The 72089-nt window shown below is 35.9% G+C and overlaps 3 protein-coding genes and 1 non-coding gene across 4 annotated transcripts; 3 read left to right on the forward strand and 1 right to left on the reverse strand.

The window, feature by feature from the left end:
- Positions 1 to 10352: 10352 nt before the first annotated feature.
- Positions 10353 to 10459, reverse strand: LOC127108717 (small nucleolar RNA R71). The gene has a single exon (XR_007796237.1). It is a non-coding gene; the product is annotated as a small nucleolar RNA R71 (small nucleolar RNA).
- A 39801-nt stretch (positions 10460 to 50260) lies between these two features.
- LOC127108455 (zinc finger protein BALDIBIS) lies at positions 50261 to 52726 on the forward strand. Its single transcript, XM_051045922.1, has 2 exons — positions 50261 to 51230; positions 51494 to 52726. The coding sequence occupies exons 1-2, from the start codon at positions 50698 to 50700 to the stop codon at positions 52473 to 52475; spliced, it is 1515 nt and encodes a 504-aa protein (XP_050901879.1). The 5' UTR covers positions 50261 to 50697; the 3' UTR covers positions 52476 to 52726.
- A 4994-nt stretch (positions 52727 to 57720) lies between these two features.
- Positions 57721 to 59030, forward strand: LOC127104573 (uncharacterized). Its single transcript, XM_051041754.1, has 4 exons — positions 57721 to 57996; positions 58099 to 58191; positions 58576 to 58680; positions 58776 to 59030. The coding sequence occupies exons 1-4, from the start codon at positions 57721 to 57723 to the stop codon at positions 59028 to 59030; spliced, it is 729 nt and encodes a 242-aa protein (XP_050897711.1).
- Positions 59031 to 60632: 1602 nt separating this feature from the next.
- Positions 60633 to 62067, forward strand: LOC127104574 (aminopeptidase M1). Its single transcript, XM_051041755.1, has 6 exons — positions 60633 to 60802; positions 60907 to 61192; positions 61276 to 61397; positions 61477 to 61574; positions 61661 to 61838; positions 61924 to 62067. The coding sequence occupies exons 1-6, from the start codon at positions 60725 to 60727 to the stop codon at positions 62065 to 62067; spliced, it is 906 nt and encodes a 301-aa protein (XP_050897712.1). The 5' UTR covers positions 60633 to 60724.
- The last annotated feature ends 10022 nt before the right edge of the window (positions 62068 to 72089 follow it).

A 72089-nucleotide genomic window follows, 5' to 3' on the forward strand; every position in this document is an offset into this window, starting at 1 on the left:
TGAGTTTGAATCTCACTGTTTGTAGATTCAAAAACTCCAGGATCCAAAGCTTTGCATTATTTTTAAGCCACTTCCACAAGCTCCATAAGCAAGATCAAGCACGAATTGAAGCAAGAGAGATCCATTTCTGCACATCATTAAAGGTAATTTTCCAAAATTTTCTTCTCTTTGATTCTCTCTTAATACTCATCAATTCTCTTGGATCCTTGGTTGTCTGAAGTCCTACCAATGTAGGCAAGAAGATTGAGTTGCTTTGAGGTCAAATCGAAGCAACTCAGTTGACACACCTCAAAATTCAACTCCACGTATCTCTCTATATATTTGGAGTTAGTTAAAATTGAGGTCATATTCGTGATCTGCGCCGTTTTATCTTTCAGATCATGTCCTTCTTTTTCATTTTTATGATGGTGATGAGTGGACCAGTCCGGCCAAGGTCGCATGAGAAGACAAGCGGTGCTTTGCTCCGACAATTATGTGACGTGGTCCAGAGCCATTGATATGATTTAAATTGTTTTAATCAGGAGCATATATTGTAATTAATAGGCGTGTGAACGTTTGACTCAAGCGCATCATGGAACGCGCGCACTTAACCACTTGATCTGCCACCTCAATTAATGAGGCAGATCAAGTGGTCCACGTTTATTTGATTATCTAATTTTATTTTTTATTCCTTTGATTTTCATTAATTCATATTAATTTTAATATTGATCCAAAAAATATGAGAGTTTCACCAAAAAAAATTTAAATAAAATCTTCTTTCATTTTCTGAATTAAAATTGTTTTTTGGATCATTATTAATATTTTTCACGATTTAATTGATTTTGTGAATATTTTTAATTGTTTAAAAATACTTTTAAACCTCCAAAAATTCTATAAAAAAATCTCCAAGGTCCTTTGACCTTGTTTGACCTATGATAAATCTCATGGTCATTTCTTTGGTGTTTTGATGAGGTTTTAGGAAATTGACCAGCCATATTTAATTTAATGCATTATTTTTATTATTTTTAATTATTTAAATGCCAAATTAATTGTGTATAGCCATTTTAATTGACTTTGCGAGTTTAACTTGTGTTGTTGGGCCTTGGTCAAGGTCGATTTGACTTTGTTAGGTTAAGATCATTGGATTTAGGAGATCGATGGAATGTACATTCCATCTTCCAAAATGAATGAATGATCTTAATTTGGTAAAATTCCTCCTTTGTCCAATTTGAGTTTGATCTATTTCCCCTCCCTCTTCATCTTATTCCTCTTCTTTATGCATTCATATTATGGACCTATAATATCTCAATATCCTAAGGCTAGTTGATTGCAAAATCAACATAAGTATGGATGAGATTAGGTTCCCCACTTTGCATGATATTTTTGTGTGTGGTATGTTTCATGAGCATAGTTCATCATACTATGTCTCTAACATGCATTAACACCAAAATTCTATTGCCCGAACTCAAATAGTTGTGACTTCTACATAAGTCCAATTACGATTACTTAGCATAGCACTAAATTTTGATCCAAAAGGCATAGCATTCTAGTTAGTGAGATTGTAAGTCTCCCCTCTTTCATGGTATATTGTGGAAACTTGGCCTTTCTTCCTTCCTTTGGAAGATGTCTTGGTTCAAGGATCCATGCTTATGGTAAGTGGGTTGAGTGTTCTCCAAAGAATTACTTAAACAAATGCAAAGAAAAAGCAATACTAACTTCTAACTCATTAATAACTAACATTTAATTTCAAGTCCATTACATTCAATGCAATTTAATTTTTAAGCTCTATTCATTTGCCATTATTCATGACATTCTAATTGTTTATATTGATGTCATTTTCACTTTGTCCACTTGGACCATATTTTGCGATATATTTTAATTGTGTATATTGTGTTTGTTTGTGTGGTCTTTGACCATTAATGTAGATAATAAGAACAAAAAACCCTAAAAAATATCTTGTGTGGATTGTTGGTTTGATCTGAGACAATTGGACTTAGAATTTAGGCAACACTCCCTATGCAAAGGACTTGGTCAATGCCAACTTTCATGTAACCAAGTGCTTGTGATTTGAAACTTCATCTGATACATCATTGAAGATTCATTTAAGTTCATCTGCAACATGATCATTATGAAGATGTTATTTTGAACCTGTGATTTGTGTCATCTTGGAATTCATCTGATGCATGGGAAAATTTGAGGAAGATCAGGGCGTTGCTAAGCTTTGATGTGGCTATCTTTATTTGATGCCTTGCTCTTCAAGTTGAGATTTTGTGCATTGTTTGTTGCTTGATTCTAAAAGTCCAAGGGAATTTGGGTTTTTATATGACATTCTTATTTATTTGATTGCAGCCTAGTGGTCAGATCTTTTCAACTCTTAACTTTTAAATTTTTGCTTAGGATTAGTCTCTTCATCTCCTCCCCACTTCTTTAATTTAAAAATTTCTCCCTCCTTTCAAAAATATTCTTTGCTTGTGTTTGTAGATTTTCAAACTTTGACCACTTTTGCAAACTAGAAACTTTGGCCTAAGCCATTGCATTTTCAAACTTCTTTTCTTAATCAAACTTTTAAATAAACTTAATTATACTTGACTTAAAAGTTTCAAAATCCAAAAAGAACTAACTCATTCAAACCATTTTTAGGCCTTTGTGCCTTTCAAACTTAAATTTTTGTTAAAAAGTAATGCACCCACTTTGAAATTGATACCACGAACTACGAGGTTTTGATCCCTCATTTTTACGTTGGTACGTAGGCACAAGTCTGAAGGTCTTGTCAAACACAAAAATATAATTAATGAATTCTTTCCTCATCCCCTCATTCTATTTTTTTTCCAAACACCATTTGTACAAAAACACATATGCACACAAGAAAGGGCTCCCTAGGAGTACCTAGGACACTTTGGACGCTAACACCTTCCCTCTGTGTAATATATATTTAAATTAAATCTTAAACCTCGGTTTTGCAAAATACCGACATAAAATGTTGCCCAGAATTTGAGCTTTGATTCACATCTCCTGCAATTTTATGTTTTATTTAGAACAAAAAATGCACTTTTATTTTATAATTCATCTAATCCATTAGTTATCTAGAAAATTGAGATGAATACTTTAAGTAATATTTTATTTAATTAAATTGAACACAATTTTTACCTCGGTTAGGTCCCCTCGGTTTTGCAAAAATCGAGATGAAAGCTATAAACACTATTTTACTCCTTCATCAAGATGAAAAATCATTCACTTTTTGAACACTAGCGAATAAAAGGAACATCATTCTTCTCCATCAAACTAAAGAACGCCATTATTCATCTTCTCCAAGGAGCAAGGAAGCTTAAACCTCAAACCAACATTTTTCTTTGAGTTTGTCATCATATTTCCAATATGTAATAATTTCTCCATGACTGTTGTTGTTCTTGTTCTTGTTCTTGTTCTTGTTCTTGTTCTTATTCTTGTTCTTGTTCTTGTTCTTGATGTTCTTGTTCCTAACGATATTGGGATTTTTTGGTGTCCTTGTAAAAATTTCCGAAATAGTCGAAAACATCTAGGGGATATTATATTCAATCATTTAGATTGTGATGGAATTATTCAAAATTACACAAAATGGATATGGCATGTTGAAGTGACAAAAAAAGACTTGGTTCACATAGAGTTGAATTTGATGAATGTATGAAATGATACTCTAGAATATATGATTTGTGATATTGGAGTAGTGCTTTTAAGAAAGCTCATGTGGAAAAAACTCTACAAAGAGACATGGAAAAGTCGTTATATCCGGGATTAATTTTTTTTACAAGATTGTCAGTTATTTAAGAATATTTTATCTTAAGGCAAGATGTGGGTGGGCGGATAAAAGTTTCATTGAAGTTCTTGAATTGTTACAAGAAATGCTTTTATAAGGTAACACATTTCAGAATCTTAGTTATGACACCAAGAAGATATTGTGTCCAATGGGTTTGGACTATGTCAAAATACATGTATGTCATAATGATTGCATATTATATAGGAAATATTATGAAAACATGAACAAGTTCGCGAGGTGTGAGGAGTCACGCTACAAGTAGAAGGGCACTGATGTTGAAGATGATGATTGTGTAACTAGAAAGGGTGTTCTTTCCAAGGTAATATGGTACCTACCGTTAATTCAAAGGTTCAAGAGACTGTTTTCTAATCTAAATTATAACATCCTGAAAATTGATTAATCTATTTAATCAAATTATTCATATTTTTATTTAATTAATTAGTATATGATACTCTTTTAATTAAATATATTATGATTTGTATGTGTATGTGGTATATGGTGGGGTGTACTGAGAGTACTGGTGGCTTGATAGAATGATTAGAATAATTATAAACAAACAGAACTAGTAGTTGTTTTTAATTAATTAAAATAAATAGAAATAGAGGTTTTGGGGTGAAAATAGAAAGTAAGAAGAAATAGGGGAAGTAATGAGAATTATAAGAGGAGTTAAGCCAAAGTGTAATTAATAAAAGGTTTAATTAGGTTTTAATAAAAATGGATTAGAAAATCTAAGAGTAGTCAGTACGTGTTATTTTGAAAAAAGAGGCAAAGTGAGAGCAAAGGTTTCGGAGGAAATCACCATAGCCAAAGCCTAGAGTTGCTGCTGGAAATTCAAGATAGGGGGGACTACTTCGTATATTGGTGTAGTTAATGAAGGGTAGTGAGGACTCATTAATCCTCCTCTAAGTTTTCTCCTATTTGTTATTGTTGATTATGTGTACATTATTACTTATGAATACATGTATATTTCATTTTGATTGATGTTGTTGTGTGAAATTTGTGTACTCATTTCATGTGAAACTATATGATTAAATTCTAAAATTTGGTGTTCTTAAGAGTTGGGTTGCAATTATTGAAGGTGATGATGATTTTGAATCAAATTGATGTAATATATGTTAATCGGTGCCTATTTGGGTTTTTTAATATTATATTAACATGTATGATTGAATTTTGTGCGTTTGAGATTGATTAGGGTCAAAATTGGAGCTTTGAAAGGTCATTCATGGTGGAAAATCACACTTTTGACACTGTTGTTATGGGCTATCATGCTCAGCCCGATCGAGGGCTCTCTTATCGAAATTTCTCTCAGCGCGAGAGGGCTCGCTCAGCAAAATTCCATGTTTCTGGTTTTTCTAAAAGTCTCACTTAGCGAGTGATTCGTCACTCTGTGAGAAAAGGTTTCGTTAAGTGAAATATACATAGTGAGGTATCTCTCATTTCTGAGATGTGCGTCCAGCGAGAGAAGAACCCTCCTAGCAAGGGCTCGCCAAACAAGTTATAGGTCTCCCAACGAGGGTGACAGTGCAAAATTGAGTCATCTCGAGTTAATTTTGTGACAATGTGTTGTTTTGGCGATAAATGGATATTGTCATGTAATGTTTGGGACCATGTGTTTCTATTTGATGAGGATCAATAGATTTTTTTTAATTGATAATGATTATGCACGAAATGGTTAAGGTTATGTTGAGTGGTGTTCCATTGATTCATAATGAGAATTGTAATGATGATTGATGATTAATTATATGAAGAGTACATAATCGTTGTATATTATGGTGGTAGTTCGAAGGGGGGGACTACGTTGTTTCTATGTTGCATGTTGTTTATAGTTCAGAAATGTGAACTTGGTTTGTATGAAGAACCATCGTTGATTGGTACCACATGCATAATGTTGATGTCGTGAGTCACATTTAATGCATATATACATATTATGATGGGAAAGGTGTGAGAGTGCAATGGTCTGGTTTGTGTATTGAATGTGTGATGTGTTGTGTTTTAACTACCCTCGCATTCTTTATGCCGTTTTATATTAAAGTTTATTATAACCCCTTTTATATTATGCTATCCATCATGGACATTTTGTAGATAATCAGGAGTAGAGTTTTGTTGCTGTGAGTGAAAGATAGCTTCTTGGAGCTTACCTTCGTTTAATTATCATTCTATTTTATTTTAGTGGTTTAGTTCTCTGATCTTGTAAAATCGGGAACAAGACACTTTTATTATGTTTTGAGTTGGTGTCGAATTATGATATTAAAGTTTGGTACTTTATTTAAGAAGCTCAATTTGAAGTTGTTATTATGTTGATTTCCGCTACATGTAGTTAAATGTTTTCGAAATTTTTGTTGGTTGGTTGTTGAAGTGACACCTTAAATTGCTGAGTGATTTTTTTTATATAAGTTTCATGGTTTAGGGTGTTACAATAATGGTATCACAGCGGGCCAGTCCATCCATCTAGGTTGTGTAACTTTGTTTGTTTCCTGGTATGCGACATGTGTATGAAACATTGTTGGTGCTCATTTGTTTTTCTAATTGTTTGCTAGGAGGAGCAGGATTGAAATAAGTGGGGGATAAGCTTCTTCTTATCTGAGATGTTTTAGGTGTAGAGGGTTGGTTTAGCGTATCGCTGATTGCAAGAGTGCAGGTTTTTGGATGAGGTTATGTTATTTCTTAGACCCGAAGAGAGTGAGGATTCGAGATTCATGTATGTCGGTCAGGTTAAGATGTCTTCAAGGGAGAATGATCAGGTGCTCGTGATGTTCGCTTTGTGAGTGGAGAGAAATGTTGCGGACGGCGATATGTCATTGTATGTGAAGTTCCTGATGTTTTTCCTGAAGATATTAGTGAATTGCTTCAAGTGTGTGAAGCCAGGTCATCGAGCTGCTGGATGTAAGAGTAATACTTTGACTTAATATAACTATGGAGAGTATGTCACATTAGTACTCAGTGCTAAAAACCAAAGAAGACTCAGTCTGGATGGAAAGTTTTTACTTTGTCTGGAGTAGAGACTATTGCATTTGATAACTAAATTTGAGGTACATGGTTTATTAATAGTATTCCTTTGATCACTATTATTTATACAGGTGCAACATGTTCTCTTATATCTTTTGAGTGTGTGAAAAAATTGAATTTGAACTTGTCTACTATGAATGGTAGCATGGTCACATATACCCCAACTAATTGTTCAGTGACTACTTCGTTGGTGTGTATGAATTGTCCTTTGAAAATTTATGGTATAGATTTTGGGATTGACTTATATTGATTTCCTCTAAGTAAAATCGATGTTATTCTGGGTTGAATTTTTTAGAGTTCAACCATGTGCAGATCAATTGTTTTGATAAATCAGTGAAGTTTCTTGAATCTAAGAAGAGTACGGAGTCGAGTTTCATGACCGTGAGACAGGTAGAGATGTCCTTGAGAGAGAGTTCTCAAGTGTTCATGGTGTTCGCGTCCTTGAAAGGGAGGATGCAATAGAATGATTACGGATCTACCTATTGTGTGTGAGTTTCCTAAAGTGTTCCCAAATGACATTAGTGATTTGCCGCAAGAGCGTGAAGTTTAGTTCGCTATAGACTTAGTACCTGGTATTACTCATATGTAAATGGTGTCGTATAGGATGTCCAATTTAGAGATGAGTAAGATGAAGAAGCAATTAGAGGATCTACTTGAGAAGAAGTTTTTTTGATCGAGTGTTTTATTTTGGGGAGCGTCGGTGATGTTAGTTAAGAAGAAAGATGGTAGAATGAGGTTGTGTGTTGACTATCGAAAGATGAAAAAGGTTACTATCAAGAGTGAGTATCCTCTTATGATAATTGACAATTTGATGGATCCGTTGGTTGGTGCTTGTGTATTCAATAAAAATGATTTATGGTCAGGTTATCATCAAATTTGTGTGAAATCAGACAATATTCCAAAAACTACATTCAGAACGAGATATGGTAACTATGAGTATTTTGTGATGCCATTTGGTGTTCTAATGCATCTGATGTGTTTATGGAATATATGAATAGGATTTTTCATCCTTATCTAGATCAGTTTGTGGTTGTGTTCATCAATGATATTTTGATATATTCTAAGTCTGATGAAGAGCATGTGGAGCATCTGAAACTTGTGTTGCAGACCTTGAAAGAAAAGAAGTTGTATGCGAAGTTATCCAAGTTTGAGTTATGGTTATGAGAGGTGATTTTCCTCAGGAATGTAATTTTTAGTGGTGATATTATTGTTGATTGATAACATGAAATAATATCACATTTTTGGACTCGATTTAATTAAATTATATTATTATTTGTTTCAATTTATTTCATATTATTCGATACTACGTGGTATTTTCCCTTCTATTTGTCTCAGGTAACTTATTTGAAGCATAAGTGAAAAAGGAAGAAAAGGGGGTGCAAAAAGAGGATGAAAGCAAATTCCACTAAAGCCCAGCCCACAATTACAAGACAGAAGCGCTGAAGCTGTGACGACCGCCACACAAGGTGTGACGAGTGTCACGCCCCCTGCTAAGTGTTACGAGCGTAACACAAGATGTGACGAGCGTTACACCCCCATTCCTATATTTTTGGGTTTGACGCGTAACAGAAGCAACGGAAGCACGTTCCTCCTCTTTCTTCGCTTGACCAATTGACATGAGAAATCTACCAAAGGGAAACGGTTACAAATGAGAGTAATATAAATAGAGCCAAAGATGCCAACCCTGCAGCTCTCTCGGTCTCGCTTCTTTTTCCGCCGTGCAAGCATTTACAACATTAATTTTCTACAGCTTTCTATTATTAGCAATTTTTATATTTCCTTTTCTTTTCCAGTCAATTTTCAGAGCACTTAATAAATTTTTCACACAATAGTTTCTACATCGGAAATTATTGTGTATCTTTTACTGGATCTAACCTTACGTTAGATCATAGTATTTTATTTCTTTGCTTTTATTTTCCTGTCCGATTGAAGATTGCAAGAACAAATCCAACCGGTCTGTGGTGGAGTGTTCAAGATTCCCATTAATTATTCAGGTTCTTTAATTTATTGTTTTAATTTATATATGCTTTGCATTACTGTTTATTTATATTGTTTGCCTGATATGGTTTTATTTAAGCATGATAATTGTTCATACCTGTTTAGCATGTCCGGCTAATTAATTTAGATATCGGTATGTAAAGTAAGCGGAATAAGGAATCAAAACTAAGTTGGTTTAATTTTATTTAAAATTAAAGTCACTCTTTTTATGGTCTCAATTTACAGAGTTAATACCAAGGTTTTTGTACGAAAGTAAAAGACATAAAGAAGTTAGAATCAATAGAACGACGGTTTGAGTTTTTAACTGGACAGTGTAAATTGGACATTAATTCTAAATCAGGGCGAAAGCAATTTTTAGAGTTAATTAAATTCTAATCTTTTTCAAAAAGTAATTTTAAAGGTTAAATGTGAGGACGAGAGTTAAGCATTTAAGTTTAATTATATAATCTAAGTCAATAGAGCGAGAGTTTGAGACGAGGGTGTTTAAACGGTTATTATTTTAATGAAAAGAGTTTCTATAGATTCTGTTGTTTTCAAAAAGTGATTTTGGACTTAACTAATAAGTAACAGCTACGTTAACATAAAGTCATAGTCTATTCAACAGAGCGAGAGTTTGAGATAAGACTTTTAAATCAATAGTGTCTACTGAAAAGATTTATTTTAAAAACCAAGAAACCAATGAAGATTTGATTCCCTAATTACGACGAACTACATACCGATATCCGCTTAATTAATATTTAAATTAGATCCAATTTTAGTTTTACTTTTCCCCCTAATCATCAAAGTATCATCCGCCTTAGCTTTACGAAGTAACCTTAGAAAACGGTATATCGATTCATAAGTCCCTGTGGGATCGATATCTTTTAAAACTACGCGATAGAACTGTGCACTTGCAGTTAGTACCCCAATAGACTTATAAAGTCGCGATCAAGTTTTTGGCGCCGTTGTCGGGGACTTTTATTTAGTCGATATCGTAACCCTTCTGTTACGCTGTAGAGACTAAGGAAATTTTTTCTTTCTTTCGTTGATTTGTATGCCACACACTCGCTCACAAGGCGAGCCGTTTTACTTACGAATCAACGACATTGAACTATATCTCCGAGTCTTGCGACGAATTCGGGAATATCGTGCTGCAAACAATCTCCCTCCTATCGAAGTTCCCGACATCAAAAATATTCTTCCTTCGCCGATACCCGAGATGGCAGAACCAGCTCGTGCTCTTCGAGATTACGCCGCTCCATCGCAAGATGAGCCGCATTCGAGTATTGCTCCACCCGCAATCGAAGCAAACAACTTCGAACTTAAACCTTCACTGTTACAAGCAGTGCAACATAATCAATTCTCTGGAAATCCTACCGAGGATCCAAACCTTCATTTATCCGTATTTGTCCAATACGCTGATACTATTAAATCTAATGGTGTCACTTCAGAGGCGATTCGACTTCGTCTTTTTCCCTTCTCGTTAAGAGATAAAGCTAGAAGATGGCTTCAGTCTCTTCCTTCCAACTCGGTCACCACATGGAATGAGTTGAAGAAAGTCTTTCTTGCCCGATATTTTCCTCCAAGCAAAACAACTATGTTGAGAGCCCAGATAAATGAATTTAAACAGAAAGATAACGAGTCTCTTTTCGAAGCATGGGAAAGATACAAAGACATGATGAGACTTTGTCCACACCATGGTTTAGAGGACTGGTTAGTAATTCATACCTTCTATAATGGTCTCTTATATAACACAAGGTTAACAATAGACGCCGCCGCAGGTGGTGCGCTTATGGATAAACCTTACGCTGATGCTTATTAACTTATCGAGAGCATGGCCCAAAACCATTATCAGTGGGGAAGCGACCGAACAATGGTAGAAAAACCTCAAACGAAAAGTGGCATGTACGAGATAAGTAGCCTTGATCATGTTAATGCAAAAGTGGATGCTCTGGCCCAGAAAATTGAAAGTTTAAATGTATCACCTCCAGCCATCGTGGTTGCCGCAGCTCAAAATTACGAAGTCTATGGAATCCAAGGTCACACTCCTACAGATTGTCAACTCCTAACAGGAATCCAAGCAGAGCACGTGAATTATGCTCAAGGAAATCCCTACTCGCATACCTATAACTCAAACTGGAAGAACCATCCTAATTTTTCATATAAGAGCAATAATGCTTTATACGCACCAGGACAAGCTCCCAGTCAAGCCCCAGTTATACCCCCTGGATATCAAAAGCCGACCCCATCTACACCTAACAATAATGTTCCTAGGAAATCCAACTTGGAAATCATGATGGAGAACTTCATAGCTTCTCAACAGCAAACCAATAAAGATTTCTTAAACCAGAATGTACACACTAGCGAACAAATCAAACAACTAGCAAGTAAAGTAGATGCCCTGGCTACCCATAACAAAATGCTGGAAACATAAATATCACAAGTAGCTCAACAACAAGCGCCTACCGCTGCCCCAACTGGTACATTTCCTGGACAGCCCCAACCTAATCCGAAAAGCCACGCTCATGCAATCATATTGAGAAGTGGAACAGAGGTAGAAGGACCGTCTGATCCAAGAATTGAAAACCAAAACTCTAAAAAGTCAACTGAGGAAGAAAATAAACCTAAGGAAAAGGAGGAAAGTAATAAGGAAACCGTAGAAAAGAAAGAACCTTATGTACCTCCACCACCTTATAAACCACCTATCCCTTACCCTCAAAGGCTTATTAAAACCAAAGATGCGGGCCAATTTAAAAACTTTGTTGACTTACTGAAACAATTAAACGTCACAATTCCTTTTACAGAAGCTATTACACAGATGCCCTCATATGCTAAGTTCTTAAAAGAAATTCTTTCTAATAAAAGGAAACTTGAAGAAAGCGAAACCGTTACACTCATTGCTGAATGCAGCGCTATAATCCAGAATATGCCTCCTAAACTTAAAGATCCTGGTAGTTTCTCTATACCCTGTCATATAGGAAAATTTGTCATAGACAAAGCTCTATGCGATTTAGGAGCCGGTATCAGTGTTATGCCTTTATCCATATGCAAGAAACTGGAAATGGGAGAATTAAGACCAACTAAAATGTTTGTGCAATTAGCAGATCGTTCCGTTAGATATCCTGTCGGAATTCTTGAAAACGTTCTCGTGCGCATAGGTCAATTCTACATTCCAACCGATTTTATAATTATGGACATAAGAGAAGATGAAGTTACACCCATTATATTGGGAAGACCATTCTTAGCAACCGCCGGTGCTATCATAGACGTAAAACGAGGACGGCTCACTTTCGAAGTAGGAGAAGAGAAAATTGAGTTCATTCTTTCCCAATTTTTGAAAGCACCTGCAATAGACGACACATGTTACTTCATGGATATCATCGATGAATGCATAAAAGAAACAGAGTTAGAAAATGACAAATTGTCTGACTATCGTGTAGAAGACAGACTTAACCAATGTTTAGCAATGACATCGGATCCTACGCAATGCCTTAAGAAACCAAACCTCGACCTGAAAACACTTCCCAAAAATCTGAGATATGAATTCCTAGACTTAGAACTTGAACGACCAGTGATAGTTAATGCAGACCTAGGAAAACTCGAAACCGAAAAACTCCTACATATCTTAAGAAAATACCCAACCGCACTAGGATACAACATCACCGATCTTAAAGGGATAAGTCCTTCTATTTGTATGCACCACATCATGCTAGAAGAAGACTGTAAAACTTCTAGGGAACATCAGAGGAGACTAAACCCGATCCTGAGTGAGGTAGTGAAAAAGGAAGTAACAAAGTTATTAGAGGCGGGTATCATATATCCTATATCTGATAGCAAATGGGTTAGTCCTGTACACGTAGTACCAAAGAAAGGAGGTATAACAGTTATTGAAAATGAAAAAGGAGAAACTATAACCAAACGAATCGAATCGGGATGGAGAATGTGCATTGACTATAGGAAACTAAACAAAGCAACCCGAAAAGATCATTTCCCTTTACCATTCATTGACCAGATGTTAGAACGATTAGCAAAACATTCTCATTTTTGCTATCTAGACGGATACTCAGGCTTCTTTCAAATACCAATTCATCTTGATGACCAAGAAAAGACAACATTCACATGTCCTTTTGGTACCTTCGCTTATCGACGAATGCCGTTCGGCTTGTGCAATGCTCCTGCAACCTTCCAAAGGTGCATGATGGCAATATTCGCCGATTTTCTCGAAAACATCATGGAAGTATTTATGGATGATTTTTCCGTATGCGGACAAAGCTTTGAAGAATGTCTTGAAAACCTAGAAAGAGTTCTAGAACGATGTGTAAAAGTAAACCTAGTACTTAATTGGGAAAAATGTCACTTTATGGTACAAGAAGGAATTGTTTTAGGACACATCATATCAAATAGAAGAATTGAAGTAGACAAAGCCAAAATAGAAGTAATCGAAAACCTTCAACCTCCGAAAACTGTGAGAGAAGTACGAAGCTTCTTAGGACATGCCGGTTTTTACCGACGATTCATTAAAGATTTCTCTAAAATAACTAAACCTTTAACCGGATTATTGATGAAAGATGTTGAATTCATCTTCGACAATAAATGTTTAGAAGCATTTCAAACGCTTAAACAAGCATTGATCTCCGCGCCCATAATGCAGGCTCCAGATTGGAATGAACCATTCGAAATAATGTGTGACGCAGGTGACTACGCCGTAGGTGCTGTCTTAGGACAACGAAAAGATAAAAAACTTCACGTCATATATTACGCAAGTAGAACCCTAGACGAAGCACAAATGAATTACGCCACGACCGAGAAAGAACTTTTAGCAGTAGTATTTGCACTAGATAAATTTCGTTCTTACTTGGTCGGAGCTAAAATAATCGTTTACACTGACCACGCCGCCATTAAGTACCTCTTAACAAAAAAGGACGCTAAACCTAGACTCCTAAGGTGGATTTTGTTGCTATAAGAATTCGATTTGGATATCAAAGATAAGAAAGGAACTGAAAATGTAGTAGCAGATCACCTCTCTAGACTTGAAAACCTGGAACCGGAAAGAACATCGATCAACGATGATTTCTCGTACGATAAACTTATAGCTACTTTGGAAGAAAATAAAGCTGATAAACAGGTAGAGACCACCCTAGCTATATGTGTTACACCATGGTACGCCGATCTCGACAATTATTTAGCTGCCGGAATAGTTCCACCTAATCTATCTTACCAACAAAAGAAACGATTCTTCCATGACATAAAACATTATTACTGGGATGACCCTTTACTTTTCAAAAGAGGCCTCGATGGTATCTTCCGTCGGTGTATACCTGAAGAAGAGGTAGAAAATATAATCCAACACTGTCACTCCGCTCCTTATGGTGGACATGCAAGTACATCCAAGACCTGTTCTAAAATCCTACAAGCCGGTCTTTATTGGCCAAACATATGGAAAGATGTACATAATGCCATCAAGAAATGTGATAGATGTCAACGCACAGGAAACATATCTAGACGTGATGAGATGCCACAAAAGGGCATTTTGGAAGTAGAGATTTTCGACGTGTGGGGAATAGATTTCATGGGACCTTTTCCGCCTTCTTTTGGTAACAAGTACATACTCGTAGCAGTTGACTACGTATCAAAATGGATTGAAGTTATAGATTCTCCAACAAACGACACACGAGTAGTAACTAGACTCTTTAAGAATATAACTTTCCAAAGATTTGGTGTCCCAAGAATAGTAGTCAGTGATGGAGGATCGCATTTCATATCTAAGGTACTCGAAAAACTACTGTTTAAGTATGGTGTAAAGCATCGAGTAGCAACACCTTACCATCCTCAAACCAGCGGACAAGTGGAAGTGTCTAACAGAGAAATTAAACAAATATTAGAAAAAACAGTCGCCACCTCAAGGAAAGACTGGTCATCAAAACTATCCGAAGCTTTATGGGCATATCGAACCGCCTACAAAACTCCCATAGGAACAACCCCATTTAAGCTTATTTATGGAAAATCTTGCCACCTCTTCAGTAGAATTAGAACATAAGGCCTACTGGGCTATTAAAAATCTAAATTTAAACTATAAGGCCGCTGGTGAAAAGCGAATTCTTGACATAAACGAATTAGAGGAACTTCGACAAGACGCCTATGAAAATGCCAGAATCTACAAAGAAAGAACGAAAAAATGGCATGATAAACGTATATCAAGAAAAATCTTAAAACAAGGCGATATAGTCCTTTTGTTCAACTCTAGACTTAAGTTATTCCCAGGAAAACTACGTTCTAGATGGTCAGGCCCTTTTCAAATCACCAATGTCTTTCCAAGTGGAGCGGTGGAAATTAAAGGAAAATCTATTGAACCATTTATCGTAAACGGGCAGCGTCTAAAACATTATCATTATGCTGAGAACAATGAAGATTCACAAGTCCTGCACTTAGACGTAATGCCTCCAGAATTTATAGATCATATTTGATAGTTTTTATGTCGAGCTTGCGACATTAAACAAAGCGCTTCGTGGGAGACAACCCACAAATATTTTTTATTTTTATTTCTTCTTTGACTATTCTTTTAAATTTTATTTAGTATTCATTCTTTATTTATTTTAATTTATAAAAAATTTCTTCTTTTCTTCTTTCGGCATTTGGCCAAATCCTGACTAAAACTCTTGTTTTTCTTTTCTCTAGCTAACACTAACCTGATGGGACAAATTGATCGTATGGGTATCAAATTCAGAGGGAAAGCTCATAAACAAAAGTTTGAGGAACTAGCAGAGAGAGAGATGCTACCTAGCTTGTATGCTGATGACTGGGCAATGACTGCCCTTGGACTAAGAGAAAGTGTCATGTATTTGCTGAGTCAAATAGGGTGGGAGACCACTCCTATTCGAAGACAATTCGTCACTTACCGGAGACTGACTCTAGAATTCCTTAGCTCTCTGATCTATCTACCCAGTCATGGAAAAGGAATAAGCAGAGGTTTCATTCAGTTCAGAATGTTCAACATGGAGTATCAATTTAACATTCAAGACTTTACTAACCTTTTAGGTTTCCCTACCTCTTTTGATACATTCACAGTGAGCCAAGAAGACCTTTTTGAATATAGAGAACTTGAACATTTTTTGGGGAAGTTTGATTGGAAATGATGACCCCGAGGAACATGAGTTTCTTTCTGGAAACATACATAACCCGGCCTTTCGTTATTTCCATAAGATCCTGGCCCACACCCTTTTTGGGAAGAAGTCAAATATTACTACAGTATCACGTGATGAACTCTTCATCATATTTTGTGCTTCCCAGAACCGTCCAGTGAATGGTGCCACTTTTATGTTGGCGAACTTTGACCGCCTTATCCAAGATGAACGAGCACCGATTCAAATAGGCGGATTGATAACCATGATTGGTAATGCTATCGGATTACGTCAACCTATGCTTGACCTAAGCCCTTTTTGTGGCATTGCGACTATGAGTATACCCTCCCTTTTCAACATTATGTTTATAGAAAACCTCGGGCCTGAAGAGTTCGAACTAATAATTGACAACCAAGTTCTTTGCCTATTCATCTTGCCTAGTCCGAGGACTAGTGTTCATAACCGCAATAACTGGCTCTACAACCTGAACGGAACACCTTCTCCTGCTAAATCTACTTAATCCATCTAGGACTATGAGATTTGTGATGACCAGATTCCTTATGCTGAGTCTGACCCTCAGACACCGTCTGGTTATTATGATATTGACCCTCCACCTAAACCTATCCCGACCGAAGAGTCGGCAATACCAGATCTTAGACATCATATGCCCGGAGCTAATTTTAACACCACCATTCAAGCTTTGATGTCAGAACAAGACGCCCTCAGAGAAGAGTTAGCTAATATGGGACAAGAATTTCTGGGATACATGAGCAGCATGACAAATCAATTCCACGAGTTGCTAAACCGTGTTAACTCATTCGCTCCTCTGGCCAGAGATCCAGCAAGTGGCTAGAAGTTGTTTTTCTTAGTTACTTAGTTTTAGTTTAGGCTATTTATTAGTTTTGTTTCACATTATTTTTAATATTAGTATTTGTTTTTCTTTCGCATGTTTGCTTTTGTTTTCCAATGTTACATTATGATTATTTTATGAAGCTATTGCATTATTGGTTTATTTTATTTAGATCTATGCAATTTCTATAATTACAAGTAATGATATCCACTATATGCTAATAATTACTATGCCTGTTAAAGAAATACATATATTATGGTAGTAGAATAGCATGCAAGGCAATTTAAAAGCATTACAATAGCAAAATAAAATAACAAAAATAAAATATAATAATAAAAACAAATTATGAAGCACCCACGCAAGCAGTGACCGTTGCAAGCTGACTGTGTGACGAGCGTCACACACGCCATCACGGTCGTCACACCAAGTGCCTGTGACGCCCGTAACACCCCTGTCACGAGCGTGACACCTTCAGACTAGGTGAACGTTAGTAACCGTTGGGACACGACCGTTCACCCACCCCACTTTTTACCTTCCCCATTCACTTACCCATTTACTCACATTTACCCACATTTAATTATTTTTCACCCACTCCCTTTCCAACTTCCAAAACTTTTCCTATAAATACCCACCATACCTTTCTTTCTACATCATCCCAACATACATTTCTCCATACAAAATCCCTTTTCATCCCTTCTCCTCCTTTCAACCCACTTATCAGTATGGCGGGAAACCAACAATTCAAAAATATCATCTTCCGATCCGAAGATGATAATTATCAAAGGGAGCAGTTCAAGCGTTTCCAACAGCGAGGTGTCGTATCTACCAGGTATCCTGATTTAAATTGTTTACAAGAATTAGGATTACTTCAGGGTATACAATGGATGCTCCGCCTGCTGATTTAACCTTTCTATGCACACACAATCAACCTACCTACCCATCTCTCACCTTAGAATTTTTAAGTTCTTATTCGTACAACACTCCTACCGGTGAAGACAAGTACTTAACCAGCACCGCAACCTTCCGCATGTTCAACACCGAATACTCACTATCCCAGGATCAGTTGAGTGCCATGCTACAGTTCCCTATAGGAGACCGAGTTCACCCAAGAATCCCTCCGAACTCCCAGTGGCACATAAACTCCTTTGACCTCTTTAGAAAAATATCCGGTGTGGAAACCAACAACTAGTATGTACTACTTGCTTCGCATATACATAACCCAACCATACGGTATTTTATCCGCATCCTGCAAAACACGGTTTTTGAAAGACCGAACAACAGCAAAGTCAACGCCAAGTAATTATTCTTCCTCCACTGCGTCTTTGAAATGGATACAAAGGTAAACACTGCTTCTTTCTTATTTCATCATATCCGCACCCTATGTGCTAGAGACCGTCAACCTTTTGTGATTGGAGGATTAATAACCTCCATAGCACTTGGTTTGAATCTAGGGGACCGACTTCAAAATTTACAATCTCTCCCACCTCTATTTATGGATATAAGCTATTGTCGGTCCAGCCGCCTAATCAAAAACAGGGTAGGCGGAAGATACTATCTTATGGTAAACAACCAAGAAGTCCCAAGTGTTGTTTTACCCAACATTGCCCTCACAGATGTCACCAACCCCAACCGCTTCATCTACGACCTTAATGCTCCCGAAGCTACCGAGCCTACACACGCAAACCCGCCTCCAGACGAGTTTGAAGAAATGGAGCAAGGTGATCAAGGTCCTGAGCAAAAATCAATCCCGCTCAACCCTTCCGATAATGCAACTGGTCCATCCTCACGACGTCGTCGACGAAGAAGGCCAGCAACCAACGACGACATCATGGATGCTATTGATGGTATGCAAGCGCAGAATCTCGAAGTGATGCAAATGATGTGCTAGATGCAACAACAACAAGAAGCGAGGAATGCAATAACCGACCAGCGGTTCACTGAGTTGCTCAGCAGGTTTGACGACTTAGGAGTACGTCAACGATCACCAGGTCCAAGAACAAGAGGCGGCAGGCAACATTGACTTTAGTTTCTTTTTCTGTTTTCTATTTCTTTTGTTTTCTTTGAAACATTGGGGACAATGTTTCATTTAGGTGTGGGGGGGAAAACCTTGTTCTTTCAACCTTCCCTTTTCAAGTATGTTATTTTCCCTTTCATTGTTATTTCCCTTCCTTATTATGAAAAAAAATAAAATTATAATATATATTTATTTTAAGTTAAGTCCCTAGTGTGAAAATTTTCTATTATCTATTCCCCTCAATTTTCTTGAGCCATAACAAAAATTCAACACACTCAGTAAATATAAAGGTTGCTTATTTTATCAAACTTGAGTGAAATCAAGACAAAATTATTACCATACTAACGCTCTAAACAAACCTTAACATGTTAGATCAGAAAAGTACCTATTATACCAATCCCTTGAACTTTTAGTTTTATAGTAACCCGGAGTAGTTTATACAAGAAGTCATCATCATGTTAATAGCAAACTACGTGGAGAGCCGATGAATATAAGTGAATGATTCCCAAAATAACAAAATAAATAAATATATATATATATATATATATATATATATATATATATATATATATATCAGGAAATGCACTAATTAAGTTAGGTGATCCTTACTAGATCATTTAATCTAAAGGTTGCAGATCATACAAAAGCATAATACGAAAGATCCATTATGAGTTGGTTCAGCAGGTATCTGGTGCTGAACTTGGTAGGGCGGACTACGGTCCGATCCCCCATAATTTGCAATGGACTAAATAACGAAGTTATCCAACTTATGTACCAGAACTTCAAGCTAAAAAGGGGATCAGAATCACTAACCGGTTACTCCACTATGTGCGCGAAAAGATAAAGGGCTTAATGTGATTTCGCTAGAATGAAAACGGGTGAAATAAGAGTAAAGGAACTAGGATAGCTATAATGGCGTTACTCGAACTGGTTTGCGTAAGGTGGGGTTATCTGAGGTTGTAACGGTAGTTGTTGATGTTAAGGTTAAGCTCAGGTTATTTCTAATTGAGATTTACTTGCAACCTATTACGACTTGATTTGTGTTTGGAAATTTCATCTGGCTAATACTTTAAACTGATTTCTATACTGTATCTTGCTTGAGGACAAGCAAAGGTCTAAGTATGGGGGAGTTTGATAACATGAAATAATATCACATTTTTGGACTCGATTTAATTAAATTATATTATTATTTGTTTCAATTTATTTCATATTATTCGATATTACGTGGTATTTTCCCTTCTATTTGTCTCAGGTAACTTATTTGAAGCATAAGTGAAAAAAGGAAGAAAAGGGGGTGCAAAAAGAGGATGAAAGCAAATTCCACTAAAGCCCAGCCCACAATTACAAGCCAGAAGCGCTGAAGCTGTGACGACCGTCACACAAGGTGTGACGAGCGTCACGCCCCCTGCTAAGTGTTACGAGCGTAACACAAGGTGTGACGAGCGTCACACCCCCATTCCTATATTTTTGGGTTTGACGCGTAACAAAAGCAACGGAAGCACGTTCCTCCTCTTTCTTCGCTTGACCAATTGACGTGAGAAATCTACCAAAGGGAAACGGTTACAAATGAGAGTAATATAAATAGAGCCAAAGATGCAAACCCTGCAACTCTCTCGGTCTCGCTTCTTTTTCCGCCGTGCAAGCATTTACAACATTAATTTTCTACAGCTTTCTATTATTAGCAATTTTTATATTTCCTTTTCTTTTCCAGTCAATTTTCAGAGCACTTAATAAATTTTTCACACAATAGTTTCTACACCGGAAATTATTGTGTATCTTTTACTGGATCTAACCTTACGTTAGATCATAGTATTTTATTCCTTTTCTTTTATTTTCCTGTCCGATTGAAGATTGCAAGAACAAATCCGACCGGTCTGTGGTGGAGTGTTCAAGATTCCCATTAATTATTCAGGTTCTTTAATTTATTGTTTTAATTTATATATGCTTTGCATTACTGTTTATTTATATTGTTTGCCTGATATGATTTTATTTAAGCATGATAATTGTTCATCTGTTTAGCATGTCCGGCTAATTAATTTAGATATCGGTATGTAAAGTAAGCGGAATAAGGAATCAAAACTAAGTTGGTTTAATTTTATTTAAAATTAAAGTCACTCTTTTTATGGTCTCAATTTACAGAGTTAATACCAAGGTTTTTGTACGAAAGTAAAAGACATAAAGAAGTTAGAATCAATAGAACGACTGTTTGAGTTTTTAACTGGATAGTGTAAATTGGACATTAATTCTAAATCAGGGCGAAAGCAATTTTTAGAGTTAATTAAATTCTAATCTTTTTCAAAAAGTATTTTTAAAGGTTAAATGTGAGGACGAGAGTTAAGCATTTAAGTTTAATTATATAATCTAAGTCAATAGAGCGAGAGTTTGAGACGAGGGTGTTTAAACGGTTATTATTTTAATGAAAAGAGTTTCTATAGATTCTGTTGTTTTCAAAAAGTGATTTTGGACTTAACTAATAAGTGACAGCTACGTTAACATAAAGTCATAGTCTATTCAACAGAGCGAGAGTTTGAGATAAGACTTTTAAATCAATAGTGTCTACTGAAAAGATTTATTTTAAAAACCAAGAAACCAATGAAGATTTGATTCCCTAATTACGACGAACTACATACCGATATTCGCTTAATTAATATTTAAATTAGATCCAATTTTAGTTTTACTTTTCCCCCTAATCATCAAAGTATCATCCGCCTTAGCTTTGCGAAGTAACTTAAGAAATGGTATATCGATTCATAAGTCCCTGTGGGATCGATATCTTTTAAAACCACGCGATAGAACAGTGCACTTGCAGTTAGTACCCCAATAGACTTATAAAGTCGCGATCATTGATCCATCAAAGGCCGATGATGTGTTGCAATGGTAAACTTTGAAGCTTGTTATTGAGATCAGAAGTTTTCTTGGTTTAGCTGGTTACTACAAAAGTTTTACCGAAGGAATTTTGAAGTTGGCATTGCCTTTGACTCAGTTAAATCGAAAAGTTCAAGCTTATGTATGGAGTGTTTAGTGTGAAGAGAGTTTTCAAGAACTCAAGAAAAATCTGACATTAGCTCCAATTTTGATCTTGCCAATTCCAAGTAAACCATTTATTGTGTATTGTGATGCTTCAAAGATAGGTTTGGGTGGTGTATTGATGCAGAATGGTTAGGTTGTGGCTTATACTTCTAGGTAGTTGAAATCTCATGAGAGGAGTTATCCTACACATGATATAGAGTTGGCAGTCGCGGTATTTGTGTTAAAAATTTGGAGGCATTATCAGTTTGGTTCCGTATTTGAAGTTTTCACTGACCACAACATTTGAAATACTTGTTCGATTAGAAAGAGATGAATATGAGGCAAAGGAGGTGGCTCAAATTTTTGAAGGATTTTGATTTTGGTTTGAGTTAACATCCTGGTAAAGCAAATGTCGTAGCTGATGGTTTGAGCAGAAAGTCATTGCATATGTTAATGCTTATGGTTTGAGAATTGGAGTTAATTGAGAAATTCAGATATCTGAGTCTATTATGTGAAATGACTCCTAACAGTGTGAAGTTAGGTATGTTAAAGTTGACTAGTGGTATTCTCAAAGAAATAAGAGAATATCATAAATCAGATTTGGGATTGATTGACCGGCTAGTGTTAATCAAACAAGGAAAATGAGGTGATTTTGGACTAGATAAGAATGGTGTTATGCGGTTCTGTGACAGAGTTTGTGTACCTGATATGCCAGAGCTTAAGAAGAGTATTATTGAGGAGGTCCCAAAAGTAGTCTGAGTATTCATCCTGGTGCTACTAAAACGTATCAAGACTGGAAGGAAATGTTTTGGTGGCCAAGAATGAAGAAATATATAGTTGAGTTCGTTTATGCGTGTTTAACTTGCCAAAAGTCAAAGATTGAACATCAAAAGTTGTAGGTTTTGATGCAACCATTGGATATTCCTAAATGGAAGTGGGATCATATTTCCATCGATTTTGTGATGAGTTTGGCTAAGACTTATAAAGGGAATGATTTAGTTTGGGTTATAGTGGATAGATTGACTAAATCATCTCATTTCATCCCGATTAAGATCAATTATTTATTGCAGAAGTTGGATAAAATGTATATTTCTTTGAGCAATATTTTTGATAGAGATCCGAGATTAACATAAAGGTTCTAGGGGAGTTTGAGGAAGTCATGGGTACTAAGTTGAGGTTGAGTTAGGCTTATCATCCATAACAAATGGTCAGACAAAGAGGACGATCCAATATTTGGAGGATTTGATGAGAGCTTGTGTTTTGGAGCAGGGAGGTAACATGGATAGCTACTTACCATTGGTTGAGTTCACTTACAACAACAATTTCCATTCTACTATTAGAATGACACAGTTTGAGGCTATGCATCGTAGAAGGTGTAGAACACCTTTGTGTTGGTATGATTCTTGTGAAAGTGTTGTGCTTGGAAGTGAGATTGTTCAGCAAACTATCAAGAAGATCAAGGTTATCCAAGAAAATATGAGAGATTTAAAGGTGAGAAAATTACACAATAAGGGGGGGATGGATTGAGTATGCCTAAAAAGTCTCTTTTCACTTCAGATTCTGGAACATCAGATTTTGAACTACGTTCAGAGTTTGATACCAGAATGAATAACAATAGTGAAAGGTTTATTTCCTCTCTTAACTTTGTTTTAGAACCTAAGGTGTCAAGCTTATATTTTGATACAAGTAAGAGGCTGAATCAAATCAGAGTATGAATTCAGAGTTTGTTGCACAACGAAATGTAAATGCAGAAGTAAATAATTAGACACACAATATATCCTGGTTCTTCTCAAACCGAGAGTAGTCCAGTTGATCAGTGGATTTTGATGCACTTTATTCTACTATTATACTTAGGAAAATCTATAGTTTATTATATTATTTTTACTATTTTAGTGTATTTTTATATTTAAGTTTATTTTTGGTTTTATTTTATTTTCGTACTTTATTTTCAGCATAAATAATTATTTCATACCTTATTACTATGCAGATCATAACTTGGGCTAAGAGGATCAGATTGATGCATTCTAATATGCGTTGAAAATCTGAAAGGATAAGCTAAAAGTTTCATGTTGAAGTAAAAAGCTGATTCTAAGTGAAGGAGGGTCTAATAATTCGTTGAAGTTCCAGACTTAATTAAAATAGTTAGTTTGGACCAGTTTTTGTAATTTTCGGGTCGGATCCTATAAGGGCCCGAATTTACCTTTTATTATATTAGGTCTTTCACTACTATAGAAATCCTAATTCTGAATTTTGATGATACAATATTGCTTAGAAGATTTCATGGAGAGTTAGTTTCCAAAGAGTTGGTCTGTTGTATTCGAATTCCACCTTGAGGTTTTTATTAATTTTAGTTTAATTTCAATTTCTTTTCAATTCTTCCTATATACTCGTTTGCTTAATTCGATTACTTTTGTTTGCTTAATTCGATTGTTTCTTATAGGATAGAGTTGATTAAATTTGATTGTTTGATGATCCTTAACTATAATCACGTTAGCGTAGCTTTTTTGTTATCGTGTTTGATTAAGTCGCGTTAGCTTAATTCGCGTCTGCTTAAATCCATTTGCTTAATTTGGAAATTAGGAAAATACATCATATAATACCAATTTGCACTTGTCAGTGGGTATTGTAATCGAATGGGATTGAATCTACTAGGGAGTTGAAATTATAAGAATCGATGATAAGTCGGAAATCGATACAATATATTAGCTTATTTATCAATTTTGCTTTTACCTTTAATCATTTTCGATTTAAGTTTTGAACCTTAAAAACCCCCTTCTTTTTATTGTTTGGTTATAACATTCAAGAGTCCTTGTGATACGATATTCGAGTGTTGCTTCCGTTTTACTACACTTTTAAACTCATTTTGACCCGTGTGCGACAACGGTCACCTGTCCCCTTGCAGAACAAGAGTTTTTAACTATAATCAAACTATTTACAATTGCTTAAGCCAATAGCTTAAGACTTCCTGCTCAATCAACCTAGATCGAGATTTCCTTCTCTGCCCTCAAGCATGAGACTTCATTTCCTAAATAACTCATTCAGGACTTTCTACTTCGCCCGCAAGCATGAGACTTCAATGCTCAATCACAATGATCGAGACTTCTTTGCACTGCCTAAAGCTTGAGACTTCAATGCCTGAATAACCTGTTCAAGACTTCTTGCTCTAGCCGTAAGCATAAGACTTCAGTGCTCAAGCACCCAACAAGAGACTTTTTTGCTCAAGCACCCAACAAGAGACTTATTTGCTCAATCTAACAAAAAGAGACCTGGTCTGAGCACATCGCCTAGAGTCTTCAGATTCTCTTAACAAAAGAGATTGATATTAACCTTATTTTTTTGTTAGTGCTTTTTGGTTAAGAATATACACAAAGATTACACACTATTGAGAAGAATATAAGTTGATTTCTCCTAAGTATGAAATATTGATGTTTTCAAACCTCTTCTCTTCAGGCACAAATTTCCTTCTCTGTTGTGCCTTTATGTTCTGATGATCTTCTTGATCATTTTCACTCTGCTCTCACACACTTAACCCTTGTGGACTCAGATGAATTGTGGCACTAGTCTCACACCATTGTGTTATTGACCTGTATTATATTTGAAACCGTAAATGTCATGTTGTTGCTATACACGTGCAATTTCGAAACACTTTTTGAACACTAACATGTACTCATTAATGCCTAAAGTGTTGTCGTTGTATTTAGAAATAAATGATCATATTTTTATTGATCGGGTACTGGTCTCACACTGTTGCGCTATTGACCATTAACTGAGTGTTTTGAAATCGTAAATGCAATAGATCAGACATCGGTGTCACACTATCGCACTATTAACTGGTACCTGAACGATTTGAAATTATAGATGCAAAAAAATTATCGAATACTGGTCTCACACTATCGTGCTCTTGACCAGTATCTAAACGTTTTTACTATCATGAAAAACATTTTGAATATTAAATCTTAAAAACCAGAACCCAAAAAATAATGCAAGACTAAAATAGGTGCCAAACCATTCACTGAGTCCCGTCGGAATGACGATCCTTACATCCCAGATTCTAGAAATTTAGCCGAACATGGATGCATAAATAAATAAGCAATTATAGGTTTTCAAATTAAACAAAGACATAGTAAACAACTTATAATAATTCAAGGCGATGGTTGCAGATGAATTTAAAGGAAAGTAATAAAAACTCATAACAATAACAATAATGGAAAAATTTATAAGGCGAATTGTAAATGGTGGAAAGTAAATGCTTCAGAATTATAAATGGCAGAAAATAAAGGCGGGAAAATAATAACTTAAATGAACCTGAAAATAAACTGGAAAGTAAAATTGAGTTGAATAACTTTGAATGATGGCAAGATTGTTTTATTCAAGCGTTATACAATGAATGCGTAAAAACACTAAGGTATAGTAGTTCATCGATGTGAGAAAGCTACTACTTTACAAAAGTGATTTATGCTTAAAACTAAAACTCCCTAAACATTGCACTAAACTTCCATCCTTCGAAACTGAATGCTAGTCTTTTATATAGTGAAAAACTGGTAAAAATTGCTTCCAAGATCGTGTGAGAAGTAGCGGAGATAAACCAGGGAAATGGGAGAAACTTACTCATTTTTGTTGCAGTTTTTAAGGAAACGCACTGCATGACGAATGCCATGATGCTTGTGTCAATCTCCACAAGTGTAAAAAGATTATCCTGACAAGCTTGCACTGCATGGCAGACTCCATGAAGCTTATAGTTATCGCCACACCCTTTGATTGTGCCTCTTCTCTCTCTCTCTCTCTCTCTCTCTCTCTCTCTCTCTCTCTCTCTCTCTCTCTCTCCCTCTTTGGTGGGCTCCATGACTGCCTAGTCGTGGCTGGTGCAATGGCAGGCGCCATGTAGGTGGCCATCAATTAATTTTTGCCATTTATCTATGTTTTGTGTCATTTTCGTTTGATTTCTTCATGTATCGACTCCTACTTGTAAAATACCTAAAACATACACAAATTACCAGCATAACACTACAAAATATGATAAAGTGACACTAAAACATGTGCAAATCAAGTCAAAATAAGCTATGTGTTTTGGTGTTATCAAACTCTCCCACACTTAAGCATTTACTTGTCCTCAAGAAAATGCCACACATATGAAAAAGACTTTTGAAAATTATGCAGCATATAGAAATCAAGACTCATGAAAAATAGTTGCAATTGAATACTCATTCTAAGCTACAAACTCAATTCTGGTTAAAATTGCATCAACAAGTGCTGACTTCCACACTAAGGATATCGTAGGAACACAAATATGCACGGTGCAAACATAAGTCTCCCTCCTATACAAACCAATATGAATCATGTCATCATGTCTAAGCATAACTTACTCATCCTTCTCTATATCCTTTTTCATTCTAGTGGAATCACATTAAGCCTGTTATCCTTCCATATTCATAGCAATATAATATGTTAGTGACTATGATCTTATTATCATTATATATTTTTCTTTTCTTCTCACTTTGTAATATTAAAGAGGCTTGCAGATTGGGTTAAATGACCGGGTGAGGGTCACCTAACTTAGAAGGAATGCTACTTTTTATTAATGTGGTCTTTCTTTTTCTCTTTTAAGCCTAAGATCATACACTTATTTGCATCGACTTCTCGCGTAGTGTGTGTTTAGGATGATGCTAACTGCTAAATAAACTATTTAAGGAATATTAAAGGATGAGAATTTAAGGTTATGGCATGACAAGTACTCAAATTGATATCCACATTCGGGAGACTTAAGGTGTTAAAATGATACTGATCTTGTAAAGTTTTCCCAAGTCTCTACAATCTAACCTCAATTTAATCTATAGCCTAAAACTTTCAAAAGATGCAATGAATCTCAGAGTCAAATTTTTTGTTATGGTTCAAGAAAATGGGAAAATCGATAAACAACTGAAACCACGCATAACATGCAATGACTTAACTAACAATTAAACTAGAAAATCCTAACAACATGAAATAAATAACTAGAAGATAAATCTAACTAGAAAGCGATAAAATGAAAGCTAGTAAAGTTCCTCCCCCACACTTAAACCAAACATTGTCCTCAATATTTTGATAAAAGTGAGAAAAAGGAACGAAGAACCTGAAATGAGTGACTCAGCGGCAGCCACGACCTCGGTTCCAACCATGTCTTCCATGACCATGAAGATGGTTGGAACCGAGGTCGTGGCCGTGATTGAGTCACTCATTCCAGGTTCATCCATTCCCACCTGTAGTGTTGTCATCAACTCGGTCAGATAAGCTATGTTAAACTCAGTCTTTCTTGCGTAATCGTGTTATTGATCCTGGATTTCCTGAATATGTGTCATCATGTCAAGTTGTTATTACTGCATAGCAAGAAACATGGTGCCACGCTCTACCTCAGCATCATTCCTTCATTGGAGCTCCTGGAGAGCCTCATCAAGGGTCGTCTAGATAGCAACATAGTTATACTCTTGAGGGGTTTGCTGGGTGGATGCCTGCTATATTTGATGTATATACTGCATCATCTATGTCTTTTGTTGATGCATGACATGTAACACGTTATCCCTCTCAGCATCTATAATATTTCTGGCACATATCTCACTAAGTATATTATCAAGCGTGGTTTGCATGGCCCCGGAAAAAGTACCTGCCAAATGGTCAGAAAAATGTGTGGTGCCTGCAGGTGAAACAAGAATATGTGGGGAGTGGCATGGTGAAGGCTGGTTTACAGAAGAGACTCGCTCTCTCTGATCATATTCATCATCGGTAGCATCATCAACAGGGGCATTCTCATGAATGTCCATGGGCTCCGATTCAGCCTCAGGATCAGCTCGTAATTCATAGGTCCAATTTGCCTCATTATACACATCAGTGTTGTCTGGACAAGGTAACATAATTCCATGATTGGCAATGTTATGGACCATCAATAAAACTTTTTTATCCGGCCTGACTCTAATAAATCCCATGCTCCAAGAGGCTCGGAGGTCAAGGGAACGGGGTGGTAAAGGCTTAAGTATAACAAGCTCTGTATCAAGCCCCAAAGTATGATCAATCAAGGTAATCACTCCTCCAAATGAAATAGATCCCTTGCTAGAGGTTCGAATCACATGCATGCGAGCTATCATGAATGGGGCCGAATTAATCAGTGTCTGTGAAAAAGCAGCTTGTAAATAAAACATTTCTTTAGCATTAGCCTTATTACTATTTTCTTGGAAAAAATAATGTCAGCCAATATTGGCGAAAGTAGCGGATGGCTGGGTTGTGAATTTGAGATGCCACATTGCCCTAAAAACTATTTGTTGCGTACCCTGTTAACCTTTTCCAAAAATGTACAATATTGTATACCCAACCTGTGTCTAATGGGGCTTCATATATAAACCCTTCCCCATAAGGTAAATTCAATAACTCAGCAAGTTGGTTGGTGCTATATGCAAATTCCTTATTAAACATTCTGAACTTGATAGTCCCGAAAGTACAAGTAGTACCGGGTTGTACCGTGTAAATAAGGGAACTAAGAATTTCTCTAGTCAACCTAGCATACTTTTCATCCTTACGTGCCTAAAAATGAGACAATCCTACTATACCAATCATCCAATTAACATTATCTAATAACCCTAACCTATGTAATCAAGTATTGTCGGCATACCTCATCGGGATAATATCCCAGTTCAGCAGAGCTTCGAATTTCTTTTGTTATTTCTGGCCATCTCTTCCGTCCTGAAAAATCACACCTTCAAAACAAACATTTCTCTCTTGTGTCATTGTTGAGAACTAAGGAATTTTTTATGATGAAGTATGGTATGGAGGAAAATATGTAAGAATGAGAATGGTGAAAATGGTGACGGTAAAGGTTGGTTTATATAGGAATGAAAGTGGAAGGTGAAAAAAATGAAGGAATGGAATATTTTTGGGAATATGGAAGAATTGAATGTGGGTAGATGAAACGGGTTAATGTTTGAGCGAATGGGATAGTTAGAAGTTGAGAGGATGGAGTGGAAAGACAAAAAATGGGTTAAAATCAGTATTTTTTTTTTGTTTCTGAAGCGTGTGGCGAACGCCACGCTCTGGAAATTGGGATTTTATTGATTTAGTTATTGTGGAAAACGCCATAAAGGGTGTGGTGACCGCCATACATTCTAATGCATTTTGGCTTGCTCTTTTGGGCTTCTGGACTATTTTTGGCCTGCATCATTGTTGGTGTTGCATAAGTGTCTTTGAAAATAAATAATAGTGGATATGTGTCATCATGTAAAGTTGCTGCTGTTGTATAGCTTGGAACATGGTGTCATTCTCTTCCTCATCATCATTCCTTAATTGGAAATCCTTGAGAGCTTCATCGAGGGCCTTCAGGACAACAATATAGTTATACTTTTGCGGGGTTTACTGGGTGGATGCCTACTGCATTTGATGCGTATACTGCATCATCTCTGTCATGTTATCTCTCTCAATATCTATAACATTTCGGGCACGTATCTCACTAAGTATACCATCAAGTGTGCCTTGTGTGGCCCCAGAAGAAGTACTTGCAAAATGGTTAGAAAAATGTGTGGTATGTGCAGGTGAAACAAGAATAAGTGGGGAGTGGCATGGTGGAGGCTTGTGCACATAAGAGACTCGCTCTCTCTGATCATATTCATCATCTATAGCACCATCAGCATTGATATTCTCATGAATATCCATGGGCTCCGATTTAGCCTCAGGCTCAGCTCGTAAGTCATAGGTCCAATTTGCCTCATTATGCACATCAGTGGTGTTTGGACACGGTAAAATAATGCCATGAATGGTAATGATATGAACCATCAACAAAACTTTCCTATCCGGCCTGGCTCTAATAAATCTCATGCTCATAGATCAAGGGAACATGGTGGTAAAGGCTTAAGTGTAGCAAGCTCTGTATCAAGCCCTAAAGCACGAGCAGTGGAGGTAATCACTCTTCCAAATGAAATAGATACCTTGCTAGCGGTTTGAACCACATGAATGGGGCCAAATTAATCGGTGTTTATGCAAAAACAACTTATAAATAAAACATCTCTTTGACATTAGTCTTATTACTATTTTCCTGGCCAAAAATAGTGCCAGCCAATATTTGGCGAAAGTAGAGGATGGTCGGGTTGTGAGTTTGAGATGCCATATTGCCCTCAAAACTAATTGTTGCATACCCTGTCAACCTTTTCCAAAAATGTTCAATATTTTATACCCAATTTGTTTCTAATGTGGCTTCATAGATAACCCCTTCCCCATAGGGAAATTCAGTAATTCAGCAAGTTGGTTGGTGCTATATCTAAATTCCTTATTAAACATTCTGAACTAGACAGTCTCGGAAGTACTAGAAGTATTGGGATATACCGTGCAAATAAGGGAACTAAGAAATTCTCTAGATAGCCTATCGTATGTTTCATCCTTACGTGCATAAAAATGAGACAAGCCTACTATATAAATCATCCAATTAACATTATCTAACAACCCTAACCTATGTAAGCAAGTATCGTCGGCATACCTCATCGGGATAATATCCCGGTTCAACAGAGCTTAGAAATCCTTTTGTTTTTTTCAGCCGTCTCTTCCATCCCGAAAAATCACACATTCGAAACGAGGATTTTCCTCTTGTGCCATTGTTGAGAACTTGGGAATTTTTTATGATGAAGTATGGTATGGAGGAAAATATGTAAGAATGAGAATGGTGAAAATGGTGATGGTAAAGGTTGGTTTAAATAGGAATGAAAGTGGAAGGTTAAAATATGAAGGATTATTGGGTGACTTTTGGGAATATGGAAGAATTGAATGTGGGTAGATGAAATGGGTTAATGGTGGAGCCAATGGGATAGTTGGAAGCTAAGAGGATAGAGTGGAAAAGGCAAAAATTGGGTTAAAAATATTTTTTTTTTGTTTCTGGAGAGTGTGGTGGCCGACATAGGATTTGTGGCGAACGCCAAGCTCTGAAAATTTGGACTTTTTGGATTTAGTTACTATGGAGAACACCATAAACGGTATGGATACCATCATACCTTCTAGTGCACTTTGGCTTGCTTTTTGGGCTTCTGAATTATTTTGGCTTGCATCATTGTTAATGGTACATCATTTTCTTTGAAAATAAATAATAGTGAATATATGTCATTATGTCAAGCTGATGCTGCTGCATAGCTTGGAATATGGTGTCACACTCTTCCTCAACATAATTTCTTCGTTGAAGCTCCTAGAGATCTTCATCAAGGGCCCTCCGGATAGCAACATAGTTATACTCTTGTGGGGTTTGCTGGGTGGATGCCTCCTGCATTTTATGCATATACTGCATCATCTTTGTCTGTTGTTGATGCATGACATGTATTATGTTATCCATCTTAGTATATATAACATTTTGAGCACGTATCTCACTAACTATATCATCAAGTGTGGCTTGCATGGCCCTGAAAGAAGTACCTGCAAAATGGTCAAAAAATGTATGGTGTGTGCATGTGAAACAGGAATATATGGGGAGTGACATGATGAAACAGGAATATATGGGGAATGGCATGATCGAAGGCTCAGGAGTGTAAGTACTGATGGTGATCATTTCGAGAATGAATCCTTGGTCAAACTTTTAATAATCTTCGGTTTCCATGACCACTAATCAAGCCATCTCTCATATCTTTCACCTTTTCTTTTCTTCCTTCTACGAGGTGGTTCATTCTTATGAACTTGTGGTGGTGGTTCTAGCTTTATCCTGAGTATCAACTTTTCAGGTTTGGGTTCAATTCTTCCATCCACCACTTCAAAGTCCAACCTTCCTCTCTTAATACTAATGAGTTACCTAGTTTCATGGTCCTCTAATTTTCTCTTTTTATACAGGATATCAGACAAAGGTGCATTGGTGTGAATATTTTTCAATACCTACACATACCTTTTGGATTGGGAGTCTATCTTAACTTCCATAGGCCTTTGTGGGAAAGGAATTTGTGGGTTATAGGGAGGACTAACAACATAAGGTGCTTCCTTTTCTACCTCTTCGACAACCTCCCTTTGGGGTGGTGTTAAGGGATCTTTCTCAATCTCTACTCTTTTCTCACCAGAACTCTCCTGATTATTATCCTCCTTAGTACTTTCTATTTGTTTTTCACCACTGGTTGTTACAATATCTTCATGTTTCTCAGGGAAGGGTCCTAGAGGTGTTTGTGCAAGCAGGAAGATATGAGTCTAAAATGCTTCGTTGTGAGTCACGAGGGACTCGACCACAATGTTCAGCTGTCTAAGGGTTTCATTAGTATGAAGACTTTTTTTTCTAAACTCCTAATTCTGGAGAATTTGTGTCGCCATAAAGTGTTCCATCATGGATTCCATCCTAGAGAGAGTTTGCATTACAATAAAATCCACCATTAATATTTCGAGGTCGGATTTATGGGAATCTTGCGGTTCCTCAAAATACTGAGAGTGGTAATTATAGAGAAAATTTGGGTGATCCATCCACCTAGGATTATAGTAATTGAAACAAGAATTCCTTCGTATATACGACACAACAATGGAGTTACGGTGTTGACTAAAATTCCCAAGCAACGACGCCAAAAAATTGATGCATATTGTTATGATGATAATGAGAATTGTTATGATGATTGATGATTAATCATGTGGAGAGTACATGATTGTTGTTTATTGTGGTGGTAGTTTTGAAGGGGATTTACGGTGTTGCTATGTTGCATGTTGTTTATGGTTTAGAAGGGTGAACCCGGTTTGTATGAGGAACCATCATTGATTGGTACCACATGCATAATGTCGATGTTTTGAGTCACATTGCATGAATATATACATATTATGATGGAAAAGGTGTGAGATTGTAGTGGTGTAGTTTGTCTATTGAATGTGTGATGTGTTATGTGCTTATCTATCCTCGTATTCTTTACGTTGTTTTATATTGAATTTTATTCTCACTCCTTTTACTTTATGTTATCCACCATGGACATCTTGGATATAATCAGGAGTAGAGTTTTGTTTCTGTGAGTGGAAGATATATTCTTGGGGCTTACCTTCGTTTAATTATCATTTTATTTTAATTTAGTGGTTTAGTGCTCTAATCTTGTAACATCGAGAACAAGACGCTTTTATCATGTTTAGAATTGGTGTCAACTTATGATGTTAAAGTTTGATACTTTATTTGAGAAGCTAAATTTAAAGTGGTTATTATGTTGATTTTCGTTGCATGTTGTTAAACATTTTCGAAAGTTTTGTCGATTGGTTGTCAAAGTTACACCTTAAATTGTTGAGTAATTCTTTTTATATAAGTTTTGGGGTTTAAGGTGTTATATAAATGACACAAAGAATACTAGATGGCATGCAGATGGAAGAGTGTGTGATGGAAAAATTCTCCATGTAGCTGATTCATTGCAATGGAAGAGAATTGATTTGTCATTTCTAGATTTTGCCCTTTAGCCAAGGAACCTTAAACTCGGACTTGCCACCGAAGAAATGAATTATTTGGTAATTTGATTACTAATCATACTTTATGGCATGTTCTTCTTATAATTTATAACCTATCTCTATGGTTGTGCATGAAACACACATATATGATGTTATTAATGATGATTTCGGGTCTAAAACAAACAGGAAACTACATAAACATTTATTTAAAGCCATTAATTGAAGATTTAAGACTTTTATGGGAGGAAGACATTGAAGACTTTTGTTTATTCATATACATGTGATGACTTTAAGCTGCATGCCATGTTATTTTGCAAAATCAATGACTTTCCTGCATACAATAATTTGTCTGGGTACAACGTCAAGGGACATAAAACGTGTCATATATGTGAAGAAGATACATGCTTCCACCAATTAAAAAATGAAAAAAAAACTGTTTACCTTGGACATCAAAAATTTCTAAGACCTAATCATCTATATTGTAGATTGCATAAGGCTTTTAATGAAAAGCAGGAGTTTGATATCGCTCTAAAGCCCTTAACCGAGAAGGAAGTTTATAAAAGACAACAATACATTAATGTTGTTTTTAGAAATAACAAAAAAGTTCCCATGGGGAAAAATATTTGGAAAAAGAGGTCGGTGTTCTTTGATCTTCCATATTGGTCTATTCTTGATGTAAGACATTTTTTTGATGTGATGCATGTAGAGAAAAATGTATGTGATAGTTTGATTGGAATACTTTTCAACATTAAAAGAAATAAAAAATATATTAAGAAATCCCGTGAAGATATGGTGGTGATGGGTATACAAGAGTTAGCCCCAAAAGATATACGAAATAGAGCATATTTCCCCCTAGCATGTCACACTTTGTCTAAAAAAGAAAAAAAAGTTTTTGCGATTGTTTGCAGGGTATCAAAGTTCCCCAAAAGTACTAATCAAATGTGAAGAAACTTGTGTCAATGAAAGATCTCAATTTAGTTGGCTTAAAATCTCATGATTGTCATATCTTGACGCAACAACTTCTACCAGTGGCTATCAGTGGCATTTTACCAAAAAATATAAGGATAGTTATAACCAGAAGAAGCTTTTGAGTTTTGTACAAACTATTTGTCCGAAGTGAACTTTATATGAATTCCCGAGTCTCATCATGATGCAAGATATAATGGTAGAGGTATTCAATGTTTAAATGTTAAGAAATTTGATCGAGATGTAGTTGTTCAAGAACATTTGTATATATTGAATAACGTTGATGAAATACAATCTTACTTGTCTGCTCACAAAAGTCTTATCAAGGAAAGTTTCCCCTGGATGAGTGAAAAAATGTTGATGATAGATTATAACAAAAATTTCAAAACTTTGTTAAATGAAAGAGTTTTTAAAGAGAGTAGCGCATCAATGACAATTAAATGGATATCACATATGCCTATGTTTAACGTTATAACTTGGAGTGCATACGACATTACTAAATTTCTATTCTATACAAAATCAAAGGTTGATCGTAGTACCATGAAAAATAACCGGGTTATAATTGAAACTAAACCCATGTACTTCTCTAGTTCCATAGATGACAATAATGTACTAGCATCTAAAGCGTACTTTGGGGTCATTGAGGAGATTTTGGAGATTGATTATGTTACTTTTAAAGTGCCGTTATTTAAGTGCAAGTTGATTAACGAGTAAGACTGATGTTGAAACTGATGAATTAGAATTCACACAGGTTCATCTTTAAAAGGCAACTTATATGAGCAAACCATTCATCATGGTATCCCAAGCAAAACAAGTTTTTTATGTCACTGATCATTCTAACACAAGATGCTCAATTGTTCTATAAGGAAATATATTTCTGATGGTGATGAAAATCAAAATTTAAAATTTGAGACCACTTCTTTCACAACACATGTACGTCTCTCATCTAAAGAAAATGGTTCAGGTGATGTACATTTTATTCGTCCTGATCATCAAGAGGGGAAATGAGAAAACTGGTAAATGTTTTATATTATATAGTAATATATATTTATTCTTTTTTTTATATTCTTTTTACTAAGGATTTAATTTTGTTGTTGTTGATGATGATCATGATTGGTTTCAAATGTTATTCAAATTATAGGTGCTTAATGACTAATAACAAATTACATAAGAGAACTTTAGGACGACCTACGAGAATTTGTGTTTTGGTTATTGCTTTTGTTGGTTAATAATTTGTTTTAGTTTTAATTTGTTATAAACTTATAAGGTGTATGCTATTTTGGCTTTGCAAATGGTGTAAACAATGAATATTTTTAGAATAATGTTTCTGTTTGAGAAATGGACAAAAGGTACAATGCTTCTGTTTCATAAATGACTAAAATATGATTTTGTAATACAGGTTCAAACCTAAATATAGGAAAACAAAGAAAAATTAAATAACAAATATTTCTCCTAGGTTAATATTATAATCCAGGGTAATAATACTTCTCTATTACCTCAATTTTTATGATAACCGAATGAAAATGTGGGGTGCGCCATCAAGTTCTAAAAATAATAAAAATATTATTGTTGGGGATCAAACCCAAGTGCATAACACTTTACCCCTTGGTTACTCCAAACCCAAGGATTAAAATGGCAAGTTTTCATGAGGCCCTTCGTTACCTCGCCTGTGTAGTCGAGGTTAAATCCTCGTCGCAACCGAGGTTAAATGTTTTTTATATTATTGCAAGGGAAAATTAGAAGGTCAGTCGGGGTGCAAGTCAAGAAGAAGGACGACCCATGTCTGATGAAGCACGTAGAGCATAACTACCCAATAGATTCTACATGAGACAAATTCTGAAGGGAATCAAAAATTTACTATACACCACAAATGTGAGTAAGAATCTCTCCAGCCTTTCATCAAATATCAAAGCATCCAAGATGCAGCAAAGAAGATCTGAGTCCATAGGTGTTGACCCAATTCGACCACGGGAAGCAAAGTTGGATGCATCCAGCATAGCTCACACACCTCCCAAGCCAATGACCTTGTCCTTCAGATCAATCGACCATCAAGCCACCAGGATAATACATCGAGGGATAAGCAATCAATACAAACTTGCAACTGACAGCAAGATTTAATTAATGTATTTTAAAATTAATTATATGGGTGTTGATGACCGATCTAAAGATTTCCATGGGTGTTGTCAAGGAATCTTTGCACGTTTGACTACAGAAATCAACCCCTCAGCGTCGAGCACGCCTTCGAAGTTCAAGGGTGATGCCGAAGACGCTTTGCACATTCGACTTCAGCAATCAATTTCCCACGACACCTTGCATCCTTTTAGAATCCATGGGAGGTGTCAGACCCTTTGCACGTCCAACTACAACAACTGATTCCCTCAAGGGTGCTATAAGAGATGCTTTCCACGCCAGAACACAACATTCAAATACCCCTTGTCAAAGACACACACGCATTTACGTGTAGCTGGAGCACCCCCTTAAGATTTTGCCAATCTAAGGGAGAGAGTGGTGGAGCCTTGAGAAGTGCACCTCGATTTGAGCTTTACCTCGAGGGTTGGGACGAGGATCCCTTACCCTTGGCCAGGAATGGTCCTCTGTGATGCGGAGCATAATTCAAAGAGCATGGCCGCATCTAGTCGGTTTTAATGTCCATCATCTGTAAGTAAAATTCTAAACATAACCACACTCAACTGGAATCATGCCTTATTCGTGCAGACATGATAAAGGCATAGCCTCATCTAGTTATTTCTTCATGAAATACTTACTGATACAATTGAAAATATAAATGCCCGGAGCCAAGCTCATATTTCATATGGTTTGATCCAACATACAAACACATTGAGTTGTACTCATTCTCCCCCCGTGTAAGCACGCTCCCCTTATAACCACACTTGATTGGCTAGGAATTTCCTCAAAAGATCATGTACATCTTAATGTGACACACTCTCAAATAAGCATCCGGACATGGCTTGTAAAAAGACTTAAGGTCATTTATACATTAAACATATATTATTCATCTGTCTTTATAGAAAACATATTGTGCAAACTGCATGGCTCAAAAGTAAGCCCTAACTTTCCTCGAATCACAACCGTACAATAACAAATAAGAAGGAAAAAATAAAAATAAGAAGGAAAACGAAAGGCCTTCAAACGTCAACACCCGACTCCGAAGCACCGAGATCACCTCTGATATCCTCTATAGGAACCGCCAAGAAAGGATTCAGCTGATCAACAATGATATTAAGGCCGAGACAAATCTCTTGTGCCTGCTCAAACATTTGATCCCAGACCCTACATATGGCTTCCACAAACCGTTGAAGGGATTCCTAAGATCTTTGTCGTGCAGCATCCACCTCCTCCTCATGGCCTTTCAAAGCACGGTCCAGTCATCCTTCTTCTGCTGGAGAACTTTCCGATTCGCTTCGAATGCCCGACACACTTGAGCTACCTCTTTAGAAGCCTTTTTCTAGCATTCCTCTGCATCAACAAGAAAAGTTGTCAACTTAATTATCTAAGACACCAAAATAGACGGACGATCGTACCGATCTACCTCTTCCTGCAAAGAGTTAACATAGTAAACTTTTTCTTGCAGCAAGGTCAACTCCTTTTTAGCTTCAGAATTTCCTAATTCAAGGGCTTCACATTTCTCCTTAAGCTCATCCCGCTAGAGCCCATAACATTCTCCTAACTAGCAACTACCATAGAAACCAGGGATCTGGCCCTGAGCAAGGTATATGAAACATCTGCAAAAAGTCTTCAGCTGTCAGTTGCAGATAAGCTTCGAACAAAAGCCAAAATTTCATTAGCGACGACAACAACAAATTCCTCGAAGTGCATTATACCCGAGACGGAAGAATGGAAGGAATCCAGAAAGAAAGGAGTAAGAGCCTTATGCTCGGAACCCTCGAACAAGAGATCCTATTTGGAAGAGCCTTCTTCAATAGGAGTGAATATCACCCCATGTTCTCTTGGCAGGGGAAGAGGACGATGAAGGCTTATGAATATAAACACCAATTGCCGCAGTAGTCAACTATTCCACCTCAGGGGTTATACCTGGGGTAGTATATGCGACTACCATCAGGGCCGCCACTACACAAGGAACATGGACTGCCTGAACAAAAGTAGAAGCATTAACAAGAGCCACTGACATCTTGAAAGACAGGTTGGTCGTAAGACCCTGATCCTTGGCAAGCGCATGAGTCTTCTGTAGTTGTTCCATGTTATTTGCAAGACATGTGTAATATTTATTTAAAAAAAGGTGCCTCGTGTAACACCTCAAAATTTGCCCTCCTCTTCTTGAGACTAGTTTGACACATTGCATTTCATTCTTAGAGCATTAGGCATTGCATTTTGCATCTCATATGGAAATAAGAAAGTCATCCTCCAAAGTCTTTTCAGAAGATGGAGATGTTAGGAGATTCAAGCCTGAGGGTTTCTATGAATTGATTATCAACCCTCTGAGGGTATGAGCTTCAATTAGGGTTTCTTGATTCTTCAAAGGTCTTGAGCATAATTTTTTTTGCAAGGATATATTACCATCATCATGGTTCTATCATCATCAAGGGTTTCATAGTTCATCCTCAAGTTCCTTTGGATTAGGGTTGTGACCTTTAATCAACCTTAATCAATGCCATTCTTCTAACTAGGGTTTCTCAAAGAGATGAGGTATTTTCTTGGGATGAGGATCACATGGTTATCATAAGGGGCTTACATGAGCTAGGGTTTCATTTTTGAGCAATTTCCCCAAGTGGTAGAGGCTCAAGTGGATCAAGGCATTTCAAGGTCATCTGAGGATCAAAAAGTCAACTGTGCAGTCAACTAAGGGCTATGAGGTGGGGAAATGAGTTGAGACACCTCAATCATGTTCAAATAGGGTTCATTCGTAATTCTAAACATCCATATTGAAGATTCAAAAGTCATGGCAAAAGTTACTAAAAATGGAAAGTGACCTGTAATTCAAAGTTTCCAAATTTGGCAAGTTTTTGGTCTACCTTCAACTTGACTTTTCAATATCAAAGATGTTTAAAATGGATTTTTGGTGAACATGAAAGTTGTAGATATTTGTCTCCCCTTTCCAAAAAGTCCTAATTCATGTCCATATGATGATTTGTTGAGGAGTTATGGTCATTTGATCACAAGGTGTGCATGGAAATTCAAAATGGCATAACTTTTGATACAATGCTCCAAATTGATCCATTCTTTTTGCAAAATGCTTCTCATGTTCAAGTCATCTCAATTTGACATCATTTGGCTCAATTGTGCAAGAGGAATCATGGTCAAAATATTCATTATTTCACATTGGTTCAAAGGATGGTATCATGCTAAAAGTCAAAATTTACAAAGAATCAAGGCAAGGCCTCAATTCAGCATGCTTCATGGATCATATTTGAACAAGAATAAGCCATTGCTATGCATGGAAAGAGTTTGTATGCTCATTATTTCACACATGTTCAAATTGAAGAAAATATTCAACATTCATTTTTGGCTTAAGATGCAAGCTAATTGATATTCAAATCATGACCATTGGATGTTCTTAAGTGGATTGAGATCATAACATGGCATTGTGCACGTGTATTATGGGCATATGAACTCCATTTGCATTTTTGCAAGATGCTTCATATCTCACTAATCTTGATTAACAAATGGAAAAGAGGATTAGCATTGTGATTAGCATGAAGTATAAATACCAAAACCCTAGCCATAACCGCCATAACTAACTTTTGAGATCAAAATTCAAGAAACTCTCCAAATTTTCTCTCTCTTAGATTTGCATTTTTTTCCACATAACTCTCAAATATTTTTGAATATTCATGATCCACATGCTTCACTGAGCAAGAATCATCCATCATTTGGTGCAATTCATCAAGAATTCGAGCAGTCCAAGCACAATCTCATGTTGATGGATTTTGGAAATTGAGACGAATTCAGGTAGTTTCATCCAATTCTCTTTACACAAAGCTTCAACAGAGGTTCATAGGAGTGGATCTGGAGCTTCATAGCTTGTGAGGACACGATTTCAGAGACTTCCATTTCAGGTGAGTTGAAATTCACTTCCTTCTTTTGCTGATTTTAAGTCATAGATTGGTAGATCGTGTTGCATAGGTCATGGATATATGCTTAGAATTGAAAATGAGTGAGAATTGAGGAAGTTAGGTTGAATGGAAGTTTGGATCTCAAATCTTATTCACTTCGATCTGCAAAATCTAGGAAGAGTTAGGGAAAATCAATAGGAGATTTGGAATCCTCGTGGAGAGACGGTTCAAATGGTATAGGTTTGGTGGATTTCTAGAAAATCTCACGGCGGCGCCACCGCGCGTCTCGCCGGAGAAGACGACCGGAGCTGTAGCTCCGGCGTCTGTGCATTGTTAGGGTTTCTGCTGAGGTGTGAGCCATGTGTGCAAGGCGTGACAAATTGGTTGGACACGATCCACTTGACCAAGTCCACGCGTGCTTGGACTAGTGACTGTTAGGCATGGCAACATAACCCGTACCCGCCCCGAAGTTGACGGGGAAAACCCGCTTTGACTGGGTTTGGGTTTGGGTTTGGGTTTTCCCCGATTATAAAATATGGGGACGGGTCGGGTAATGGGGACACTAGTACCCACCCCGAACCCGCCCCGTTTATTTTATTATGTACATTATTATTTATTTTTGATGATTTAGAATATTAAATAAGTGGCCAATGTTTTAATATTTTGATTTGTATTAATTATTTAAAATATTCGAAATGTATGTATGATATTTTTTTAGATTTTTTCATTTTCTTATTTATAATGTGATTTGATTTAAAAAAAAATATTTCTATTAAAAAAATTGATTTCACTAAATGGATGGTGGCGGGGCGGGGATACCCGAACCCAACCCGAACCCGTTTGGGACGGGTTTGGGTTTTAATTCTCCCTAAACCGTCCCCGACCCGCCCCGTTGCCATGCCTAGTGACCGTGTATGCTGACACATTAATGAAACACAGCATTTCATTGTTTTGAATGTGAGCCATGGATCTCACAAGCGCGCCATATCCAACGGTTCAGGATTTTTCTGATTTATTTCAAATTATTTCATCTCCCTCCATTTTTGTTTGGTTATTCAATTATTTTGCTTATTTTATAAAATTGATAAAAAAATGCAAAAATGGTCCAAATGAGTCCTAATTTTTTTTCATAGTTTTGTATGGATGTCTACTTTTTTATGATGTTGATTTCATGAATTGTTGATGTCTGGATTTTTACATGTGAATTTTTGAATCAATGTTGTGTTAATTGGACCTAGTACATTTAATGCATTGTGAAATTCTCTATGTTGAACCATTTGATCCAATTTTTTGCATACATGACATTCATACATGACATGAATTATTGGTCACTGGTTTGGAATTTTTCTCATATGTTATCATCACTTTTGACACATAGAGAAAAATGGGACAATTTGTGTCACATTTTTTGATAATGAATTGGTGCATTTTTGTTCACATATCATTTGAATCATTATGGACTTGATTTTTTGCATGATGATTGTTCGTGACATCAAGAACTTGTACAAAAAATCTCAAGGTCATTGCATGCATTTCTGATTTGATATGAATTTTCTAATTTGGAAGTTTATTTTGTGCATATTTTTGGTCATTACATGGCATAGGCCATTTGAGGCATTTGATTATTGATTTGATGCTGGTACTTTTGAGGACATTTTGGGGAGTGTTTGAAGGTGTAATATGTAGAAGATTAGGTTCTGGTTTGGTTATTTGGTTAGGTTTTGAACCTTGTCTTTGTACTAGGGTTTTGTACATAAACTAACTTTGTCTTGTGTTTCAGGTTTGGACACTTATCATTGAGGGTTGGATTTGTTCTCACTTTGTGAGATACAAAATGCATTTGAGTACTGACCTATTGTTTTTTTGTAGGGTTCTAATTGATGTGGTGAACTCATGAGCTCATTTGAGTGCTAAGGCACTTATGCACTGAATTGTGTAACTGTTGGAGAGTTTCACTATTTGTTTTCTGTTTGTGTAACTGAAGTACTAACTGTTTAGTATTTGTACAGGTACCTTAGTTGCTTGCTTGCTTTTGCTCTTGCTTGAGCATTGGATTGTGGTTGACACACCACTCAGGTAGTTAGCTTCTTACTTCATGTAGTCTGGAAGTCCTGTCACCTTTTTGGCAGGCATTTTGCTGGCAAGTCCTCCTTCAGAGGCTCTGTTTGTGTTTGTTTACAATTGTGCCCAAAGACCTCCAAGGAGAGGAATGTGATATTTGATAAGACCTCCAAGAGAAGAGGCAATTGACGGATAAAAGGGATTAGTAGCCAATCCCCCGTTATTCAGTGTGCCGTTCTTTATGCTCGCACTACGTGCTGATGCTTCTGAACATGTGCCCTAGATCTTTTGTCCAGAGTCTGTCAAGTGGAATAGGATCCCACTTTATGTATCCCCACGCTTTCTTTGTCATGAGCTCACCCTGGCCAGGGTTAAGAGTTATGAGGTCTCATCCTCATTACCACTTTGATCTGCTCACCCTGACGTTCAATGTTAGTGGTTAAGAGCTACAGATTACCCATTACAGTTTGGCTTGTTTGTCAAGGTTGATATGACCCCTCTTGACTAAATCCCACCCATTGTTTGGGACTCTTGTATGGATATAGTGTGTGATGCTTGTTCACTTGTGCTGGTGTGTTTATCTGCTTTCCTCTTCTCAGCTCCATTTCTGTAGGAGTTGTAGGATTGATTTCTGAGGAAGTTGAATGCATGTTAGAGACCTCAACTTAGGGATATTTGATTGCATGACAACTATTAGGCTCGAGTTTTAGTCTCCCTATTAGTTTGTTGTCTCCCTGGTCTCTGGTTAGGAGAGTGTTTTACCCCTGTTAAGGGGAACTACGTCGCCCTGATTCTCATACCAGATGAGATACGTAGGCATGAGGTTGTGAGCAATCTCTCCGGGCACCCTTTTTCTTTTTTGCTGTTTTATTTTCGTGTGTTTGTTCACCTTTTTTCTTTGAGTCTCTGTTTGTTCACCTTTATTCTTAACTTGTGTTTACCGTTTCAGGTCGTTGTTTCGGGTATTTATTTATTTGGTGTGAGTACCTGTTTGTTCAGCGTGTGTGTGGTGGTATGTTTATACCTTGGGAGATTTCTTCTGTTATTACTTGGGGATCATATTGGGGTTTACCTGTATCATTTGGGGTTCATCTTGGGGTTCATCTGTGACGGTTGTCATTCATGTTGGGGTTCATCTTCGGGGTTCATTTGTGATGATGGTTATTCATTTGGGGTTCATCTTTGGGGTTAATTTGTGGTGACTGGCTGGATAGTTAGTTACTTTGTTGGGGTTCGTTCTGATAACCTTTTTCTTTGATGTATGCTGGTTAGCGTCTGTTATTGTTAGGAGTCGGATATAAGTCCATGTATTGGCATTCTGTTTCCTGTTTTTGTTTGTTGTTGTTAGGAGTCGGATATAAGTCCATGTATTGGCATTCTGTTTCCTGTTTGTTTGTTTTGGTTGGGAGTCGGATATAAGTCCATGTATTGGCATTCTGTTTCCTATTTTTGTTTGTTGTTGTTAGGAGTCGGATATAAGTCCATGTATTGGCATTCTGTTTCCTGTTTGTTTGTTTTGGTTGGGAGTCAGATGTAAGTCCATGTATTGGCATTCTGTTTCCTTTTGTTTGTTTGTTGTTAGGAGTCGGAGGTAAGTCCATGTATTGGCATTCTGTTTCCTATTGGGTGTGTCTTTTGACGTCTCAGCGTCCCTTTTCGGTGTCTTGTTTCGGCGTGCGTTAGCCGAGCTACGAGTGCTCTGATTCTTCTCTGGATAGAGAAGATACGTAGGCATAGGACGCGATGTCTTAGCGAGCATGTCTCCCTTTTTCCCGAACTACGTTTACTCTGATGTTTGTTTCTGACAAACTACGTAGGCCCAGGATGCGACATCCTGCCGAGTCCATTTCTTCCGTCTTCTTGCTTCTTTCACCTGTTTATTATTCCAGTTTGTGCAATTTCTTTGAGCAGTTTATTAGCAACCCTTTTCCTTTCCTTTGAGCTATCTTTTGAGCGTGGATCCCGTCGAGTACGGCGGACGTGAGGGGTGCTAACACCTTCCCCTTGCGTAACCGACTCCCGTACCTTGTAATCTCTGGTCGTAAGACCGTTCCTTTCCCTTTCTTAGGCTAGTCATGCGCTCCCTTTCCGTCATAGGATGAATAGCGTCGGTGGCGGCTCTGTATTTTTCTGCCGGTTGTTTTTCGCGTTGCGACACCTCGGACCCATACTCACCAAAGAGTTTTTGTCTCTCATAATGATAAGATGCACTAATAATGGCGCAAGTACCTATTCACATATTCTTTTGGTGAAAAGAGATTACTTCGTCTGGACCAAATCCTTCTTCATATCTGAACCCTTGATACCAGGTGTATAAGTCTTCCTTCTTCTTCACCTCCTTGAGGGACAGAGGAGTCAACCCAAAATGATAAAAAAAGGTATAGGCTGGTTAAAATTAACTCTAGAAAAATACTTATGAAAGCCTCTTTTGCAAGAACGGGTACATTCCATCGGGGATAAAGACGAACAGAAGGTCAGATGAGCCTCACAGGTGACAGATTTCACCAACATGAAATGCTCTAGAAAATTACCCCAGTCAAAGGAAAAATGGCGGAACCAAGGTACTTGAGGGCGAAGGGAGATAAATCCTTGATCCCGGGCGTTATCCTGAGAAGTACGGGCCACTGAAAAAAGGTCAAAAAGGAGCCACAAGAAAGGTTTGCAAGATTTATACTTGACATAGATTTGAAACACCTTCGTAGAATCCCACACTCCAGGATGAAGCCGCGAGGGGGAAACCTTCAAATGGTCTAGGATGGCCACCTCAAAAACAGATAAGGGCAACCGTATCCCTAACCTGGTGAATAGGAATTCATACAGAGGAACCAAACATCCCTAGAAAGAGCTACATATCCTTTCATCCAGGCCTACTAGGAGAAATGACCAACAAGAGGGATTGTCAACCGTAATGCCAACTTTTATGACAACCTTGACAATGTTCATGACGAAAGGAATCCCAACTATTTCAACGTCTACCTAATGATATCTATTGGTATTAGACGACTTAATTAGTCAGAATCCCTTGTGCGCCAGTACGTTAACTTTATAATGGTCATGGGGGAAAATCCGGGATACATCATTAGACTGCCCCAGGTACTCCAAGTGACAAGCAATTTCAGCATCGCTAGGTTCCTGACCAGTCACCCCCTGTATGTTTTAACAAAGATGTTGGCACTTTCTCTGCTTCGACGAGCAATTTCTTTTTCTACCTTTGTCAACACCTGTGAGGAATAAGTTTCTCGACAAAGATTTTACCCCTATCAGACCATGTTGAAAAGAGAATCTTCGAAGAATTGATAGAAGAAGTCTCATCTGAAAGATATCCTTCAGACGACCCTTCCATTTATAAATCTTCACTCAAAAGGATGACTTACGGTTTAAAATTCCCACTTATAGAGGAAAAGGGTTGTGAGTCACACTCTATTCCCTTTCTTGAAGAGGGAGAAACACTACCCTTCAAATCAATTTTTATGTTAATAGGGTTATTGCTTAGCAAACATACAGTAAAATACTGAATGAAAAGATGAAAAGAAGAAAGGTACCTCGAAATGTAAGGTCGAAGGTGATAAATCAAAGAGAAGGTCAATGAGTCGAAGCTTTAAAGCTTTGAAATTTTGAATGTGTAACATCACTAACTCCTGAAGAAAATTCTCTTAGAGAAGAGTGAAAGACTCAAAGAGACAAGAGAAACTCAGTCTACACGATAGCGAAAATTTTTCCTACTCTCTCTTTCTATCCATATATAGGAAAATGCAATTGAGCGGATCAGATTGAAAGCAAGAAGCAAGTTTAGATCAATGGTCATATTTCATCCAGGTAACTCACCCAAACTCAGAAACCTACGTCACGCCACTCCACACCTTTTCATGTCACGCATCAAGAGAAAAACGACAAAAGGTTTTGATGATGAGATTGCATTTAATGCTCACATTCTCCATTACTCTTTGGCAAAGACAAACCAGTACCTGTCAGGCGACACCTGTGCAACCATTCTCAAGGGCCGGTCACGACTACTAAAGACTCCCTCGATATCCAGAATGCACAATGAGTGTTTGAGACAACTATTTGTGTTGGTTTAAGGCCTAAGACTCCGGGCCGACCAAAGGCTTAGGACTCAACGCCTCGCGCCGACCAAAGGCCCAATAACGCGATGACCACTTGTTCAGCCTGCTCCACCAAGCCCAAGGTATAAATACCTTCACAAAGGTATTTCAGGTACGTAATTTCTAATCTCCACTTCCGTTACGGTTATCTTGAATCCTAATTGACTTGTAAGTTGGAGTGCTAACCATGCAGGTACCATCCTCTGAACCGCCGTATCGGAGATAACATACACTGATTCAAGATCGACACCGATCAACAAAGTCGATTAAATATCAACACTGTTGATCCAAGAAACATTGTGATTGCAAACTTTGACCCATGGTGATGCATCACGAAATCACTAGGTTCGTTGGATCGTAGCTTCCGCAATCTCAGCTATTTTTGGTTCTGCAATAGAACAATATATATATATATATATATATATATATATATATATATATATATATATATATATATATTGGTTATAAATATACATTTCTTATTTTCTATGAATTATTTTAAAAACATTAATATTTTTTATACTATCATTTGTTTAAAGTATTCAATTTCGCTTCCTTCTAAACTCACAAAGATTTTGTGTAAACCAATTTTAATTTGTAACTAGATTCTTAAGAATAAAAGTATATTTTACTTTATATAAATTAATCTCTCAATTTAGAAAAGTATCTTTGAATGTTGAAACCAGCTAAAATCTTATACTTTGGGTCCACACTAGTTGTCGACATAATTTTTACATAGCTAATGACTAGTTATTTTAATTTTTTTACTATAAACAAATATATTACTCCGTTAGCATGTTGTTTACGACAGGATAGGAGATTTTAATATTTTCAATCTTCACTCATAGAGTCTTTCAAATTGTTATCATATATAAAAGTCTCTTCAAATTTTAAGAGTTGTTAATTGTTTTCTTTTTATAAACATGACTCTAATTATATAATTATTTTTTTAATTTATATAATAAATAATTTTATGTAAATATTAATTAATTCTCTTTTATAAAGACAAAAATAGTAAATTTATACAACTGATTAATAAATTTAATAATTAACCTTTTTTTTTTAAAATAGTTTATTTACACAAAGATGTCCTATATTTAAGAATAAAAGTAGTATAATTTAACAAATTAAAATTTATTTCTCTTAATTTTTTTTAAATTATTAAAATTTATAAATAACAACAATTTTCTTATATTAATACATAAATCAATAAATAAATATTATCGACATAAATTGAATTCTTTACTAACAATTTATAATGCGCTGAGATCGGTTTGAGTCACCGTCCCACTTGTTTGTTATTTGTAGCCTTGGTTAGAGTGTTTGGTATAAGATTTTTAGTTGATTGTACTTCATGATAGTTCTTCCCTGTGATATAAGCATTTTTTGAGGTCCTCCATTCTTTAGGTATTAGGGGCTAAGGTTAGATGGAGATTTTTATGATCTGACACGGGCAGTGGTTTGGACCATTTAATATGTGCGTAATGATAAAAAAAAATCGGTGTTTTAACAAATGTAAAATCGGTTTTTTTTGTTAGACTTGATTTTCTTAAGGTTACCTTTATAGTCTTTCTTCTTATTAGATTAACTTCAAAATCCTATCCTATGCTTAAACCAATAGTGGTTTCATAGGTCGGTCTCTCTTCCAAAGTGCACAATTGTTTTGGTTTTTGCCTGTTATCTATTATTCTGTTATTGGCAAAACATTAGTTTTGAACACTAGCTTGGTTAGCTTTTGCGGGGAGCCGTGACAAGGTCGACTCCGGAGGTTTCTCTGTTTGGTGGCTCCGGAGTGATCTATTCAAATGTTTTCTCTTTTGTTATTTAATATGTTTTTGGCCTTTGACATTTCTTGTGTCTTGTATTTGACTATTGTATCTGGATTTTCGTCTTACCTCTTTATATATATTATTTGACTTTAAAAAATTCATTTAATTTCAGTAACACATGAATTATCCAACCATTATAAGAAATGGTTTTATATATATATATATATATATATATATATATATATATATATATATATATATATATATATATATATATATATATATATATATATATATATTTTTTTTTTTGTGATCCTCATAAATATTTTAAGTTTTGTTTTAATCCCTCAAAATATTTTTGTAAAGAAAGGTTCTAATAAAAAATTTCATCCACACTTTTGTTTTCTAATAATAAAACCATTGTTATTTCTATTACTAAGTTGTAAAAATCTTCGTTTTCTAATAATAAAATTTTTGCTAATTCACTTCCTAAGTAATAAACCGTCGTTGTTATTTCTATCGCTAAGTTGTAAAAATCTTCATTAAATTGTATGAGGGACCGAGAATGTGGATGAAATTTTTTAAAAAGATCTTTGAAAAAATATTTCAAGGAATTAAAATGAAATTTAAAATATTTATAAAGACCATAGACGTATTTAATCTAATTTTTTTATCCAACCACCTCTAAATTGATTGTTTTTGCTTGATGTATACTATCTCGGTTTTTTTAATAAATATTTTGGGAAAAAAAATTATTATAATATAAATCATTTTATAATATCAATAAATTATCAAAGATATTTTTTTATTATACTCTTTAATATTTATTATTCTCTATTCTTTCAATAATTTTTCTTTTCATATCACAATTACTATTTTTTCTTAATACATGTGAGAAATCAAAATCAAAAACCACTCATGACTTATAAAATAAAAATTATCTTTATTTACAAATAATGTTTAATTAATCTCTCCTATAATATGAGACTCTCAATACATCAAATTGCAAGGTTATGCATGTATTCGGTACTACTTCTCCAACTCATCAGTCAACTTAAATCTTCTCAATCTCAGCGGTCAACTTAAATTTAATGAATTTTCTTTGCTTACAAAAAGAAACAGTGTTTCTTACACCATTAATTGGGTACTTAGTAGTTACTACTACTTCTACTTAGCTACTATTTATAGAGAGAGAAAGTGAAAACAATATCTTTAGAGAGAGAGAACTGAGCAGCAAGTGGTCCAGCTGAGTCCATATCTCTTACCGACTCCATGAGCAGCCGCGTTAGATAAGTAGAGAATAGAGAAAGAAAGAAAGAAACATAACAAGTTAAGAAATAATATTTCTTTTATATTTATTCTCTTCTCTCTTCTCTCTTTATTCAACTCTCATTCCAAACTATATAACTTTCCTCATCATTCACATGTAGTAAAACCCTACTTCAATTTCTTATGAGATATATATTATATTTTCTTAGCACAAACACAAGCATCAAGTTGCTAATTAAGTGCTTTTAGTTGCACACAACTTTTTTGTTTTTTTATTTTGTTTTGGAAGTACTTTCCAACTTCAAACTAGTTTTAGTTTTGGAATTTGCTATAGGTTTAACTAGTTTAGGACACACAGTTTTTCTTAAATTCTAAAATGATGTCCAAACAAGCCTTTTCAGTTTCACCTCATTCCAACACCATGAGAGGTTCCTCATCGAATCATCTTCAAAACCCTAATCCGAACTCAATTCCACCTAAGAAAAAAAGAAACCTACCTGGAACACCAGATCCAGATTCAGAAGTGATAGCCATGTCGCCGAAATCATTGATGGCGACGAACCGTTTCTTATGTGAAATCTGCAACAAGGGATTCCAAAGAGACCAGAATTTGCAGCTTCATCGACGCGGACACAACCTTCCGTGGAAGCTGAAGCAAAGAGCTAACAAAGATCAAATTCGGAAGAAGGTTTATGTGTGTCCTGAGAAGAGCTGTGTGCACCATGAACCTTCTAGAGCTTTAGGAGATTTGACAGGAATTAAGAAACATTATAGTAGAAAACATGGTGAGAAGAAATGGAAGTGTGAAAAGTGTAACAAGAAATATGCTGTTCAATCTGATTGGAAAGCTCATAGCAAAATTTGTGGAACTAGAGAATACAAATGTGATTGCGGCACAATTTTCTCCAGGTATATATTTACTATACATCTTTCACTTTCAATGTTGCAGTAACCGTAAAACCATTGGATTTGAGATAACTCAGATCCAATAGTTTCACGGTTTCTACATTAGTCTTTGTATCTGATGTTCCTGCAGAACTATTCAACTTAGCTGGTTTATCGGAAATGATTTTAATGGAAGGAATATATGTTTGGAATAAGTATTAAATGAGTGTTCAACTATAAATCATTCATATATTTATTATTTGTGTTGACTATTGCTAATAAATTAGGAGGGACAGCTTCATAACGCATAGAGCTTTTTGTGAAGCATTGAGTGAACAAACTGCAAAGATATCAATACCAACAGTTCCAAGAAATTTTCATAATGATCATTTCACAAATACTCAAACTCCAAGGATCTCTCAAATTTTTCCTGGCTTTCAGTTTCACTCCGAGTTTGTTGGTTCGGGAACATCGTCGTCATCACTATGGCCAGTGCTAGAGCAAACAAATTATCAACAAGTTCTTCCTAGTAGTGATGTAATGCAACAAACAATGGATGTGTTTGGATCACAAACACAATGGTTGAATCATAATAGTAATAATCTATCTTTGCCAATGCTACATGGAGTAATGAAACAAGAGGAAGAAGAAAACAAAGATTTGTCTCATAGTGTAATAAGCTCATTGTACTTGAGTAGTAGTCAGAATCCACAAGGAGGATCATCAAATCACATGTCAGCAGCAACAACGTCGCTGTTGGAGACAGAATCTCAAATGGGATCTACAAGGACAGTTATTACTAATGATGATGATAACAACAACAACAACAACAACAGCAACACACTCTTTAACAATGTGAACAACTTTAGCATTGTTGACAAATTCTACAAGCAAGGTCATCATGAAAGTGAAGACTTGAATGAGTTGGTGAATTTGGAAGGAGGTAGCAGAACCAATTTTGGAGGTGAGTATTTATTAAATGACTCATTTGGGACTGTGAACGTGAATGGTACCAAGAATTTAGACCATGTGGCGATGTTGGTGAATAGAGAGACAAGAATAACAAATCGATATTTACGTGATTCGAGTTTAATGTCAAAAGACAAAAACCAAATGGGATTTACAAGAGATTTTCTTGGGGTTGGAGATGATGATGAGTCAATGAGTAGATCAACTTTTTTGCAGCAAGAGCTTGATGGATTTCATGGAATGGGATCATTAGGGAATAATCTGCAGAGCCAGTTTCGTGGTGGTGGAGACTATTGCTAGAGTTTGGAATTTGAATGAAAGTATAGCTCAAAGAGCTAAGAAACTGTTGAGTAAATATCTTAATCTTAAGTTGCTTTGTACTCTTATTAACCGCAACATGTGAACTTAATGAGAGATTAGGAAAGTATCATTATGATTCTAAATTGCGGTTGATAATGTAGGAAAATGCAGATAATGAGGCTGCAATTATTGTTGCAATAATTGAGAGATTTCTAAAATTTTTATATTGCTGTTAAGATTGTGACTTAAAAGTATGAGTACTATTACCAAAGTATTTTGAGAATTAATCTTTTTGAAGTCACTTGAATTTATAGAGTTTGAGTTCTCAATATCTGTTGTTTTACTTTTACCAATGATGATAAAAACATAAGACACTGATATATGATATATGATAGTATTTGAGATTTATCAGAAAAAAATGTATAAATGGTATTGAAGCAAATAAAAATATAATATTTTGAAATATTTGTCTGAATGATATGACACATGTCCTATGAATGTGATACAAATGTCAAACATCGATTCAAAAGTTGTCGAAACAAATAAATATCAATTCTTTTATATAATTGTCAAAATTTTGCTACATGTATCGTGCTAATGTCATACAATTGTTTGAGTGTGTTTTTTTTTACTTTGTTCTTTATGTCTTTGCGCGCACTAATAGTGCTCTTCGTTACAACTAAAAAAGAGTGTCTTATAAGTGTCGAACACATACGCATGCAAGATACACAACACTTGATTTTCTACGTAACTTGATTCTTGATTCTGTTGTTTCTTTCTAATATACGATTCCTTCGTTATAACTAAAAGAATGAGTATCTTATGAGTGTCGAACGCATACGCATATGCATGTAAGACACGCAACACGTAAATTCTTAAAGATATTTGTGCTTTCTAGAATTTAAATTTATAATATCTTATTAAACTAATGATATATGTTATGATTGTGATTATAGATTTTAATATAAGACTACGAGTACAACTACTTGCCAATTAAATTTTGATTTGACTTGAATTTAGATAGAGTTAAAATCCTCAATATTATAGAACCACTGAATTTAAGTTTATAATTTTCTACTAAGCTAATGACACTGTTGAATAACTACTATTTATGTATTTATCCTGAATAAAAATATATGAATCATATAACTCTCCTATATGTATATATTTATATATTAACAACTATGTGGTAGCTAGCTAAGTTTAAATAAAATTGAGTTCAAAAAAAGAAAACGCAGTGGCTGAGATTGGTAGTTAGAGTATCCAAAGAGGTGTTAGAAAAGTGATATAGTGATGCACAGTAAACATATGGTAATTTCACGTGTAATAGAAACGATAAAGAGATCTCGTGAAGAACATTGGGACCATTGCATGATAGAAGGGACAAAAATGATATATAGAAGAGAAATGATTCCAAAAGACACACACAGGGTGATTCTCTCACTTATGGAAGGTCCCTACCCTACACTTAGTACTAAATATATGTAGTCTTCTTTCCATGCATGTCTTGTTTCGTAGAGGTGTAGAAGCATTAGCTGGCTTTTTTCTATAATAACACTGATAGAGCCTTTCAACTTCGTACATACTATTTCGTTACCTACCTGGTGGTGCTGCTGCTCATGGTGCCTCTCTCTCTCTCTCTCTCACCTATCATCTTTCTTCATACTGTTGAGACCGTGAAATGATTTCAACTGTGAAAACAAATAATATATTACTATACAAAGATAGATATGCTTTTCTTCTACTTTTTCAATATGTTTCACTTTTTATTTAATGGATATATGCACTTATGCACTACAAGTAAAACAATTTTACACTATTAATAAAAATACAGTATTGTAGTATATATATATTGCTACAAACTTCTAAATTACTCTTAGATATAATGTGTATAAAAATGTTAGAATAACCTAAATTATTATACTAATATTTTTTTAAAAATTTAAAAATAATTAAAATAGTTTTAAAGAATTTACTACTATTAAAAGGTTGGTGATTTGATTTTATAAATAGGCAATTCATATTTTATAATTAATCATTTAAAAAAATCAATGTCATTTTTTTACTTTAAAGCTTTAAACTATAATGTCTATTGCAATATAACCATTTCTTATAAAAAATGATTTTTTATTAAGAATATAGTTCAAGGCTTTATAGACTTTAAGGCTATACAAAAAGTGGTTTTTTTTATTAAGAATAAAAGTAGCATTTAATGAGCTTCTACATACTTGAAAAGAACTTTATATAATTACATATATTTTTGAATTTCAACAAACACAATTTATATAAATTATTTTTTAATTCTTTACACAACATATATTTTATAATTCTTCTCATATTACTTTATATTATTTAATTAAAAAAAATATTATTTATTTATATACCAAAATCATCATTATTGTTGTGTATTATTTAACTATAATAGAGAATTATAAGATTTGCTAGTTTAGTTTTCTAAATATTATTCATTTATATGTCAAAACAATGTTAATTTCTTCTTTTTTTAATTAGTAATTTATTCACTTACACGCATATTTTTAAATATTCATAAAAAAAATTCATTTAAATTTTTATAACATATTCCATATTTTGTAGCAATATACTAGTATTTTATTTTAATTTGTATTCATTTTTGTATAATTTTTTTTTACATGTATATATAATATTTATTATTTTTAAGTATGAATCAAAATCAGTATATTCACTCGCAAATATTTTACATCAAACACCGCATTAAATTTGGATAAAAATTATATTTTATTATTTTCTTACTTTCTTACATTAGTTCATCCATATTTCAAATAAAATATTTTCATAGATATATATCAAATGATTTTTAGTTAAGATTTATTTTTAAAGTTAGAAAAATATAAATATTACCAAACAACTTTAACTTTATTTATAAAGCTCTTATTTCAACTTTAGTTTAAAAGTAACTTTTACAATCGAAAAAAGCTCGGCCAAACGATACCTAAACAATTTTCTAAAACTATATTATATCAACTATTCAAATACCAATCGTGGTACCTGAGTTACGTTCGATCATACATTAAGCGTAGTTATATTACCTACTTATTATTCCAAAATCTTCCCAACTACTTCTAAAAATTTCCCTTTTACTATTAACCCACTCCAATAACTTTTCTAAGCTATGGATAACACCATTCAATCATCATCTATTTCTGTCCCTAGAGATATTTTTTCATCTCAAAATTTATGGGGCGTAGTAGGAGAAGGTTTCACTGCTCCCACAGATACTTCAGCTCTCAATGCAGCTAAAAAAATAGTTGAAGAAAAATAAACAGAAAAATTCAAAAGCGTTGTTCACTTTGCAACAAGCGGTGCCTGATGCAATTTTTCCAAAAATTATGGGAGGTAAGACTGTCAAAGAAGCGTGGAACACATTGTTAGAGGAGTTTCAAGGAAGCGACAAGATACACGTTGTTAAACTTCAATCTCTAAGAAGAGATTTTGAACTATTGAAGATGAAGAAGTATGAGACACTTAAAAATTACTATGCTAAAGTTAAAGAAATGATTAATCAAATAAGAGTTTTTAGATAGGATATTATTGACAAGAAAATTATTGAGAAAATTTTAATTATTATCCCCAATCGTGACAATGATTAAGGAAAGCAAATATATGTTCACTCTATCAGTGACAAAATTAATTATGAGCTTTCTTGAAGCATATAAGTAAAGATTGTATAGACATACAGAAGATACACTTGAAAATATTTTCCAGTCAAAGCTCAAAATTCAACCGCAAAATAAAGAAAATAAAGGAAAGAAAAATTAAGGAGAAACATCCAGAAGAAGAGAAGTTTCTATAAATTTCCTCAAGAACAGGCCAGATAAAAATTCTCCATGCAATATATCTAAAAGGCTAGGCCACACAGATAAATATTATTGGTATCATCATATGCCACAATGCAACCATTGAAAGAAGTTCGGGCACATAGAGAAAAATTGTCGCAACAAAAATAAGCATCAAGCTAATATTACAGAGGAACGTGATCAAGAACAAAGTACGTTCTATGCAACTCAAGAATCAATAAAAAAAAGAGGAAGCTAGTACTTGGATAATGGCTGGAGCAAGCACATGACCAATGATAAGACTATTTTCAAAAGCATTGACGACTCTGTCAAAGTCAAAATTTGATAGGGAAATGGCAGTGTGGTAGAATCAAAAGGCAAAGACATTGTCATGATGAAGACAAATAAATGTAAGTAACTCATCCATGATGTCTTACTAGTTCCTATCCTAAAAGAAAATCTTTTAAGTATTGGCCAAATGATGGAGAGAGGCTACACAATTCACTTTGAAGAAGGTGTATGCAAAATATTCGACAACAAAAATAAAAGGGTTGGGATAGCCTAAGGGAAGATGGAGAAGAGAAATAAAAACTTCCTTCTAAATTTGACATATGCAACTAGCATTTCCATGAAGGTACAAGTTGACGATTCATGGCTTTGACATCAAAGATTTGGCCACTTCAACGCGTATGCCTTTAAGTTGTTACATCATAAGAACATGAAGAGAGATCTTCCAAGCATAATGGAGAACAATGAAGTGTGCGAATGATGTTTATTCGGTAAAAAACACCAATTTTCATTCTCAATAGGAAGAACATCACTACGCCAAAAAGGTTTTTTAACAGCGCATTTTAGACAGCGCTTTTAAAAGAAAGCGCTGTCTAAGGTTAAAATAAAAATAAAACACGGAAACTGTTCTAAAAAAATAATGAAAGCGCTGTCTAAGGGGGGGTCTTAGACAGCGCTTTTAGAAAGCGCTGTCTAAGACCCCCCCTTAGACAGCGCTTTTAGAAAGCGCTTTTAAATATAGACCTTAGACAGCGCTTTCTCAAAAGCGCTGTTTAAAGTCTTTCAATTAAAAAGAAAAGGATAATTTACCTAAGTCCAGTGTTACCCCATTCAAACCAAAACCTGCTTCAAGGCTCACCGTACTCCCTCCGTCTCCTTCGCGCCGGAATCGCCTCCGGCAGCGGCGATTTCATGTTGAGGTTAGAATTTGTGTATGTTGCGGTGGCATTTGCACAGCCCATGTGTACAGTGGCCCACTCCATTTGCAGCAACAGCCGTAAGCAAACCCTTCTCCATTTAATTTCACAGTAAAATGCATGCTATTGCGTTCTTCGTCCTCTTTCTAAAATCTACTCCTCTTAAACTAACTACCACTATTTCATTATTCATACCTCGAATCGAAATAAACAAACCCTAGAACTATGGCGAAGAAACGCGTTCCCGATTGGCTCAACAGTCCTATCTGGTCCTCCCCCTCCGAACACAACCGCTTTTCCGCCGCTTTTGACCCACCGGAACCTCCCTCTCCACCCCCTGTCACCGTCGAAGAAGATCCTCCTTTAATTCAACATCGTACAAATCACAATGGTATTGCCACTTCATCTCCCTCTTCTTCTTCATCCTCTGCTTCTACTTCCTCCGCCGATGACATGTCCATCTCTCGCCGGGCCCAGTGCCAGGCTCAATTGTTAGCCGAGGTAGCTTTCGTTTCACTCCATCATCCTTACTCTGAAATAAAAAAGCTTATAGTTGTTATTGTTCAGTTATGATGATATTGCTAACTCTTTGGTTACTAATAGTTATCTAGGAAGGTCATAGATATGCGGGAATTGAGGAGAATTGCTTCTCAAGGGATACCTGATTTTCCTGGTTTACGTTCTACTGTCTGGAAGGTAACTTCCTTTTCATTTTTCTTTGAAATTTCAATTAAGCCTTGGTATGGATGAACAATTTAATTAAGTGTTTATAGCATAATGGTTGTTTATCATATACGTGTTTATGGATAAGCTATTTTTATAACTTAACACCAAGTAAAGTTAAATGGTTTTCATATAACCTATAAAATATAAACTATTTTCATTAGCTTTTTTGAAGAGCTTATGGAAATAAGCTGAAAACAATTTATGAACTTGTTATATACTGTTCGTATAAGCCCTCACAAGTATTTAGGTCAGTGATGATAGATAAACTCAAATAAGTCAATTCAAATAGGTCCAAAGTCAAAAATCAATGTATATAGATGTTGCAATTTATTTATTTATTATTTTTTTTTGCAGCTTCTGCTAGGTTATCTACCACCTGATCATGCCCTTTGGTCCTCTGAATTGGCAAAGAAGAGGTCACAATACAAACGTTTCAAACAAGACATTCTTATCAATCCTGTAAGTTAGTTGATTTTGTTGGTTATTCTAACTAGTCAATATTCTATTTGCTTTGTCTACTTAGCCCCCGTCTGAATATTTTTGTGGCTAGTTAGTCAGAAATCACGAGGAGGATGTGGGACTCTGCTGATTATGATGCCGACGAAGTCAAATGTGAGACCAGGTGCATGCTTTCTAGATCACAAATCACTCACGGGGAACATCCTTTGAGTCTTGGCAAGACCAGCATTTGGAATAAGTTTTTCCAGGTACTAGTCTATGCAAACTTTTTTCTATATTTGAAAGCTACCCATTTTCCCCCTCTGTGTGAACTGTGTTTATGCTTCTTTGCACCATTGTCTTTATCATAATTACTGTATTCTCTGTTATGAGGCAAGCTTCTAAACTGTTATAATATATGGTATGCAAGTTCTTCATGTCACGGCTTATTTTATTTGTAGAATAACACATGATCTCCAGGTAATTATATTTATCAAACACGCTGCCACATACAGCTGATGGTCTTGCACTCTTGCTGTTATTGATATTTTAATTTTGGAAAATGCTAATGAGTGCCCTTAGTGCATTGTTTAAGTAATCAAAAGTGGTAACTTCCTCATAGGAAGTTGTGTATTTATTACTTCTACATATGTTTTGACTTGTATTTTCAAGACTATTTATTTTTATGAATACCTTAGCAGTGGCCTCAGGGAACTTGTTAGCTCAACCCTTTAATTTTTAATAAAGTAAATACTCCTTTTTATGTCACAAACTATCTGAATGTATCTCATAACGTGCTGTACTCTGGGCAGTGAAGGGCTATTGTGAATCTGTGATAGTAAATGTTGCTAGGCTTGTGGAATAGTGGGTATTGGGCTATTAGAGTTTGTAAATAAACACTGATGGATGGAACTCCAAAGTTATTTGGTTTGAATGGAACTCCAAATATTTAAAGTAGAGTAGGTCTTTTTGCCTCTGAAGGAATGGTTCATTTGACTTCTTTGGAAGTGGCATGTAATTTTCTTTTGTTTTCTCCATTTTATTATTAGTCTGCCACTATTTTTTTTTGTATCTCATGTCGATTCTCATTAAAAATCAGATATTTAATTTTGGAACTAAAGATGGGAAACCAGCGGATACTTTGTCGCGAAAACACTCATATGTTCTGCAGCCGGTAACTGGGAAAGCAAAGTACTCAAAGCTGCATTCGAGTGAAGTTGCTGATAGCAAACAACCATTGCAGACGGCTGTTGTGAATTTGGATGATGTTACAATCAGCTTATCTAAGGTTCATTTGTTGTTTCTCTTTTGGTCATTTTGTTGTGTGAGATTGTCATCATTTTTTAGGATAATCTTTGCATTTCTGTCTTTGCAGGATGGATACAGAGATATGATGAAATTAGCAGACAACTTCGCTACATTTAATCAACGTCTAAAGTATGCTCATTTCCGTCCACTGGTGCCAGTAAAAGCTGATTCCAGGTCTTGGTGGAAGTATGCTTACAGAGCTGTATCCGATCAGATGAAAAAGGCAAGGTATTTAACTTCAATTATATTCACAGCCTTATACATTACTTGTCAACTGCTAAGATTTTGATTGTTAATTACTGTAATAGGGTTATAGATAGAGAAGAGGAGAAAGGTTACATATGGAAAATGGGAGGAATATGAGGTGTGTGTTGAGTGTAATTCGGGTTGACATGTATGTTATTAGGCAAAGAAATAGCATCTCTGACTATTTTCTGCTCTAGGATTACTCTCTGTTGTAATTTCTTTTTAATGTATGATATACAAATTTGCTTTTATAATTGTAAAGTATGCAGTAACTTCAGAACATGTTTATTCCAATGAAAGCGATATTCTTTTTATAGGAAATAGTCCATAAAGATACTTCATAAATTGAGGGATTAAGAAATAAAATAAACATAAAATTCCCACATTGTTTTTTTTATCTAACCAGAGGTCACTAGCTTCATATATAAAAAAGCATGCTTGTTCAAATTCTAAGACTGAGGATCTATGGGCTGCACTTGAGGAAGGATCTGGTGAACCTGTGAATAAGTTAATGACCACATGGACTAAGCAGCAAGGATATCCTGTTGTATCTGTTAAAGTCAACAATCAGAATTTGGAGTTTGATCAGGTACCATTGCATCCAACCTTTTCATTAGTTTCTTGTCGTGATTATCTTCAGAGAAAACCCTTTATGTGTATTGTAACTTGGGAGCCTTGTATGTTTATCGGCAGTCACAATTCTTGTCAAGTCGTGCTCAAGGGGAAGGCCAATGGATTGTTCCAATAACATTATGCTTTGGCTCATATGACGTCCACAAAAATTTCCTCTTCCAAACAAAATCTGAAACACGTGATGTTAAAGAGTTACTCGGTTCCCCGATTACCGAAGACAGCAAATCTTGGATTAAAATTAATGTGGAGCAGGCTGGTTTCTACAGGGTGAAATATGATGAGTTGCTTGCTGCTAAACTTAGATATGCAATAGAGAAAAAAATATTATCTCCATCAGACCGGTTTGGTAAATTAGATAATCTCTTAACAATTTAGTTCCAATGGTAGAAGAGGAAAATACTGATAATTTGTGAGTTACTACTTTGACAGGAATTTTGGATGATACATATGCACTTTGTAATGCTCGCAAAGAATCATTGACCTCCTTGCTTAACTTGATGGCAGCTTATAGGGAGGAAGATGATTATACTGTGCTCTCTAACCTGATATCAGTAATGCTATCTTCCCAATATTGCTCATTAGTTACATAGGTTATTTATTGGATCTAATTTCAGTTCTCTTGTTTTACAGATAAGTTCTAAAGTTCAAAATATTGCAGCTGATGCAGTTCCAGACTTGCTAGATTATTTCAAACAGTTTTCTATTAATGTTCTCCAGTACTCTGCAGAGTAAGTTGGTTTTTATTGCGGTTAACGATTTTTTTAAGGAATTAGAGTATTTCTGCTACAACTTTCCTGTTTATATTGCTTTGCAGGAGGCTTGGTTGGGATCCTAAACCAGGAGAAACTCATGATGATGCGTTGTTGAGAGGAGAAATTTTGACTTCCCTTGCTGAATTTGGACATGATCTGACACTGGATGAAGCAAGCAGGCGATTCCAGGCTTTCTTAGAAAACAGAAATACTCCACTTCTTCCACCTGATATAAGAAGGGTTCGCTGCAGCATCATTAGAAATTTTGAACATATGGAATCTTCTTATGTATTCTTCTTTTGATGACTTTTTTTAATGTTGGCAGGCAGTTTACGTGGCTGTAATGAAACGGGCAACCAAATCTAACCGCTCGGGTTATGAATCACTTCTGAAACTATACAGAGAAACTGACCTAAGTCAGGAGAAAACGCGTATTCTGGGTAATGAAATATCTTCAGTGAAGGCATAACAAGGTATTTGGATGGTGTGGAGTCCTTTCTAGAAATACTTTCAATTTAATATTTCAGCCATTAAATTTGGATTTTACTTTAGTTTTGACTGTGCTGCTCACCTATAATCACATACACTGTTAGGAACGGTAACTCTCCTAAAGAGGAAACCGAGGAATTCAATTTCAGTGAAGAGGACTGGAACCAGTTAAATAAAATGATCGGGTATAAGGAGGGTGATGATGGGAAATCGGATGTAAATAGCAAGGCAGATGTTGTTCATAAATTTGTGTAATTAATGTGTACATTTGTAGTATATGTAATGACTTGTAAATGTGTACATAAATTTGTATATATTATGATACATTTAAGGCAAAATTGGTTTGAATTGGTATATATATATATTTGTTAGCCAAAAATTGGTAGAAAAAAGGCCAAAATGGCATGTATAAAATGTGATAACTGTCTGTCAAAATCTGGTTGAAAACAGGTAGAAATTCTGGTTTATAAACCTGGAAAAAATGTGGTTTAAAACAAAAGCTTCAAAAATTTTCGTATACATTAGACAGTGCTTTTGTAAAAAGCGTTGTCTAAGGGGGGGATTAGAAAGCGCTTTAGGCAAAAGCGCTGTCTAAGGGGGGGGGGGGGGGGGGGGGGGGGGGGGCTTAGACAGCGCTTTTTGAAAAGCGTTGTCTAAGCCCCCCCCCTTAGACAGCGCTTTTTGAAAAGCGCTGTCTAAGCCCCCCCCTTAGACAGCGCTTTTGCCTAAAGCGCTGTCTAAGGTATACCTAAAAAAATTAAAATAGGGGGGCTTAGACAGCGCTTTTTGAAAAGCGCTGTCTAAGCCCCCCCCCTTAGACAGCGCTTTGGCCAAAAGCGCTGTCTAAGGTATACCTAAAAAAATTAAAATAGGAGGGTCTTAGAAAGCGCTTTTGGCCAAAGCGCTGTCTAAGGGGGGGGGGGGGCTTAGACAGCGCTTTTAAGATTTAAAAAAGCGCTGTCTAAACCTTTAGCAGCGGAGGTTTAGACAGCGCTTTAAAGCGCTGTCTAAGGCTAAAAAAAGCGCTGTCTAAGGTCTTGTTTGGCGTAGTGCATGGAAAGCGAGAGACTTGTTGGAGCTAATACATATTGACATCTGTGGACCAATAAGGACGCCATAACACGAGAACAATAGATACTTCATACTCTTCATTGATGACTTCTCTACAATGACACAAGTCTATTTGCTAAAATAAAAATCAGAAGTCTTTGGAGTATTCAAAAAGTTCAAGTCCCTTGTTGAAAATCAAAGTGGAAAACAGATAAAAGTACAAAGAATTGATCGCAACAAAGTGTATACATCTTGCGAGTTTAACATGTAATACCCTAAACCATGCAACTTATATATAAAGGATTACTAGAAAATTTAAGGTGTTATAGACATTTTGAAAACATGCAGCGAAAAAGTAAATAACATACAACACATGTCATCACATGCTCACCTTCACTTAGGGTGTCATCGTAGAGGAATCACATTAATCGTGGTAATAAAACATATTGACTTCAAATTGGGTCTTACAAAGACGTAACTTTCACAAAATGATTTCAAAATGAATTTCAATATCCAACTCTCAACAACTTTAAAACAACTCAACATAATAATTATTGAACTTCACAAAACAAGTAAGTCGATATCAATCATAAGAAAAGAAAACATTGTTCTCCCCCAGTGTTAAAGAATTAGAGCATAGTGACTAAGAATACGATAACTAATGAAAATAAATCCAAGAGCTATTTCTCACTCACAGTAGCAACTCTACTCCTGAGTATCTGTAAGATGTCCATGATGGACAACATAAAAGAAAAACAGGTGAGAATTCACATCAATAATTTAACGGCATAAGCTACGAGGTAGAATTCAAACATCTACACATTCAACAACAATCACATGACTTCATTCTCACACATAATCCATCATCATACATAAAACAATCACATATTCATCATTTAAATTATGCAATGTGACTCACAACTTCAACCAGACTCATATGCATGTGGTACCATATCATCATCAATTGGTTCACTCATGAACTGGGTTCACCCTGCTCGAACCCTGAATCCACCCTGCTCGGATTCAGGACAAATCACCAATCCACCATGCTCGGATTGTAACTTTCCTCTTTCATCAACAACAACGACATAATGAATGCATGTCACAACACGTCAATATGATAACAACATAATATTTAAAGTCCCCTTCTGACAATAAACAAATCATACATTGACCCAACGATAATAGTTCCCCTCTCGAGTTATCATCCTACAACAACATACTCACAATTCAACAACAGAATTCACTCTCATACAACAACATCTCATCATCATAATTCATGACAATTAACACAACATCATCATCACGTGTCCATATATCCATCTCTTATCTAATAACTCATGGATTCAATTAAAAATCATGTTTAATCATTAAGTCATATCAAAACATCATTCAAACATTAGCTAACATAGCCTAGTAGTACCCAAAACATCCATAAATGTCAAAAAAAATCAAAATTTGCAACTTAATATCATCAAAAGAAGCATCTAAGCCCACTACAGACTTATGACAGGTTACCTGTCACGGATGTGATGCCTGTCAGTGACCTCAACACTTCAAAATATCTCCTATGTAATGATCGGCTTAAAAAAAAGTCTGGGAAGCATGACGGGTTACCCGTCACTGGCGTGACGCCTTCCATCGACTTGCAACATGCATAATTCATCTTTTCCAAAGAAGTTCATTGCATAACTCCTATTTTTCATTACAGGCATACAAAATCGATCCAAAACATTACACACATGTTATATATTCATCAATAACATCTAATTTAATCAAATAAACACCTTTAATTCATGGTTTTCATAAAATCACATTATTCACAAAACCTTTAAAATAGCAATAATGATGAATATGTATTAACTCGTCAAAACATAATGTGCAATACATCATAGCACACAAATTTCATCAATAATCATCATCACATACATCAAACCAATCATCAATAACATAATTATGTTAAAATCCTAATGCCCTATTGGAGGTTAAGGATTCCTCAATTCTACCCCTCATGCATATACATGTTATTGAGGTAGTTCTCTCCCTTACCTGGTTATCCTAGCACTAGCGCAAAATTCTGATTTTCAATTCGCTAATCCCCTCCAAGTTCTAAGCCTTCTCTTGCACTTTCTCTAGGCCTATTCTTTATTCTCCAATTCTGGTTATACATACTGATAAAAACTCCCTAAAACTAGGTTATGCTTCTAATTTACATCATAAGGGTAAATCTTATTATAATTCTAATTCCGCCCCAAACTCTTATTCCTCGTACTCCTTCCTCCCTTCAAATCCTCATAAATCACACTTTAGTTTCAAACTTTCTACTTTCACTTAAATTAAATAAATATGATAAAATACTATTATTTTACCTGTTAAAATAAACTCTAATAATTTAGTCAAACTCTACTAGCCTCTAATAACTCTCCATACTCTCACCTTAATATCACACACCTCGACATCCTTACTTATTTAATTAATATTATCCAATAATCATATAAATGCATAAAAATATTAATAAATCAAATAATTTCAATAAATAAAAAACTGGGGTGTTACAACTCTCCCCTAATTAAAGAATTTTTGCCCTCGAAAATTACCTTAAGTGAACAGATTCTGATACGACTCCTTCATCTGGGTCTCAAGCTCTCAAGTTACATTTCCACCAGTTGGTCCTCCTAAGCTACCTTCACTAAGGTAATCTCCTTACATGCAAATGCTTCACTTCCCGGCCCTCTATCTGCATAGGCGATGCCTTAACAGTTAGGTTATCTCCCACCTGCACATCATCCATTTTGATCACATGCGACAGGTGGTAAAGCAATCTAATAGGCCACTTCTAATATCCTTTACAAAATCTGATACAGACCAATGAAACACTGAATGAAATTTCGTGACTTTAACACTCGACCAACACCAGTTACTAGAGTTACTCTCAAAAACACGTGATCCCTATCTTGGAACTCAAGTGCTTTCCTTTGCTTATCATGATAGCTCTTTTGGAGACTCTGCGAAGCTCTCATCTTCTCTTGGATCACTTTGATCTTCTCCGTGGTCTGTTGAACAATCTCCAATCCAATTACAACACCCTATCCATACTCATACCAACATAAAGGTGTCATACACCTCCTACCATACAACGCCTCAAATGGTGCCATTACAATGCTTGAATGGAAATAGTTGTTGTATGTAAACTCGATCAACGGTAAAAAGATATAATGAAATACCTCTTCGTTCTAACACACATGCCCTCAACAAGTCTTCTAAGGGTTAGATAGTCCTTCATGTGTGACCATTTGTCTGCGAGTGATAAGCAGAACTTAAACATAGCTTCATACCCAAAGCTTTCTGCAAACTTATCCAGAACCTCGACATAAACCTCAGATAACTGCCAAATACTATAATGGATGGAGTCCCATACAAACTGACAATATTCTCAATATACATCTTTGCTAGCCTCTCTAATGGATACTTAAATCTAATCGGAATGAAGTGAGCTGACTTAGTCAACTTATCCACAATAACCCAAATGGTATCACAATTAATCACTTTCTGTGACAAACCAAACACAAAGTCCATCAAAATGATATCCCACTTCCACTCAAGGATAGAAAATGGTTGCATCAAACCCAACGACTTTTGATGTTCAACTTTTAACTTCTGGCAAGTCAAACACGCATGCACGAGCTCAACAATTTCCTTATTTATTCTTGGCCACCAAAACATCTTCCTCAAGTCTTGATACATTTTAGTAGAATCGAGATGAATACTCAAGCCACTCATGTGACCTTCCTAAAGAATAATCGTCTTAAGTTCGGGCATATCTGGTACACAAACTCTATCTCTGAATCTTATCACACCATTCTTTTGATTCTGAAATCACTACCTTTCCCTTGATTAATCGGCACCAACCACTCAACCAATGTTAAGTCGATGTAGCGGTAAATTTATGACCATTAAGCTATGGATAAACTTAACGTCAATAAAACCAGAGTCGCCACCGTGCTTTTATTGTTTCCAAGGGAAAAGGGAAAAGTATGAACAAAACCCAAAGATAAGAAGTTTTCAAATCAAAACTAATAAAATGCCAGAGATTACAGGTAAGGGGGTTGGTTACACAGAGGGAAGGTGTTAGCATCCAAAGTGTCCTAGGTATTCCCAAGTAGCCTTTTTTTGTGTGTACATGTGTTTTGGTATAAAATGATGTTTTCAATAAATAGAGTGTGGGGATGAGAAAAGAGTTCATTAATTATATTTTTGTGTTTGACAAGACCTTCAGACTTGTGCCTACGTACCAACATAAAAATGAGGGATCAAAACCTCGTAGTTCATGGTATCAATTTCAAAGTGAATGAGTGCTTTTAATAAAATTTTAAGTTTGAGAGAGGCACAAAAGGCCTAAAAGAGTTTGAATGGGTGTTAGTTCTTTTTGTCTTTTTGAAATTTTGAGCCAATATGATTAGATTCATTTACAGATTTGATTAAGAAAAAGAGTTTGAAAATGCAATGGCATAAGGCCAAAGTTTCTAATTTGCAATAATGTCTAAGTTTGAAATCACAAGCAAAGAATGTTTTGAAAGGAGGGAGAGATTTGAAATTAAAGAAGTGGGAGGAGATGAAGAGACTAATCCTAAACAAAAATTTAAAATTTAAGAGTTGAAAAGATCTGACCAATGGGATGCAATCCAATAGACAAGAATGTCATATAGAAATTCAATTTTCCCTTGGACTTTAGAATCAAGCAATATCAATACACAAATAGCAAGGTGAAGAGAAAGGCATCAAATAAAGATAGCCACATCCAAGCTAGCAACTTCATAGTCTTCTTCTTAAGCTTTCATGCATCAGATGACATACTCCTTAAATAAGTCAGAATAAGGCATTAGACACAGGTTCAAAATAACAATTGCCTCAAGACCATGTTGTAGATGAACTCAAAAGGGATCTCAAAACTTGCATCAGATGGAAATTCAATTCACAAGCACTTGGTTTCAGAAAAGTTGGCATTGGCCAAGTCCTTTTTGCATAGGGAATGTTGCCTAATTCTAAGTCCAATGTCTCAGATCAAATCCAACAGCCCACACAATATTTTTAAGGTTTTTGTTGTTATTATGTACATTAAGGTCAAAAGGTCACAAACAAATATAATCATAAGATATGGCTCATGTGAGCAAAGTGAAAATGACATTAAAATAAACAAGTTAAATGGTATGAATAATGGCAAATGATAAAGACTTGAATTTAAAGTGCATAAAGTAAATGACTTGAAATTAAAAGTTAGTCAAATGTTAGTTGATTAGAAGTTAGTATTTGCTTTTGCTTTTCAATTGTTTAAGTCATTCTTTGGAGAACATTCAACCCTCTATTCACAAGCATGGATCCTTGAACTAAGACATCTTCCAAAGGAAGGAAAAAAGACCAAGTTTCCACACAATACCATGAAAGGGGGGAGACTTACGATCTCACTTACTAGAATGCTATGCTTTTGGGTCAAAATTTAGCGCTATGTTAAGCAATCGTAATTGGACTTATGTAGAAGTCACAACTATTTGAGACAGGGCAATAGTAATTTTAGTGTTAATGCATGTTAGAGATATGGTATTATGAACCATACTCCTAAAACATACCACACTTAAAAGAAAATGGCAAAAGGGTGGACCTAATCTCATCCATACTTATATTGGTTTATGAACCAATTAGCCTTAGGATGTAGAGATATCATAGGTCAATGAAATAGATGGGATATAAAGGGATTGAAGATGAAGAGGGAGGGGAAATGAAATAAACTCAAATTGGTCATAGGAGGACTTCTATCAAATTAAAATCATTCATTCATTTTGGGAGATGAAATGTACATTTCATCAATCCCGTAAATCCAATGATTTTTGTTGATTCCTTAGGATTGGCATTAATTTTAGAAAACAAATAATGTAATCATCTCTGTTGTTTTAATATGTTGGGTTGAAGAAATTCAACATCTGGACCAACATGTCATGTACGATGTCACGACATCAGGTCTGTGACATCGCACATGTGTAGGAAACTGAATAAATTAATTCAGTATATGTCATGGGATCAGCAAGGATATCTGGTGAATATCCTAACTCCCATGTGGAGGTCTTGAAGACTAAATCAGAATATATATAGGCTCTAAACATGGAGATATATATGGAGAGAGTTTAGGAACTTGAAGACCTTGTTTGTAGCAGAATTTTTCTGCTGAAGTTGCAACAGCAAAGAACAAGTCTGCTGCAGTTTTCTGAAGGCCCAAATCCAGTTGGGTGATTAGGTTATAAATAGCTGATTGTAATCTAGTTTTTGTAAGCCTCTTAGAATGAATTTTTAGGGGTGTGTGTAAGGTAAACCTCCCAATCTGTGGGAAGGTTACCATGTGTTTCTCAGTGGTAAACCTGAGAGTGTTTGTCACTCAAAGCCTGTAGGCAAGAGTGATTATGTTCTTGAATGAAGCTGTGAAGCAAGTTCAAGGTGTTTGCACATTACATTGTATTTGTAGTGATAGGAATGGAAACTGGAGGTTTCTATCTAGGAGTTCCTAGGTATAGATTGCATTGGGTAGGGATTAAGTGATGAGTTGTAAACGGGGGAGTTTAACTCTGAATTGATACTACTAATAGTGGATCTTCTTCCTGGCTTGGTAGCCCCCAGATGTAGGTCATGTTGGACTGAACTGGGTTAACAATTTCCTGTGTTTGTTTTCCTTCTGTATGATATAATCATGTCTGCCATAACTAAGCATGTATTCCAGTCTGTTCATCAAGATAATAGCAGACCTGATACATAGCCTTCTGTTGGAATGTCAATCAGAATGTTTTGACATTCATCAACAACAGCACATACTGTTTAATAAGCTGATGAATTCAGTTCAGTATGTAGTGAAGTCTGGAGTTCAAGAGCACAACAGACCTGGCCAAAAGATCATTGTGAAACTGTCAAACTGGATGTCTTGACAGGTCTTCCAGTAAGCTGATACTGAAGTAGAGACTGGTTGGTCTTTTACAGTACAGCAAATTTAGCACAGTCTGTTTTCAGGAACCAAACAGACTTAGCATAGGGTTCTGGACTTGGATGTCAAACGGAATGTTGTGACATTCACTCACGACTGCATATGCTAAATTGTTGGATGGTTAGTTTTCTGTTTCAGGATTTTTCTCAGGCTATTCTTCAGGAATCCACCAGCTGATCTAAAATCTAGGAAACTAACAACTAAGCTACAATTAATGAACCTAACAAATAATCTATTTGTTAGCTCCTTAATAAGTGGAGATTAGTTTAACTTGTTACAACCTTTAATCTAGGAAATACAAGTACATGACCAACAAACTGGAACAATGTAACAGATGATGTCCAAAATAGGATTTAGACATCGTGCTGATAACTGTGTAGGAAAACAACAGTAGTGAATGTGTTCCTCCATTCTAGGATGACAGAGAAGGAGAGGATGTGACACTGTGAAAGGGTGCACATTAGTACAGAGTGTAATAACTGTCTTGCTGTATTAGGTACAATGTTAGATCAGATGTCATGACTTGAAGTAGAACATCTGAATACTGACTACACCAGAACTTCAATTGGTATCAGAGCAGGCATCCTGTTCTGTCTCTGGATGAGATCCATGGGTGATACTTTCTGGTAGCTGGCAAGGAGTTATGTTAGTACTGAAGCTGGAACCTGTGTAAGGTTCTGCAATTCCCTGAATGGTCCCTTGAAGTAGGTGGATGGACTGTTCATGACAGGAATGGTGTGTACCTGTCTCTGGAGGTTGGCTATTGGCCTGTGTGTGGGACAGCTGTGCCAGTACTAAAACACATTCAAACCTGGTATGGTCTTGGAGGCCAATCGGGTGAAGTGTGTGTTCATAGGTTGAGTTGTATTATGATTTCCGCTGCATAATACATGGCAAAACTCAAACTCTGATGTAGTTTCCCCTCATGTGGATGAAAGGCTGCTGTGTTCAAGATCTCATCATAATCTACTGAAGATGTCAAAGATACTTGAGTCCCCTCAAGTCCACTCATCATGACGTTCTCACTTCAGGATGGTAAGAGTCACTTAATCACTGATTCTCTTACTCTCTTGAGTAGTGTATATGAAGACCTTGAAGACCTTCAAGGAAGGTTTGTTCCAAGGAGGTGGAACCAATGTTCTATGTGATGTTAGAACATGTTGTTCAACAAGTATGCAGCTACTGGTTGAAGAGCAGATGTTTTAGGGTTCAAACAAAGGGATAATTCTGTTTGGAACCTACTCCTGACCTGGAAGAGGAGACATCCGTGTGTGCTAAGTTGACAAACGCAGGGTCAACTGGGTGTGTGCTCAAGAAGGTCATCCCTAGAAGTTGAGCTAGTTGAGATGTGACATTGTGCAATCTCCTGCTGTTTGGCATATCCCTGCAGGTTGATCAGGATTGGATAGTTGTTCCCTGAAGTACTATGGTGTGTTGGAAGACAAGTCTCCTGGAGGTTAGCAGTCAATAATGGGGTAACCTGATTGTGATATCATTTAAGGGGGCTGGAACCATGAATCTTGTTATTCAAACACCACGTTTAGAAGTGGCAGTTCTTACTAGGAGTGAGAATATGAAGATTCATAGGTTGGTTGAGGTAATATGCTCTGGCAATGCATATCTACCATTGACTGGTGGTGTTTGTCTCACTAGTACTTATGGTCAGCTGAAGTCTGATTGGTCTGATTGGAGGAGTTAGTTGCCACTGGTAGGGATAGTGTATGTCATGTTGAGACATATGTGTACAATGCATGGATATTGGTGTGGAGTATCCATGATTGTTGATTTGAGGGGGAGTTTTGGTCAACCCCCTCACGTTTGGTCAGCCTAGGGTCAGGTTGGCTGTTGACCTGTGTCATATGGGTTCTGGTTGATGTGTGACACATTTGCAAGGAAGGATTCATCTCTCTCATTCCTAAGGGTGAATCTAA

Source organism: Lathyrus oleraceus, chromosome 7 (genome assembly GCF_024323335.1).
Source record: "Lathyrus oleraceus cultivar Zhongwan6 chromosome 7, CAAS_Psat_ZW6_1.0, whole genome shotgun sequence".
In the NCBI taxonomy this organism is placed as follows: domain Eukaryota; kingdom Viridiplantae; phylum Streptophyta; class Magnoliopsida; order Fabales; family Fabaceae; genus Lathyrus; species Lathyrus oleraceus.

Excerpts from the sequence above, each read along its gene's own strand:
- LOC127108455 (XM_051045922.1), top strand. The coding sequence starts at position 50,698 with ATGATGTCCAAACAAGCCTTTTCAGTTTCACCTCATTCCAACACCATG. Across the intron at positions 51,231-51,493 it reads TGCGGCACAATTTTCTCCAG|GAGGGACAGCTTCATAACGC; the intron begins GTATATATTTAC and ends CTAATAAATTAG.
- LOC127104573 (XM_051041754.1), top strand. The coding sequence starts at position 57,721 with ATGGCGAAGAAACGCGTTCCCGATTGGCTCAACAGTCCTATCTGGTCC. Across the intron at positions 57,997-58,098 it reads AGGCTCAATTGTTAGCCGAG|TTATCTAGGAAGGTCATAGA; the intron begins GTAGCTTTCGTT and ends GGTTACTAATAG. Across the intron at positions 58,192-58,575 it reads TACGTTCTACTGTCTGGAAG|CTTCTGCTAGGTTATCTACC; the intron begins GTAACTTCCTTT and ends TTTTTTTTGCAG.
- LOC127104574 (XM_051041755.1), top strand. The coding sequence starts at position 60,725 with ATGACCACATGGACTAAGCAGCAAGGATATCCTGTTGTATCTGTTAAA. Across the intron at positions 60,803-60,906 it reads AGAATTTGGAGTTTGATCAG|TCACAATTCTTGTCAAGTCG; the intron begins GTACCATTGCAT and ends GTTTATCGGCAG. Across the intron at positions 61,193-61,275 it reads ATCTCCATCAGACCGGTTTG|GAATTTTGGATGATACATAT; the intron begins GTAAATTAGATA and ends CTACTTTGACAG.